Consider the following 72,089-nt stretch of genomic DNA (forward strand, 5'->3'; position numbering starts at 1 on the left):
GGCTCCAACGGACCCCCAGCCGTCCCGCATATTAACGAATTGCCCGGCTCTAACCAAACTGCCACAAGTTTGTCTGAACTTGTTGGCGCTGAGTCCTACGGGCTGGATTGATTGATTGACACTATCTTCTTATCTCGTGGGATCTCCCAATAAGGGGATGGTTTATCTACCACCTCGTACTCAGTTACCCCCTCAGCATTTGTACCTGACACATGTGCATTAATTGTTAGTTATTTAATTACAAGAAATAATGCAAGCCTATATATATATATATATACACACACACACACACACACACACACACTTACCTATCAATAGGAGTTGGTCCGGCTGCAGCCTACGCGTATTAGGATCCTCGGCATCCTGACACTGGGGGCCCGCCTAACCATCCAGATCCTAGGGGCCTGTCGAATCATGTGACACCCCAGCATCCCCATCTGGACTCTGGTGGCCCTCCACACCATGTGACATCCCAGCCTCATCATCAAACAACGATGCCACCTGGCTCGGGGAAGGAGTAGCAAAGGTGTCCATCATGAAATCGTGCATGCCTGGCATGTGTATCGAACCCGGCTGGGTCATGTCGTGATGGGAAAGCGGGCTTTGCAGGTACCCCGGCTCACCAGGGAGTGACGGTCTGTACGGTGCATTTGGCTCCCCGATGTCGGCAGATCCCGACATTGGTGCATTGGATGAAGCCCCATCATGTGATCGCGGAATCTGCATGGGCGGGGACCTCTTCACAGTGGTTTGAAACCTGGGTATCTCCTAGAACTCATTTTAACCTGTGAATTTGGGAAAAAATCAAACATTATTTTTTAAAAAGTACTATATTTAATTAATATTCTAACAAGAATAAAAGCACTATATGTGGGGGAAATCAAAGGTGATCTTAGAGGAGTCCTCAAAAAGAGACCAATAACAAACCAAAGGTGATCTTTCCCCATTATTCCAAGTACTTAAGCAATGAAAGTAATGATAAACCTCAACATAGACCACTCTTGAAGGTTCTGTAGTTTTCCTCCAAACAAGCCTAATGCATATGATGAGTTCTCAATGTCCTCGAACTTAGGGGCGGAGGGAGGGGGGGTCAAGAGGGGTCAAATGCCCCCCCTCACCTCCCCTCCCAAAAATCTCCCTTACCCCTGTAAAATTTTTCCCGATTTCATATTTGCCCACCCTTAACCATTCACTCATTAGGGGCAAATATTTTCTTAGAGAATAGAGATGCACGACTCACACCGTCGGATTTGTCACTGTTTTAGATCTTCAAGCGAATTAGGCATTTTGGAATTAGGTTAGGAGGAGGTTGAAGATGATGTTTCTACGTTTTAAAAAAAGGCACCGTTTTAAGCTCGATACATATCACATCACAAAGAAAAGAAATAATGTGCATAGAGCTTGTGAAATTGAACGAGATGAGCCAAGTGGGTTTAGTAAAGTAAATTTTCAGCCTATTTAGGATTGAACTTGTGAAATTGAACGAGATGAGCCAACAAACAGATTTAATTGGCCCAATTGAACATTGTGAATTTTTAACTTATTAATTTTTCTGGATAGTGAACGTAAATTTTAAACAAGTGGGATTTGTGATCAATCATTAATAATTTGATTAAATAAGGATGGATATTAATATGACATTTGTTGAATTTTTGCTTGGTGGCCGAATTGTAATTTTTTTTTTTTAAAAAAAATAAACTCCAATTAAAAGACGGATACACTAAACTGAAACTTTTTAAAGTTTATAAGTATGATTGTAAAATTGATAAAAGATCAGGAGTGGTTAATTAAATTTTTCTTTAATGTTATTTTATTTATGCATGTGTGTTTTAGTTTTTCTTTTCAACAAGGATTGAGATTTCCTGGCTATTCAATCTCTCTCACTTTAAAAAAAAATAATCTCTCTCCGGTCCATTCTTTTTTCTTCCTCTGTTTTCTTTCTCTCCCTGTTTTTGGGTTTTGTATTTTTCTGTTTCTTCTTTTTGGCTCTACTGCACAGTTGAAAGGGGCGATTTTTAATTTACAGTAGTAGAAGTGTAGTGGGTCAGTAAGTTAAGGTGGTGTAACGTGTGCGAGTGAGTGGGCAGTTATTTTAGATTATGGGCAGTGTTTCAGTTGTATTTAAACAGAGTTACAGTAATGAATAGTTCATCGAATTATCCAAAAGCTAAAGTCAGGAGGAATTGGTCCCTTGAAGTGCCAAATTGTTATTTTTAGTATTTTTTATTTTCATTTCAATATCAATCCAACCATCAAATATCCAGGATCATAACAAGTTATAACATACAAACTGCTTGATACATATCAAATCACAAAGAACAGAAATAATGTGCATAGATAAACTGAGTAACATGACAGGCAAAACAAACATTAAAACATGGCATTCAACCGAGAAACAAACATCAAACATAAGGCAAATGAAGTTAAAGGAAGTTAGTAGATTACCCTTGGTGATTTCACAAAAACGACAAAGATTCACCACAGAGAGCGGCAGAGAGAGGTTCGCTAGAGAGAGAGAGTGAGGGAGAGCGAGGGAACTTGAAAAACGAAACCAGAGAGTCGGGAAGAAGAAGAGATTTAGTAACGTGCAATTAAATGCACGTTACTATTTTATCATTACAGTAACGTGCTTATGTTTTCACGTTACTAATTCAGTTGAATTAGTAACGTACAAAAAAACACGTTACTATAATGTAAATATAGTAACGTGTGTTTTGAGCGTTACTAAAATTTAGTAACGTGTACAATATGTACACGTTACAATATTATTAATATAGTAACGTGTAATTAACTACACGTTACTAAATTATTTAAATGCACACTGACAAAATTGATTGTAAAGCGCGCGAAGCATTAAATTAAGTTCCTATTCATATATAGTAACGTGATAATTTTCACGTTACTAACATAGTAACGTGTATTTACATACCACGTTACTAAAATAGTAACGTGTTATGTAAATACACGTTACTATAATAGTAACGTGGTATGTAAATACATGTTACTATAATAACAAGGGTTAAACACCTTTTTAGTCCATGAGTTTTGACAACTTTATTTTTTAGTCCTTGAGTTTCAATTCGCATCACAGATGATACCCCATGTGGTGGTTCGGCCACCCCCTGTACAAAAAGAAAGAAAAAAATAAAAAAAGTTCGGGTTTAGGGTTTTGCCTTTGGGGGTGGCCGAACCACCCCCAAGGGGCACGGGGGTGGTTCGGCCACCCCTAGATCGGCCGGTCTGGGGGTAGCCGAACCACCCCCGTGGCCCTTGGGGGTGGTTCGGCCACCCCAAGGGCAAAACGGAATAAATAAACCCTAAAAATAATTTTCCCGTTTTGCCCTTGGGGGTGGCCGAACCACCCCCGTGCCCCTTGGGGGTGGTTCGGCCACCCCCAAGGGCAAAACCCTAAACCCGATATATTTTTTTTTTTTTTCTTTCTGTCCAATGGGTGGCCGAACCACCGCATGGGGGTGGTTTGGCCACCCCAGACCGGCCGACCACCTACCTGGCCAAAATGGGGGTGGCCGGCCACCCCCATGGTGGCCAAGAGCCACCCCCTTTTTTTTTCTTCAGTTTTTTTTTTTTAATTTTTAATTTTTTATATAGTGCCACGTGTCAACTTCTGAGGTTGACACGTGGCGGACCGTTAGTTTTTGGACGGAGAAGTTAACCGAGGTACTAATTTGGTCATTTCCCAAAATTGATGTATCATTTGTGATGCGAATTGAAACTCAGGGACTAAAAAATAAAGTTGTTAAAACTCAGAGACCTTAGAGGTATTTAACCCTAATAACAAACATTTCCTTTATTATATTATAGTTATAGGGCTATACGAGCTCGAACCGTAAACCTTCTCGGTAAAACGGATCAAACTGATTATTATCAAAATGATTTGAATTGTTTCAAAGAACCACCATGCATTTTTTATTTTGCATTGGGCTCTTTCATTAACTGATATAAATATCGGCTAGTCTACCATATTTTTTTCTTGACAGAAAGATAAGGAGATGGCTCCGTGTGCTCTGATTCATTATTTTGATTCCAATAAGTTGAAAGGAGCACTACCAAATTGTTTCAAAGAAGGATTATCCTGACGTAGGTCTGCTTTTGGACTAGATCAACTTAAGTTAAATGGAGTCTCTATCGACCTGCTTCTGCTTAAAGAATAAAATATGAAACTTCATACACCTTAAAGTTCGTAAGATAGGACGAAAAAAGAATTTTGTTTTTGAGGTCCTGATACTCATTATGCCTAGCATTGAATAGATGGGGTATTCACCTTATCAATATCTCAAATCAATGCAATGGTGGGTTCGATTTATTTGGCACCTAACCTAAATGGGCACCCGGATTGGGCCAAACGTTTTGCCAGGCTATTGTTCTCTTGTCATCTAAAAAAATTCGAATAAAATTCAAAAAATTTAAAAAGAATCAAAATAAAATAAATCCAAAACTGTTTTTTGGAAAATATAAAAGAAAATTGTATTTATCCATTAAATAAAAGATGATTAATGATGTCAAATGATGTCTAATTTTGGTATTTGAGAAGCTATTATTGAGCCTTTTTTTCTCTTTTTTTTTATTATTTTTTTTTAATGTATGTGGTAATTAATTATGAAAGTATCCCCCTTTATATAATGCTCGAAACCTCTCTTTTTTTTTAATCAATAACTTGTGTATAAACTGTTATGGAACGTGTGAAAGTATTAACTAAATGAACTTTATCGACATCAATGAAGAAACTTGAAAATTATTAAAAAAAGAAAAGAAAAAAAAAAGAATTACATAAACTCCACCGCCTGAATCTTGAAACTAACAAGTGTGCATAAAATTAAACAGTAATTATTCAAATAGACCAAATTACCCCTTGTCCTATCCCACATCAGTCAGCTTCCAAGGAGATTGTGAAATAGGGTTCTACTTCATATAATGTCCAAGTGCATATGATCGGTATACAACGTACGTATAATTGGGTAAGTATAATGTCAAGTGCATATGATCTCTAAGTGCATTGGATTGGTGTTTTTTAGTGACCCAGGTAGCCATATTGAACCGGTTCTTCCTTATAATGGCATAGATTAGTGACACGTGGCATGAACTCATATGTTTTGATAATCAAAATCATGGTTTTCTTCTTGTTATTTTTTTATATTTTCATACTTATTTTCATTCTAAACTAAAAATAAGGGTCTTATGTTTTAATTCATTTGAATGTTTTAAAGGATATTTGCTTTTCGATCTTTTATGTGATTTTCATGATTGTGCACAAAAGTTGAACCGGTTTTGTCATGATTTGAATAAATTTATTGTACTTTAATGAAAAATATCATGGGAGTTAAATTTTCTTTTTGCAATTTTTTTTATACTTATTTTTGTTATAAACTACATCTTTGTGAACAAATATTTTAAAAAACATTTTAAAATGAAGGTGTGTTTAAATTCTGAAATTAAATTATAATGAACAATCTCGTGCATAGCGCGGGTTATGAGTTAATTTTAATAAAATTCTGGATTAATTTATTACAAATTAGTAACGTGCAAATGCATCACATTACTATTTTATGAAATTAGTAACCTAAAAATATTTTACGTTACTGTAGTTTTATAACAGTAACGTGTAATTGCACGTTACTATTATAGGAAATAGTAATGTGTAAAACTGGTACGCCTATTACAAACAATAGTAACGTGCATATACACGTTACAAATATTTAAATTAGTGACGTAAGTATATTTGCACGTTACTATATTATATACGAGTAACGTGTAACTATTTGCACGTTACTAAGGTTTTTTTGACAATCGCGCCTTGCGGGACTTTCATCCCTCGAACTATAGCCCTTCCCATTTTCTAATTTTCATTAAGTTTTATTTGCTCACTATCGTCTCTTCCTCTCCCCTCTCCCTCCATCTCTGTGTCTCTCCCTCTCACTGTCGTCTCTCCCTCTCTGCTCTCCCTCCAGCCGAAATATGCAGGTATATATGTTGTTCTCTTTGCTATTATGTTATCAATCCTTGTTTGTGATTGAAGAAAATGATTATTAAAAAATCTTAATGAACTTTCATGTTTTCCTCAATTTCTTGCTAGTTTCGGTTTTTAATTGGAGCATTGGCTTTTCAATTTTGCTTTTAAATTTAAAATTGATGTTTAGACGATGTTGAGATTGTGACACCCACTCTAACACTGACACCATCTACATGCACATAGTATTAAACTGTGAACCTTCTGTTAGAGAGGATGATGATTTGGAGTTATGTGCACATTAATTTACTTATGATAATCTTGCACTAATTAATGGAGCTATTTGTGAATCTTTTATCTTTCCAATCAATATTCTACTTTAAGTTTGAATGCTCCATTCTTCTTTATAGATGCTTTATATCTTATGTCCATCACAAGCAATGTACTATTTAATGGAACCGATCAATTGGTAGGTTATCATATTAATTAGTGCTTATTATATTTATGATGCCATGAAAACTTTAGAGCCCATAATGAAGAGGAAGCTTGTTGGGACACGTTGGAATAAAATTTGGGAAAAACAAATAAAAAATAGAAGGTTGGCTTGGCAGCCTCAAAAAAAAAAAAAAAAAAAAAAAAAAGATACCAAGAAATCATCTTTACAAGCTATGCAACTATTATAACAAACATTTCTCTCACAAACAGGACAAAATCACAATTTTTAGTGTAGGGATCTGAACCTATACAAAATAAATAAATATATGCGATAACTTCACATAAGGGTACCGAACATTGAACATTTTGATTTAGGAGTACCGAACTTTCAAACGTCTTAAATTAGGGTATTTAATTTTTCAAATGTCTAAATTATAGGTATTCCGTTAAGATTTGCGGTTAAATCTTGCCAAAACTCCCAAAAGACCCCTCTTTCTTTTTTAGGAAAGAAAAGGAAAAAGAATTGTTAGGATTTAATGGCAAATCCTAACGGATTACCTTTTATTGAGACGTTTGGAAACTTGAATACCGTAGTTTGAAACGTTTAAAAGTTCAGTACTCCTAAATCAAAACGGCCGATACTTCGGTATCCTTACGTGATGTTATCCCAAAATACATAAATATAAAAAGTAGTAGAGTAAAAAATTAAATCATCTAACCATATAAAGGGTATAAAAGTCAGTATTTACCGGACCGAACCCTAGAGGTAGGTCAGGCCCTGCTCCCAAATGTGTGATATGCATATATGTGGATCCACTCTTATGAGAGCTTTGATTGAATCGTTGACATATTTGGTTGAATTGTTGTTTTATTGGTGATCTAGCTCTAATGCTAAAGTGTGGTGTAACCTTAGTTTTTAGTTAGTCAAATTCTATTAATCAAAAAAATAAAAACAAAAGAACAAAAAAAAACAAAGCTATAGGACTCAATCAGGAAAAATGTAAAATGTAATAACAAAACAATTATTGTCAAGAACTCTGCCTGTTTTCCCTCTTAAAATGTTATGTCCAATCCTTTTTAAAACTTAAGTAATAAGTAAGTACTAAAACTATACAAGATATATACCTATAATATAGGAAAATTTACTAAGTTGATTGTAAACTAAAAGCTAGTAAGTATGAATTGATTAAGGAAACCTTAAAAGCCTTAAACTAAAGCTTTACAAGATATATACCTACAATATAGTAAAATTTTCTAAATTGATAGTAACTAAAAACAAATTATTATGAATTGATTAAGGAAACTCTAAATTGATTAAGCCTTAATTTGTAATAAATTGAAGATAGATTTATATATCTCATTGTGTTGGTGTTGATGTTGTGTATTGGATGTATCGGAAAAGATTGACAGATCTTGGATTACAAAGACTCGAGGTACGAGGGAATACAATGATGGGTATAATGCATTTGTGGCATTTGCAGTTCATAACTGCAAAACACCTGATGGTAAAATCCGGTGCCCTTGTAAGGTCTATCGGAATAATCGTCGCCACTCGCCCGATATCGTCCTTGAGCACTTGATGGCGGGTAGAGGAATCATGGTCAGTTACAGAAATTGGTTCTTGCACGGTGAGACGACTGTGTATAATCCTGATGCAGCCTCTTCTTCGAACCTTCATCCAACAGATGTTGCAAGTGCCGACAGTACAGAACAAGGTGGGGACATGCACACAATGTTGCGTGATGCATTTGGCATGCATGAAGTCAGGGAGCCCAATCGTGAGCTAGAGTGTGTTGATCAGGTGGGTGTGGAAAATGTTACAGAAGAATCAGCTGAAAGTGGTGCTCAGAAGTACTATGACATGCTTAAACAGGCGGATAAGCCACTTCATGGGGGCACTAAACATAGCAAATTGAGTGCTACAGTACACTTGTACAACTTGAAGTGCGTTGGCGGACTGAGCAACAATATTTTCTCAGATTTCCTTCAGTTCATCAATCAGTTGCTGCCTCCATGTGATGACGTTTTGCCAGCTAATACGTACGAGGCAAAAAAGTATCTCAGTGACATGGGGCTCGGGTATGAGAAGATTCCTGCGTGCCGTAACGATTGTATGTTATTCTGGAAGGCCAACCAGGAATTAGAGTCATGCACCGTTTGTGGAGAATCTAGGTGGAAGGATGAAATTTATTTGGACGAGGATCGTCAACCCACATCGTCGAGAAAGAAACGTCCGGTGAAAGTGTTGCGGTGGTTTCCACTCATTCCACGCCTACAGAGGCTTTTTATGTCAGAACATACTGCACAATATATGAGATGGCATGAGGAAGACCGTACAAAGGACGTCGTGTTGAGGCATCCGGCCGATGGCGAGGCATGGAAGTCGTTCGACCTCCAATATCCAGAATTTTCAGCCGATAGTAGGAATGTCAGGCTTGGTCTGACCTCAGACGGCTTTAATCCGTTTGGGAACATGAGCACCTCTCACAGTACTTGGCCAGTCATGCTTGTTCCGTATAATTTGCCTCCTTGGATGTGCATGAAACAAACGTCATTCATACTATCGCTAATCATTCCAGGACCAACTTCTCCTGGCATGGATATAGATGTGTACCTCCAGCCATTGATTGAGGAGCTACAGAAATTATGGAACGTAGGGGTGCGCACATATGATGCCTCAAATAAAAAGAATTTTCAGATGCGGGCGCAGTTAATGTGGACGATTAATGATTTTCCGGCGTATGCAGATTTGTCCGGGTGGCCCAACAGGAGTGAGAAGGCATGCCCTGTCTGTATGCATTCAACATGGTCTAAACGGTTAAAACACGGGAAAAAATATTATTATATGGGACATAGAAGATTCTTGCCAATGGATCATCTTTGGAGGCAGAACAAGAGAACATTTGACGGCAACCAAGAACAAGAAAGTGCACCCCACGTGCAAAGTGGTGATGACATCTTGAGACAGTTGGAGGGGATGGTATTTGGGGATGAGAGCGCGGGCAAGAAAAAGGAGAAGAAGCGGAAAAAGAGACAAGTGACAGAAGATGCAACTGAGAATGTCGTTTGGAAAAAGAAAAGTATTTTTTTTAGATTGCCGTAATGGAAAGATAATTTATTGTGGCATAACCTTGATGTCATGCATATAGAGAAAAATGTGACGGACAACATACTTGGCACAATTCTCGACATCAAAGGAAAAACAAAAGATGATTACGCAGCCCGCAAAGACTTGCAAGAAATGAATTTGAGGCCTAAATTACATCCGTACATGGGTGAAGATGGTAAAACCTATTTCCCTCCAGCTTGTCACACAATGTCCAACGAAGATAAAATAAATTTTTTGAAGGTGATAAAAAATGTAAGGGTACCTGACGGATATGCATCAAACGTTTCTCGATGTGTACGCCTTAAGGAACGTACGATATCAGGCTTGAAGAGCCATGACAGCCACGTAATAATGCAAGTGCTTCTCCCTATTGCATTGCGCCGCTCACTGCCAGATAATGTGGTTAGACCTCTTGTTGAGCTATCCGCATTTTTCAGAGACCTCTGCTCAACAAACTTAACCCAAGAGGACATGGATCGGTTAGAGAGTAATGTCTGTGCCACTTTATGCAAGATGGAACAAGTATTTCCCCCCGGTTTTTTTACTATCATGGTTCATTTGGTTGTGCACCTTGTTCGTGAATGCCGACTCGGGGGCCTCGTACAGTATAGGTGGATGTATCCGGCAGAAAGGTAAAATTTATGTATGTATATTTATTAATTTAGATTGGTATGAGTTTTATAACACAATAATTAATTGACTTGAGTGACTAATATTCATATGTAGGAGCCTTGGGGGGTTTAAGTCTAGTGTGCGCAATAAGGCGGCTCCGGAAGGCTGCATTGCAGAGGGTTACATAGCAACCGAGTTGGTAACGTTCTGCTCGAGGTATCTAGGTAACGCACCAAGCCTCCACAACAAACCCCAACGAAATCCAGATGGTCCAAAGGAGGCAGGAACAAGAGTCAGCCTTAACCGTCTTCAGTTGAGCCAAATTCACCGATATATTACTCTAAATTCTGACGAGTTTATTCAACTGAGGATGTAAGCTAAAACAAATTTAGGATGTGTTAGATTCTATAAAGTGGACTTGTGAATAATAGATAATGACCCAACAATTTTGAATTGTAGGATGCACATGGATACGCTTAGGCGATCATGCGGTAGGGGGCGAACTACAGACGATCAATTGGAAGCCCAACATCATCAACAGTTCTGCGATTGGTACCGTGACTATGTAAGTTTAATTTTTGTAATGCTTGGCTATTACATGTTTAGCTTCTAGTTCACATAAACTAATCGAACTAATTTTTAATCTATTTTTCATTTTACTTAATTATGCTCGCAGGTCAATCAGTTGGACTCTCAACGTATGGAGGAGCTGGGCGACAAGCTGGTTATGCATTGTAGGGGCCCGAAGGAGATAGCAAGTAGGTTCAACAGATACGTGGTTAACGGAAAAATGTTTCGCATTGTTGCACATGATGTAGGGAAGAGAACACAGAACAGCGGCGTGTGTGTGCCTACCGTTGATGGCTTGACGTACTACGGGAAGTTAACGGATATAATTGAGGTCGAGTATTACGACAGAACTAAGTACGTCATGTTCAAGTGTGATTGGGCGGACACCACGAAAGATAGGGGATATAAGGTGGATGAGTATGGCATGGAACTTGTCAGCTTCAATCGCCTTGTCCACAGGGGAGACCTGGTGACTGATGACCCATATGTACTAACTTCACAAGTTGACCAAGTATTTTACGTCGAAGATGAAAGGAACCCAGGTTGGGCTTGTGTTGTGCGGACTAAACCCAGAAACGTCTACGACGTTGGTCAGGGTCAAGGGTCTCATGATTCACTAGACACCTACTACGAGTGCGAGCCGTTGCTATTAACCAGAAATAGCAATCAAGATCCAAGTGATGAATTTGACCACGTCCGACCAGACTTAGAGCCAATCTTAGCGTATGTTATTCAATAAAACTTGACTGATTTCCTATTATTTATTTCTACATTGATTGGTAATTGCTAACGAATTGGTGAATATTTAATACATATGATAATGATTAAAGTGTGCATTAGGTAAATAATATAGTTCTCATTTTCAAATAATTAAAATCAATTCATATTCTTGTGCATCATGTATATAGCATTAATTTTGGTACATTGTGTATTTTGCAGGTTACCATAGCACTTGACGAATATTCCACGTCTCGTTTGAATGTTAGCTAGTCTGTTTGCAGCAATTCAGGTAATAATTAAAAACTTGTTTGTGTGGAGTTATTTCTTTTAATGTTGATGAAACTTTTTATCTTTTAATTCAGGTAATAATTAAAGACTTCGTTGTATGATTTTATTTGTTGTGATCGACGTTGATGATTAATGAGAAAGTATATTATTGTTAGAATTAAACGTTGTAATTGTTGATGAATTGATGGGAACGAATAAATTTTTGTGATTGACGTTGATGATCAATGGGAGTGTATATTATTATGATTATTGTTGGAATTGTACTGAATTTTTTAATTTATATTGGTTGTTGTAATTCGTTTATCAGGTCCGTTAGAAAATTATTTTGGGGATAAAAAAAATAAATTTATTTTTTTTATTTTTTTATTTTTTTTAATCCCATTCTAATTTAGTGGCGTACTAAATAAAAGCACGTTACTAATATTAGTAACGTGGTTAGTAATACACGTTACTAATATTAGTAGCCTGATTAAGATTTGCACGTTACTAAAAAAAGTAACGTGCAAAATTCAGTGGTGCTATACACGTTACACTAGACTCAGTTTTTTGATATTTATCACGACAAAAATAGACTCAGTAACGTGATAAATAACACGTTATTAAGTTTAGTAACGTGATAAATAGTAACGTGATAAATATCACGTCATTGAGTATAGTAACGTGATAAATATCACGTTACTATAATCAGGAACGTGATATTTATCACGTTATTGTAATCAATAACGTGATATTTATCACGTTGCTAGACTCAGTAACGTTTAACGGAAATTATCACGTTACTATAATCTACTAACGTAAATTTCCACGTTACTATATATTTACTAATGTGCATTTTTTATGCGTTACTATATAGTAACGTGATATTGATTTGGGCGTTACTAAAATTATTTTAGTAACTATGGGATTAGGGACGTTAAAATTACACCACTGTTTTCACGTTACTACAGTTTACTAACGTGCAAAAGCCTTTTGCACGTTAGTAAACCTAGGTTACTAAAACCCAAAATTTTTGTAGTGGTTGGCTATCGCCTAAAGGCCCCTAATAAATTAAGGCGCCTCCAAATGTTATAGTATAATTAAGTTTAATTTTATTAAAAAAAATAAATTTAAGGCCCCAATTATGACAAAGAAGTTAGTCAATGCACTTTAATTAAGGTCTAATTATAGTAAAAAGTAATTATAAAGAATTGAATCCTGGAGAATTTCCAGGAAAGGAAAGAGAAAAATGAAAAGTCACATTAATAGCACCCATAAAGCGGTAATTAAACTCATAATTTTGCCTAAACGTAAAACCAACATGTCGGTTAAGTTTGTTTATTAAAATAATTTTTAGAATAAATAAATTTCGTTTTGCACAAATTAAATTCTATATAAAAAGAATTATATGTAGTTCAATATAAAAAATGTTATCAGTTGAAATTAAATGTTTCGCAACAGAGATGAATTCTACAAGTGTGTTGAAAAAAAATTAAGAGCAAAAAGCGAGAATAATAATTTTGAAATTAAAAATATAAATATAAATGATTTAATTAATGTTTAAATATAAAAAAAGCTCTACTTAAATTTATTATGTTAGGATTCAAAATCTATCGACCAGGCCTCACTCTCATCTTCTCACACTTCCTCTTAAGAACCCTAAATCCAAACACAACAAGAAATCATCCTCTCTCTCTCTCTTCTCAACAATTTCGGCCACCACTCACTTTTGACATCACCAAGAGATTTCAAAAATACAAAGGAAGCACTCCGTTCTTCTTTCTAACAAAGTTTTCCTAAGGTATATATAAATTATTTTCTACTACATACCTCTTTATGTTCTTTTAGTATTTATTTTCGTGCACACTCTAAGACACATGTTATTATGTTCAAATGGCACTTTTATGATATAATAGATTCACACATACTCTAAATTCAATAATTCACTATGTGACACACGATTTTATACACTACAAAAAACTTGGTGTTTAGCCACATACAGTTAGCCACGTGTATGAGGGTCATCCACGTTGCTAACTGCTAGCCACGTGCAGTTAGCCGCGTGGGTCCCGCGTGGTTGATCCGATTGTTACTAAATGTGCAGTTAGCAACGTATATTTTATACACATGGTCACTTAGCAACGTGTATTTTATACACATTGTTATTTAGCCACGTGGCTAAATGCATTTTATTTTTTATTTTGTAATTTTTAAAAAGAAACGAAAAATAGGATATTTTAGCCATGTGGAATTAACCCACGTCGCTAACCGCTTAATATTTTTTGGAAAGAAGAAGAAGAAGAACAGATTCTCTTCTTCTTCATTTTTTTTTTCCTCACCGGAAACTTCTTCAAGGCCGGCGAAATCTTCCTCTTCCTTCCCCCATGAAATCCATTCAAAAAAATCCCCCAAATCCTCAGTCGACCGCATTACCAAAAAATACCAAAAATCACCAACAAAAACCAAGAATCACCAAAATGCCCAATCCCCGAAAATTAGATTCAAAAACCAAAACAAAACCAAAACAATTTCCGTTCCCCTTCCTCCCCCATGAAATTCAACCCAAAATTAACATCCGGCCAACACAGAGTTCCAAGAGAGTTCAAAAAGGAAGAAAAAGTGGAAGATCGGACCCGATCTTCCATGGGTCACCGGTGAGATCGGGTTTGGAGTGGAGCTCGACGCCTAAATCTCCGTCACCGACGACCCAAACGACTTCTCCAGGTGGTGGCGACCGAGTCGTGCGGCCGGTGGGTGAGTCGTCACCTTCTCAAAAAAAAAAAAAAAAAACACAAAGACAAGAGAGTGAGACAGAGAGAGACGAGGAAGAAGAAGAGAGGGTTTTTTTTTATTTTTTATTTTTAAATTTCAATATTGAGAGAGAGAGAGAGATATGTAAGAAAAAAAGAAAAAGGGCAACATGTGATACTCGTTCACGTTGAGAGAGAGAGAGAGAGAGAGAGAGAGAGAGAGTTGAAAGGCAGGCACGACTTTTAAGGAAGAAAAAGAAAACTTAAAATTTATAAAAAAACAAAAGGGAAGAAAACTTAAATCTCCCGCTTACATTCCTTCCCTCCAAATAACAAATAGCAACGTATATTATTTGCCATGTGGCTAATTGGCAATGTGGCTTATAAAATACATGGCTAAAATTTTAAATTTTTTTTTTAAAAATGAATATTTTAACCACGTGTAATTTGTACACGTGGCTATGTGGCCACGCGTAATTAATACACGTGACCACATGGCCACGTGGAATAATTATACGCTGCCATATCGCCACGTGTACAAATTACACGCGGCCATATGCTTATATTGGCTTTTCTCCTACATATAGCAACATGTATCATAACGAAAATCATAAACACATGTATCATAATTAAATAATTATATTTAATTCTTGTAGTTAAATCTTTACATCATAACTAGTTGAATAGAAAATATAAGTTTCATTAACAATAATAGAGGAAACATTATTAATCGATTAAATTACACAATATAATTGTCGAATATGGCCTAGTATATTTCTTTCCTACAACATAAATAATGAATAATCACAATAATGAATTTGGAAAAAGTCTACATACCCTCTTCATACTACCATTCAATTGACAATGTTCATCTCAAACTTTTAATTGGAACAATATTCCTTCAAAACTACCAAAAAAATGTCAATATCCTCTGAGTAATTCTAGAAGTCATTTTTGTATCACTCTTGGATCATTTTAAGATATGACTTTTAAAATTACAACTTGATCAAAATTTAATAATGATCAATCACAAGCCCAATAGTAATTTTAAAAGCCACATATTTCTTAATGGAATACAATAGTAACTCTAGAGCATTACTCATGTCCTCCCAAGGCTAGCAAGCAAAAAGACAAAAAAATGACCATTTTTTTTTTTTTTTTTTTCAGTAAGACAAATACTCCTATAAATTGAAAAAAAGTAATACTAAAAGGTAAAAAATAAAAAAAAAATAAAAAAAATAAAAAAAAAAACTTTTTTTTTTTTTAAGAAAAATAAAATCGAGAATTTTATAATTTTCAAAATTTTAAAATTTGGCCATTAAACGACAAAAAGTACTCCACAAATAAACAGCGATTTAATGTAGATATGAATATGATGGAGAGCTCTAAAAACATTTGATTTTACGCTTTATCTATAGAGCAATGGATCACAGAGGCACGGGCGGATCCAATTTTGACCTTGGAGGGCTTAAAAAGTTTAAAAATTCCCTCAAATTTTTTATTTTATTTTATAAGATCGACACTAAAAACTTATTATTTTCCCCCATTTTGTTTTTAATTTTGTTTTTGTTTTTGTTTTTTTTTTTTTTTTTGTCTCTTTTAGTGTTTTGGTGTTTTCTTCCGCACCCTCCATCTCTCTCGTGGTGAGAGCAAAATTTTTGTTGCTGAAATAACGCTTTCTTCCACGGATATCTTGCTTGGTTTTAGGCCTGACTGGCTACCGTACACGTTTCCAAGTGGTGGCAGAGGGACGCGCGTGTTCATACGAATTTGACATGGAACTTTTTGTATTTTATTTGTACTACCCCTTTAGCGAATTTAACCTGTATTCAAGAAGTTATACTTGAAGAAATGATTGTAATTTCTTAATTAACTTCTGTTAGGAATAATTCTACCAGATCGGTCCAAGGAGAATTGGTGGCTGTAATGTCAAGACAGTAGAACTCTTGGGTAGTCCTATCCCGAGAGATAGGCACACCAAGTAATCATTTAAGTAAAAACTAGGCCTTGTTTGCCAAGTGACGGAACGGTACACAGTAATGCGGTTCCTGTTCGTGTATTTCTTTTTTCACTTTTTCATATTTTTTAATATCAATCAACATCAAAACATTCTAACTTTTTTTACTTTTTATATCATATCAATAATTATTTATTACTATTCAAATAAAAAAATTCACTACAATCCAAAACTTTTTCACTTTTCTATGCAATTTTTTTTTTTTTTTTTTTTTTTAAAAAAAAAAATTTTATATCACATCATTACTTTTTTACTAATTCCAAAATTAACAACCCACTATTTTGTTATGTTATGTTCTGTATATGTCTTTGCCAAACATGCCCCTATTCTTGAGAATAAGCGATGGAAGATACATCCAGATTGAGTCTCGGGAATGCAGACATCTCGGGATTGAGAGTCAACTCAGCTAGCCAAGATCCGGGACAAGCATGTCACGGGAACTCAGGTATCGGTCGTACCCCAGAAAATCCTGATTAGAAGTCACAATCTGTGTCCAATCAGAATTCCTCGAAGAATTTGGTCAACCGTCCTATTCCAAGTTGAATTGGGATAGGACTCCCGATCCAGTTTTAATTCCTGAAAATCCAAGATTAGAATTATATTACAAAACGAATTAGGAAAGAATCACACTCCATAAGGAATCCGAGTCCAAATCAGACTCTGATAAACACTCCTACATCAAGTGAGAGCAGGAATCCTCATTCAGGTTGTATTTCACCTCTTTGCCTATAAATAAGCCCATACTTCAGATATAAACAAGAGACTGATTATTTAATGCATTGACCACACTTTTCTCTCAGAAGCTAATTTAGGCATCAGAGTGAGACCTCTGAAAGGGTCTCTTAATTTTAGTTGTTTTGCAGAGATTAGAGGAGTGTGAAGAATATCGAAAAACGTATTGTTCACACCGTCCTGAAGACTCCACCAACAACTTCCATTAATGAAATTCATATATATATATATATATATAAGAGCAGCCGGGAAAAAAGAATATTCAATGAAAACTGCCGCTAATTAATCCTTATCAGGCACCTCACCATGATAGTTATGTCAAAGACTACTGCTAGATTTTTTCTTTGAAGCTATCTCAAAAAGAAAAAAAAGAAAAATTCCAAACCTTATCTTTCATATCTAAACGGTCAATAATGACCAACCACGTTCAAACTATGTAATGATAAATCTATAAATACCCCTTCTGTTCAACGAACAATTGCATCATAAACAGACACGTTATCAATACATATAAGAGGGTGAAAGAAAAAGGAAACAATGGCATCAGAGTGTGAAGGTAATGATTCAATGAATAACTAAGAATTGTTAGTACCAGCTATATACCATACAGTTAAATGTTATATATATTGATCAAGTTAATCTGAGACAAGTCTTTTTAATTTGAGCTTCAATTTGCACGTAAGAAATCACGGCCGGAGCTCGTTGGAGTGAAAGGGACGGTTGCTGAGGCGACAATTGAGAGGGAGAATCCGCTTGTCGATGCTAAGATCGTGCCAAAAGGATCGGTTGTCATACAGGACTACCGCTGCGACAGGGTTTGGGTTTGGGTTGATAAAAATGGTGTCGTTTATAGGGTCCCCAATATTGGCTAGGCCGGCCTTAAGTCGCTTAATTATTATTTTTAAAATGAAATAAGGATTTCTATATCTCCAATATATACCATTGTATTTGAAACTTATTAATAACAGCTTATATTCTTCGTGCATTCTTATGTGTACGTATTTGAAGAAAAAATAAGACTGGCTCTTGTAATGTTTGGAGTAATTTTCATTTTGGGTTATTGCCGATCGAATCTCCTATACACATTCCCCTCTTAATTAAATAAAGATTCAAGAAGCCGAGCAGCAGATCGAATCTATAATTAGCTCTCTTGTTTAAGATTTCATGAATATATATTGTCAGCGAAAACATGTAACTTTACCATCATTGATCAATACAAAAGTTATATGTTACCTTCAGCATAATTAAGTTTGAAATAAAAAAATTAATATAATTATGTATGTATACCTATGTTTATGGTTTGATAATATTTTATAATGAAAGGTATTTAAGGAGTTTTGAAATTAAAGAAGAAAGTTAATTATGAGAAAGATTGAGAGAAAATAATTAATGAAGACATTTATAATTAATGTACAACTCACACCATGCTATTGCTTTAAAACAATACTTGTGCGCGAATACATTTAGCTTGCATACATACTCTAGCTAATATAATGCAAACTGCGTGCATGGCAGCCACTTGTCTCATGAGTGGCATGCTTGGCACTCAGTATGGTTTTTGCTTGTAATTGCTTATCTTATCATTGACCAAATCGAGATGGTTTTATATATATAGCAAGAGGAGTGATCTGACCATTTTAATAAATTCTTTTTGTTAGGAGAAATTAAAAAAAAAAAAAAAAAAAAAAAAAAAAAAAAAATTAACATAAAAAGGATAAGTTACTGTTTCTAAAATGAAACAAGTTACCTCATTGAGGTAGAGTTTAATTATATATATCACTAAATAAAGGAAAGTAAAAAAAATAAAAAAATAAATTCACCCATTTTTCATTGATTTAGATAATGTACGTCCATTGTTATTACTTGTAGATACTAATAGAAAGGAATAGTAAACGAAGCTTGCAAATTCGTTAAGCAACTTGTACGCTGGCTTAATTCCTGTTTGACTTTTAGGCCTACAGACCGGGAGGAATATTAGATTTAGATGGCTCGATCAATTTGACATGTAATTTTCTAGTTGATAAAATCATGCCGTATGTGACTTCACATATTCCGTACACAATATTTTATAAAAGTGCCAATCGTATTGGCAATCATCTTGGCGCGAGATCTATTGACTATTGTATCCTGGCCTATACACAAAGCAGACATTAATTATTGGTTTTTTTTTTTTTAAAAAAAAAAAAAAAAATTAAACAAGCTAAGAGAAAATTGATGAAGCTTATGCTCCGTTTGTTTTGACTTAAAATGATTTCCGTCGTAAAATGATTTCGACGAAATTATTTTCAGAAAAAAATAATTTTCTTGAAAATATTTTTCGGTGTTTGGTTCGTACGAAAAAAATTACAAAATGCAAAAATCAGAGTTTGGCAAATGTCGCCGAAATCCGGCAACGTCCGGTGGCCGGATTCCGGCCGGATAAATGGCCGGATCCGGTCATATCCGGCCGAATCCTGGCCATTTTGGCCAGATCTGGCCGGAATCTCCCGGATCTGGCCGGATCCTGGCCGTTTTGGCCAGATCCGGCTGGATCAATAGCCGGATCCCGGCCGTTTTGGCCAGATCCGGCCGGCTTGCCCGGAAACCGGTAAATTCCGGCCGGAATTTGGTCATCCCGTGGCCGGATTCCGGAGCCGGAACAATTCCGGTGACCTGATTCCGGCGCCGGCAGGATTCCGGCGACCGGATGTTGTCGGACTCCGACGCCGACCGAATTCCGACGATCGATAATTGTTAAATTCTGACGATCGGATATCAAACATGCGTGTAAGGACGAAGAGTTTTATTTCAAAAAACGATTTACGGTTTTAAAAATCGTAAATCGTTTTCCGAAAATTAAAGAAGTTTTTACGGTTAAACCGAAAATGAATTTCGTTGACCATTATTTTCGCCCCTACCAAACACCGGAAAATGCCGAAATCGTTTTCCAGAAATCATTTTACGTCGAAACAAACGGAGTATTAGCTTCATGTCATTAATATTTTTAGTCTGAACTTTAGTTAAGTTTTTTTTAATATATCTTATATAAAGCTAATGATCACTATACATCGTCAATATTCACAGACATGGAAAAAAAAAATCATGTATATTTCTTCTTTAGGTTTTGTTCAATTATAGTAAACAAAATAATATCTTATCTGTTACGATCGACCAGTGCATCAAAGAGTACGTACTGAATTTTTAATTTCTTTGAAGTGATATTAAGAAAAAGAAATAGGAAAATACAAATTCATAGCATCATGTAATAATTGAAAGTCAACACAAGCTATAGATCCTAATAATGCTTCATAGATAGCCATGTTTTATTTTTTATTTTTGGATAAATAAGGTTTAATTATTAAAAGATTCTAAAGAATACAAGCGAAAAATGAAGCCAAAAAATTAAACCGCCTCCAAAAGGGAAACTCACAACAAAGAAGCTATATAGCCAAGAAATGTACAACCATGTAAGGCCGGCCAGCAATACAAAGAAGGAAAAACAAACAAGAAACACTCTAGAATCCAACACACCGGCCTGAGCAAAATGTTTAAATATTAATTAAATAATTAATTATAGAAAGACAAGAACAAGCATGCAGCGCAATGAAAAAGGAATATTTATTCAAAGGAAACAACAGCTAATACTCTGGCGCACCTCACGACGGTGGAAGTTATGTCAAAGGCGTACGGCTAGTTTTTCTTAATTTGAAGCTATCTATCTCACAAAGAACAAAGAACAATTCAAACTCTTAGCTTGCATGATATCTACAAAGTCAATAATGACCAACCGCATACTAATGTAATGATTCTCTATAAATACTACTCCGGCCATGTCTTTCACCCGAACAATATATCACAAAGTACTGTTATCAATATAAGATAGCTGTGAAGGAAAAGGCTAGGAAACAATGGCATCAGATCAGTGTGAAGGTAATGGACATCTATATATTAAGAGTGCTTGTCAGTACGTATATATATGCATGCATATATATATATGCCAGTTACATATATGTATATATAGTATATATGATTTCCAATTGATCTAATTAACACAAGTCCGATCTTTTTGAGCCTGTGTAGGTAAGAATTCATGGCCAGAGCTCGTTGGCGAGCAAGGGACGGTTGCGGAGGCCACAATCGAGAGGGAGAATTCTCTTGTCAATGCCGTGATCGTGGAAGAAGGATCGTTTGTCACGCAAGACTTTCGCTGCGACAGGGTTTGGGTTTGGGTCAATGAAAATGGCACCGTTTGTAGTGTCCCGACTATTGGATAAGCCTACTTTATCTTATTTTATGAATAATCTTATTAATGTTATTTTATGAATAATCTTGGGCTTATAAGTCCATATTGTTGAATGTTGATGATTCAGTTGTTATTTTTAAATAATATGAGTTACAATTCAGTTGTTTTTATCTATCTATTAATTAATTTAATTAAAATGAGAGCTTTCATTTATACTTCTTAACTTAATTTCAAACCTGGATATTTCAAAAGGTCATGTTAGCTATACTTGACACTTACGCTAGCTGTCTATCTCATATCCCAGGCCCCCCGCTTTTTTTTTTTTTTTTTTTTTGTTGAAAATATTACCATTAGAAATGATGATCCAAAAAGCTCCCCTTGGCTGGCTGAACTTGCACAAAGCAAAAATATGGAGGAAAGCCAATTGTGAATTAAGAGGTGTAGTAAATGAGTAGTTCTAAGCTGGAGCTAGCAGAAAAGTATGAGAAGGAACTATTGGATTTTTTGAATCCATATTGGTGTTATAATGTTTGACGTGCTTTTAGTAAGTCTTGTGGTGGGCCTATTTTGTTTGATTAGTGGAGATGATTCAACTCCACTAGCTCGATGGTTCTCTTCTTAGCCATGCTTTTTTGCTGAAACTTTATTTAATGGAGAAGTAATCCCTTTACGCTTGCTTTTTATTTTTCTTATAAAAGAGTAGTACTATAACATACGTAAATATCAATTATAGAGATGAGAAGAAAGGGAGTCTCATCTCACTTAGCATAGAGTGAATTTTTGGGTGTATTGGAGCTTTTCTATTTTCTTATTTTTTTCGTATCTCACAGGTTTTCGGAAATAAAACATATTTCCTAACAATTGGATGGGATGCATGGTTCGAATCTTGTTAGAGCAAATTAACTGAGTTCAACTTTGTAGTCCATTCATTCATTCCAACATATAAGTCATTATAATTCCATATTAATTATGGCTTCTGTCTTAGCCATAATTCCATAGATCCAATGAAATAATTCCATGACAATATATATGTATATCCTTAGCCTCAAATTACGATCCCACTTGTGTACTTTTCTTTTTAGTGTTCAAGTTTCAACCAAAATGGTTGCTTCCGTACCCTCTCTCTCTCTCTCTCTCTCTCTCTCTCTCTCTCTCTCTCTCTCTCTCTCTTTTGGTGAGAGCAGCCTTTTTGGTTAATGAAATAACACTTTCCTTAATTCTATATATTATGATCCTACGTAGTCAACTTAAGGCTTAAGCCATAGGGATATGTTGTTTTTAGGCTTGAGTACTGGTTGCCGTGTGGTGGCAAAGGGGTCATCCTTTAGCCAGAGTGAAATGAATATCGCGTTCATATATACGAATTTGACCAGTAACTTTTTGTTTTTTCTATGAAGCTATCTCACAAATTAAACAGATTATGGTGATGCCAATCTGGGTTGTTGTGATACGAAGTTGATTTGCTTGTCATTTTGAGTTTTGGTCAATTATATATAGTTTATGATTTGGTTGGTTTTGATATACAACATGCATACAGGTTACTTGGATACAAAATCGGGTTGTTGTGATACCAAGTTGAGATACCAATATGATTTGCTTGTCATTTTGAGTTTTGGTCAATTTTAGTTTATGATTTGGTTGGTTTCGATACACAACATGCATACAGGTTACTTGGATACAAAACTAGAATACCAAATAAACCAAATATTTGATAGTGTATGCATGTACCAATTGTATGTGAAAAAACCACAAAATTGAGGTACCAACTGTAATAAAAATACAAAACTAAGGTACCAATTGTGATAAAACTGCAAAACTTAGGTATCAATAATTGTGGTACTTATGTAAACCGCATGTAACTTACATTAAAAACACGGGTATATACGGATGGGAATAAATTAGTGCACAACCTAAATGTCTAGACATTTTTGGCATTCCAAATAACCCAAATATTTGATAGTATAGTACAGGTACCAATTGTGAAAAAATTACAAAATTGAGGTACCAACTATGGTAAAAATACAAAATTAAGGTACCAATTGTGTTAAAACAACAAAACTTAGGTGCCAATTTTTCTACTTATTTAAATTGCATGTAACTAATTTATGGCATACCAAATAAGCCAAATAAGTCGAATATTTGATAGTGGACATTTCTTGACATGCAACACATGTTAATTTGTTAATCATACTATTTTTGAATTCAAAAGAGATGTGCATCTCTCTCTCTCGCCGGTATACAATTGGATGATTTTGATGCTTTGATAGCCAAAGAGATATTTAAAAACAGATTAGGAAAAATATTGATCGACCACAATTTAGCAGGGCAGTAAAGCTGGGGGAAAGAGTGTAATGGAGCAAATTAATGCTATTGCTTAACAGTGCTATTACTCCAGAAAATTATTTCAGAGTAACTTCATCTAATTTTGTACATTTGTCTATGTTAGAATGTATGGTTTTTGTGGGAAAATATGAAATAGGGGCGTACTAGTGGAAGCAAGAGAGAGAAAGAATTACGAGTGGTTATCTGTTAGACATCTACATTCACTACTCTGAATGACCTATAAATCTATATTGTGCTATCATTAATTTGATTGTTTATAGTATAAAAATCCTTATGTATATGATAGTGAGTAAATACAAATATGGTAATACAATAAACCCTTAAATTGAAAATATTTCGATATCGGCTTAATATGGAATAAATATATATATATATATATATATATATATATATAATTTTCCTATATTCTAACCGTTTAAATCATTAACTTGTTGAGAAATGTCAAACTGAAGGTTTAGATGCTGTAAATAAATAAAAAAAAAAAAAAAAAAAAAAAAAAAAAAAAAAAAATTATTTTAATTTTTTCATCTATCTAAATTTAATTTTAAGTCTTTTATGAAAAAGGAAAAAAAGTAAAATTAAATTTGAAAAAAATTAAAAAAAAAAAAAAAAAAAAAAAAAAAAAAAAAAAATCCTATAATTTGTTTTAAACACACCTAAAATTAAAGCCAAATAAATCCATATTTTCGTAGCAACTGACGCGAACCCACGTAGGGCTTCTTGCCTGTAAAAACACACACATACGCAACCCAACCCAAGGATGCTAAGATCCTCGGCCGCCTCTTTGTTCTGTACGGCCATGTTTATCCTCTTTTGGTAAACGCATACAAAGCTCAACCGACGTCGAAAGCCAACAGCATATAATTACGGCTCCATCACATTTGTTTAATCAGAGAAATCACGGTTGCGAAGTGAATGAACGCTCTTCTTTCACCACGTCAAGTCTCAACCGTGTTTCTCTGTATAAGGAGATGTGCTGGAACTGATCTATTTTGTCATCCGAGGCTGCTCTCTCTCTCTTTTGAGGTAGATGTACCGTGTCTTTGGAGAAGGAGATAGATCTGTGTCTCTGTCTCTGTCTCTCTTATTTGTTGAAATCTATTTATCTTGTTCTTTTGTTTTTCCTTTTTGGGTATGAATCTGCTATATATATATATATATATATATATATATATAGTTAGATGAGATCTGACACTTTGATCTAAGTTAGATATTTTTTCTAACCAAACACGTGGATCCACAACCCTAAATCGGATTAAATGTGGCCTTCTCAAATTCGTCTATTAATTAGAATCTTGGGGTTCTTAATTTAATCAGCAGAAATTTGTTAGCTATTTATTTTACAAGTATTTTATTGGGTTGATTTTATAATATGATATAAATTGAACCCGATTGAAAAGCAGTGCCCTTTTGTCTTTTTGTGAAGAGGGCTCTTGTAAATTTCAGGAAAATTACAGCTTGTATAATTTTTGGGTGAACCTCTGTACTTGTTTGTGACTTGAAGGTACAGTAAATGACGCCACATCACATTACTCATGTTAATACATAGATTTGGTTGAAGGGCCTCAAGAAAAATGTGTTTTTATAAATAAAATTTTCAAAATTTCATACGTATTTCTTGCATTTTCTGTAACATATTTTAGTCTCTGTATCACTACAGACTATATACCCTTGAACGAAACCTAATACAAGTCATTCTATAGAAAGATCAATTGCCCCCTTTTAAGATTAGTTATATGTTGCCTCTATAAAAAAGAAAAAGAAAAAGAAAAAGATTAGCTATATGAATTGCTAAAAGCCAAATCTCTTAATTAATCTCCAACTAATTGTGCATTTATTTACTTGACATATAATATTACTGAAAGATTGAAAGAGAACAAGATAAACTTGGTTTAACCTTTAAATAAATGGTGATTTTAAAAGTCATCTCATTTTTGGAGGAATACAAAAGTGACACGTGAGGGACTTGTAAAATTACTCAAAATGACACCAAACATATTTCTCCAGTAAATACACCTCTAAAGTACAATTATAGGGTCCAAAAACAGTCAAAGGAATATCCCATTTTCCACAAAGATTAATTAACATTTACAGAACTGAAACTGGATTTCCCTTCCAAATATTGTAAACAGTAGCACCCAAAGCCAATTTACAAATAATATATTTGCAACTTTTTGCCCTTCCAAGCCTTCAGTCATTAAACCTTCACAATATCATCTCAGCCAAAACATATACTTATAGATGGGTTAACAAGGTATTTGGGCTCTATAGTCTTTCACTCCACCCACATTAAAAAATAAAATAATAATAATGTTCCCTATATGGCTATACATTCAATAGTGTGGTGATTAAATAAGCATATATATCATATTCCCTGTCAAACCCAACTTCAACATCTTATCCTGAGTAGATAAACTATTCCAAATCGCCAATCACAAGAAGAAATATAAAATATTAATTTATTAAAGTGACACCGTGACACGTGTAATAATAAGATGATAAAGATTGATGTCTAGAATCGGGCAGCCGCCGGCATGGGCAATAAGGCAATTGTAGCTAGCCTTCTAGAATGGAATGGACTGAGATTTCCAAAGTCGGACGACGCCAATAAGGACTTTTTTTTTTTTTTTTAAAAAAAATAAATAAATAAATAAATCTTATCCTTATCCTTTTGTTTCCATGACAAAATATCTTACTTTATGCAATATGATAAACTTTGTACGAGTTGGTCTCATTACAAGAGAAACTTGGTTTAACTTTCTTGAATTTTCATTATTTTGTAATATTTCTCAAAAGTTTAGAAGTTCTTAATTTAATGTATCTAATTTTCAATTTTTTGCAATCTTGCATATTGTTAGGGTTGGGGTTAAATGGTCAAAATGTAAAATAATCTTTATATCTATGTAAACTTTATGAAATTATGAAATTATCCTTAAATTACAATTAATTATTTACTTATTTTTAATTTTTATAAATGAGGGTATTTGGGAATTTTTTTTTTTACCATATGTTAGTATTTAACAGGAAATCCAAATGGAGGAGTAATATTGCAAATTTTTTAAAGTTTGATATATTACATGATTAATTTAATGGTTTAATTAGTTGAATAGAAAATATTAATATTACACTTAAGTTTCATTAACAATAATAGAGGAAACATGATCAATCGATTAAATTACACAATGTTGTCAAATACGGCCTACTATATTTCTTTCCTACAACATAAATAATGAGTAATCACAATAATGAATTTGGAGAAAGTCCACATACCTCTTAATTGTCAATGTTTATCTCAAACTTTCAATTGAGACAATGTTTCCTCTAAACTACCAAAAAAATGTCAATATTCTCCAAGTAATTTTAGAAGTCATTCTTGTATCACTCTTGGGTCCTTATAAAAATGATGGAACTTTTAAATTAATCACAACTTGATCAAAATTAAATAGTGATCAATCATAAGCTCAATAGTAATTTTAAAAATCACATCATTTTTGGAGGGATACAAGAGTGATTCTAGAGCATTACTCATGTCCTTCCAAGGCTAGCAAGCAAAAAGACAAAAAAAATGACTATTTTTTTTTTCAATAAGACATAAATACCCCTATAAATAGAAAAAAAAAAAAAAAAAAAAAAAAAAAAAAAAAAAAAAAAAACTTAACTTTTTTTTTTTAAAATAAAAAAAAAACGAGAATTTTTTAATTTTCAAAATTTTTAAATTTGGCCATTAAACAACAAAAAGTCCACAAATAAGCAGCGATTTAATGTAGATATGATGGAGAGCTCCAAAAACATTTGACTTTACGCTTTATCTATAGAGCAATAGGTCACAGAGGCAGGGGCAGATCCAATTTTGACCTTGGATGGGTTAAAAAGTATAGAAATTCCCTAAAATTTTATTAATTTCCTCTTTCTTTCTTTTTTTTTTTATTTTATTTTATTTTATTTTTTTTAAATATGTCTCTCAAATCAATATTTCTCGTTACGCCCCAGCACAGAGCTGACGATCATGTAGACATCCTATGCTGTTTTAGTGTTTTCTTTCGTACCCTACATCCTATGAGATATCCGTGGAGGAAAGTGTTATTTCAACACCAAGCAGTCATTCCCATAAAAATTATTTTCGAGAATATGCGAGAGAAGGTACATCTTGATTGAGTCCCGAGAATGCAGACATTCCGGAACTAAAAGTCAACTCAGCCAGCCAACGTACGGGACAAGCATGTTACGGGAACTTAGGTACTAGCCGCACCCCAAAAAATCAGGATTAGAAGTCACAATCTGTGTCCAATCAGGACTCCTCGAAGAATCTGGTTAACCGTCATATTCCAAGTTGAATTGGGATAGGACTCCCGGTCCAGTTCTAATTCCCAAAAATTCGAGATTAGAATTATACTACAAAACGAATTAGGAAAAAATCACACTACAGGCCTGGTAAGGAATTTGAGTATAAATTAGACTCTGATAAACACTCCTAGATCAAGTAAGAGTAGAAATTCTAATTTAGGTTAAACTTCACCTTTTTGCTTATAAATATATAGGCCCATACTCCAGATATAAATAGGAGATTGATTATTTAATGCATTGACCATACTTTTTTCTTAGAAGCTAATTTAAAAATCCGAGCGAGCGTAAAAAATATCGAAGAACGTGCTGTTCACACCGTACCAGAAACTCCACCAACAACTTCCATTAATGAAATTCATATATATATATATATATATATATATATATATATATATATATATATATATATATATATATATATAAGAGTAGCAGGTGAAAAAGAATATTCAATGAAAACCGCCGTTAATTAATCCTTATCAGGCACCTCACCATGATAGTTATGTCAAAGACTACTGCTAGATTTTTTCTTTGAAGCTATCTCAAAAAGAAAAAAAGAAAAATTCAAACCCTTAGCTTTCATATCTAAACGGTCAATAATGACCAACCACGTTCAAACTATACATGTAATGATAATCTATAAATACCCCTTCTGTTCAGCCAACAATTGCATCATAAACAGACACGTTATCAATATATATAAGAGGGTGAAAGAAAAAGGAAACAATGGCATCAGAGTGTGAAGGTAATGATTCAATGAATAACTAAGAATTGTTAGTACTAGCTATATACCATGCAGTTAAATGTTATATATATTGATCGAGTTAATCTGAGACAAGTCTTTTTAATTTGAGCCTCAATTTGCAGGTAAGAAATCATGGCCGGAGCTGGTTGGAGTGAAAGGGACGGTTGCTGAGGCGACAATTGAGAGGGAGAATCCGCTTGTCGATGCTAAGATCGTCCCAAAAGGATCGGTTGTCATACAGGACTACCGCTGCGACAGGGTTTGGGTTTGGGTTGATAAAAATGGTGTCGTTTATAGGGTCCCCAATATTGGCTAGGCCGGCCTTAAGTCGCTTAATTATTATTTTTAAAATGAAATAAGGATTTCTATATCTCCAATATATACTACCATTGTATTTGAAACTTATCAATAACAGCTTGTATTCTTCGTGCATTCTTATGTGTACGTATTTGAAGTAAAAATGAGACTGGCTTGTAATGTTTGGAGTAATTTTCATTTTGGGTTATTGTTGATCGAATCTCCTATACACATTCCCCTCTTAATTAAATAAAGATTCAAGAAGCCGATCGAGCAGCAGGTCGAATCTATAATTAGCTCTCTTGTTCAAGATTTTATAAATATATATTGTCAGCGCGCGAAAACATGTAACTTTACCATCATTGATCAATACAAAAGTTATATGTTACCTTCAGCATAATTAAGTTTGAAATAAAAAAATTAATATAATTATGTATGTATACCTATGTTTATGGTTTGATAATATTTTATAATGAAAGGTATTAATTTAAGGAGTCTTGAAAGAAGAAAGTTAATTATGAGAAAGATTGAGAGAAAATAATTAATGAAGACATTCATAATGTACAACTCACACCATGCTATTTTTTTTTTGGATGAATAACTTACACCATGCTATTGCTTTAAAACAATACTTGTGCGCGAATACATTTAACTTGCATATATACTCATAATGCAAACTGCGTGCATGGCAGTCACGCTGACCATTTTAATAAATTCTTTTTGTTAGGAGAAATAAAAAATAAAAAATAAAACATAAAAAGGATAAATTAACATAAAATGAAACAAGTTAATTACCTCATTGAGGTAGAGTTTAATTATATATATCACTAAATAAAGGAAAGTAAAACAAATAAAAAAATAAATTCACCCATTTTTCATTGATTTAGATAATGTACGTCCATTAATGGTAAACGACGCTTGCAAATTCGTTAAGCAACTTCCGGTCCACACGCTAGCTTAATTCCTGTTTGACATGTACGTAGCTCTTGCGTGTAGCATATCTTCTGCATGCTGGACTTTAAGGCCGGCCTACAGACCGGGAGGAATATTAGATTTAGATGGCTCGATCAATTTCACATTTTATTTTCACGTTGAAAATCCTCTATTTTCTAGTTGATAAAATCATGCCGTATGTATTGACAATATATCATCTTGGCGCGCGATCTATTGACTATTGTATCCTATACACAAAGCAGACATTAATTATTGGTTTTTTTTTTTTTTTTTTTTTCAAAAAAAATTTAAAAAAAATTAAACAAGATAGCTAAGAGAAAATTGATGAAGCTTAGCTTCATGTCATTAATATTTTTAGTCTGAACTTTAGTTAAGTTTTTTTAATATATCTTATATAAAGCTAATGATCACTATACATCGTCAATATTCACCAGACATGGAAAAAAAAAAATCATGTATATTTCTTCTTTAGGTTTTGTTAAATTATAGTAAGAAAAATAATATCTTATCTGTTACGATCGATTAGTGCATCAAAGAGTACGTACTGAATTTTTAATTTCTTTGAAGTGATATTAAGAAAAAGAAATAGAAAAATACAAATTCATAGCATCACGTACATGAAAGAAAGTCAACACAAGCTATATATCTTAATAATGCTTCATAGATAGCCATGTTTTATTTTTTATTTTTGGATAAATAAGGTTTAATTATCAAAAGATTCTAAAGAATACAATCGAAAAATGAAGCCAAAAAATTAAACCGCCTACAAAAGGGAAACTCACAACAAAGAAGCTATATAGCTAGCCAACAATTAATTAATGTACAACCATGTAAGGCCGGCCAGCAATACAAAGAAGGAAAAACAAACAAGAAACAATCTAGAATCCAACACACCGGCCTGAGCAAAATGTTTAAATATTGATTAAATAATTAAATCAACTATTTTTTATTAATTTTTAAAATAAATAGTAATTTAACATAATATATAATCATTTTTTGTGGCCTAATTGATCCAATCTACTCTTTCAAGTACCTTCACGTGCCGAGTGAACATTTTGTCGCCGTCACTACGCGCAACGACAAAGCTAAAGGGGGCTGGTGTATATGGGCCATGACCCCGAACCAATTTTTTTTTTAATGATTTAATTAAAAAGTCACGCAGAGAGCAATGTACCGTTATAACTTTCTAATTAAAGACATTATTTCATTTATACCCTTTCAATTAAGCCACCTATTTAGATTAGACCCACTTAATTTCATTAAGAAATTTACTGATTTGATTCAATATAACTTGTATATATATATAGCATTGTAATGCCTTCTCCTTGATCATAAAATAAAATATACACCAGTTTTCACATACATATATAAAAGCCTAAGTTGACTTTTAATCTATTACTGACTTTGGTAATCTTTTTCCCCCTCCAGTTACATTATTGAGGATATGCTGACGCATAATTAACCTCATTGCCTCATTGCATTGAGTGGCTGAAAGTATGAAAAAAAGAAAAAAAAAATGGAAGAAAGAAAAAGGCCAAAGAAATGGCCGGGGTTTGAATGACGAACAAGTATGTCAATAATGTCATATATATTTTCATGGTCGTATAGGGAGAAGCTTAGTATTTCCAGAGCTGTCAAGCTTATCATAGAAAGACAAGAACAAGCATGAAGCGCAATGAAAAAGGAATATTTATTCAAAAGAAACAACAGCTAATACTCAGGCGCACCACACGACAGTGGTAGTTATGTCAAAGGCGTACGGCTAGTTTTTCTTTGAAGCTATCTATCTCACAAAGAACAAAGAAAAATTCAAACGCTTAGCTTGCATGATATCTTAAAAGTCAATAATTACCAACCGCAAGCTAATGTAAGCTAATGTAATGATTCTCTATAAATACTATTCCATGTCTTTCACCCGAACAATATATCACAAAGTACTGTTATCAATATAAGATAGCTGTGAAGGAAAAGGCTAGGAAACAATGGCATCAGATCAGTGTGAAGGTAATGGACATCTATATATTAAGAGTGCTTGTCAGTACGTATATATATATGCATGCATATATATATGCCAGTTACATATATGTATATATAGTATATATGATTTCCAATTGATCTAATTAACACAAATCCGATCTTTTTGAGCCTGTGTAGGTAAGAATTCATGGCCAGAGCTTGTTGGCGTGCAAGGGACGGTTGCGGAGGCCACAATCGAGAGGGAGAATTCTCATGTCGATGCCGAGATCGTGGAAGAAGGATCGGTTGTCACGACTGACTTTCGCTGCGACAGGGTCAGGGTTTGGGTCTATGAAAATGGCACCGTTTCAAGGGTCCCTACTATTGGATAGGGCATCTTATATATTAATGTTATTTTTTGAATAATCTTGGGCTTATAAGTCCATATTGTTGAATGTTGATGATTCAGTTGTTATTTTTAAATAATATGAGTTACAAGTTTTTATCTATCTATTAATTAATTTAATTAACTGATCAATTCCCCCCCCCCCCCCCCCCCCCCCCCCCCTTTTTTTTGTTGAAAATATTACCGTTAAAAATGATGATCCAAAAAGCTCCCCTTGGCTGGCTGAACTTGCACAAAGCAAAAATATGGAGGAAAGCCAATTGTGAATTAAGAGGTGTAGTAAATGAGTAGTTCTAAGCTGGAGCTAGCAGAAAAGTATGAGAATGAACTATTGGATGCTTTGAATCCATAATGGTGTTATAATGTTTGACTTGCTTTTAGTAAGTCTTGTGGTGGGCCCCTCTTGTTTGATTAGTAGTGGAGATGATTCAACTCTACTAGTTCGATGGTTATTCTCTTCTTAGCCACGTTTTTTAGCTGAAGTAGCTTCCTCCTTTTTTTTTTTCTTTTTTTTTTTTTTTCCTTATAAAAGAGTAGCACTATATATAACGTGAATATCAATTAGAGAGATGAGAAGAAAGGGAGTCTCATCTCACTTAGCATAGAGTAAATTTTTGGATGTATTGGAGCTTTTGGGCTTTGAGTGATTTTCTCCCTATAATCGTTTTGATAGTGAATTTTCTCATGCATCTCCTACAGTGGATGTACATCACATTGAGGGAACCACTTAAATCTTAATATTGTGTGTGATTGATTTAATTTTTTCTTTCTTCTTATTTTTTCGCATCTCACTGGTCTTTGAAAATAGAACATATATATTTCCTAAGAATTGGATGGGATGCATGGTTCGAATCTTGTTAGAGCAAATTAACTGAGTTCAACTTTGGATTCCATTCATTCATTTCAACATATAAGTTATTATAATTCCATATTAATTATGGCTTCTATCTTAGCCATAATTCCATAGATCCAATGAAATAATTCCATGACAGTATATATGTATATCCTTAGCTAGCCTCAAATTACGATCCCACTTAATTGTGTACTTTTCCTTTTAGTGTTCAAGTTTCAACCAAAATGGTTGCTTCCGTACCCTCTCTCTCTCTCTCTCTCGTGGTGAGAGCAACCTTTTTGGTTACTGAAATAACACTTTCCTAAATTCTATATATTATGATCTACGTAGTCAACTTAAGGCTTAAGCCATAGAGATATGTTGTTTTTAGGCCTGAGTACTGGCCGGTTGCCGTGTGGTGGCAAAGGGGCCATCCTTTAGCTAGAGTGAAATGAATATCGCGTTCATACGAATTTGACCGGTAACTTTTTGTTTTTTCTATGAAGCTATCTCACAAATTAAACAGATTATGGTGATGCCAATCTGGGTTGTGATACCAAGTTGATTTGCTTGTCATTTTGAGTTTTGGTCAATTTTAGTTTATGATTTGGTTGGTTTCGATACACAACATGCATACAGGTTACTTGAATACAAAATTGGCATACCAAATAAGCCAAATATTTGATAGTGTTTGCAGGTACCAATTGTACGTGAAAAAACCACAAAATTGAGGTACCAACTGTGATAAAAGTACAAAACTGAGATACCAATTGTGATAAAACTACAAAACTTAGGTGCCAGTTGGGGTACTTATTTAAACCGCATGTAACTTACATTAAAAACAAGGGTATATATGCAGGGGAATAAATTAGTGCACAACCTAAATGTTTGGACATTTCTGGCATACCAAATAAACCAAATATTTGATAGTGTAATACATGTACCAATTGTGAAAAAAACTACAAAACTGAGGTACCAACTGTGGTAAAAATACAAAACTAAGGTTCCAATTGTGTTAAAACTACAAAACATAGGTACCAATTTTCTACTTATTTAAACCGCATGTAACTAATTTCTGGCATACCAAATAAGCCAAATGAGTCATATATTTGATAGTGGACATTTCTTGACATATAACACATGTCAATGGTTAATCAGATTATTTTTGGATGTCAATGACACACAAAGGTACCATTGGTGGTACAAAATACAAAACATAGGTATCATTTGTGATACTTAACTAAACCACATGTACCAAAAAAATATTCATTCATTAAAATCACAATGCCATCAAAGTTACATAATTCCCATTCATATACATATCTCAAACTACAATTCATTTCAAAAGTGCAACACAAGCAATCAACAGTATGGTAAATAATGACAACAACAAAGCATACATAAAAATTTTCTCTCTTGCTCTGTAGCTGTCATTTTCCTTCTCTAGACACTTAATGATTTTCATATATTTATCATCCCCCTTATGCAATTGATTAACCCTTTCCATGCAATTGTCATTGATGTTCTCCAACTCTTTAATTCTTGCCATGCAATTGTCATTTTCATTATCCAGAAAATTAACCTTTTTCGTCATCTCATTTAAGACCTCTACACCCATTGCATAAGTTGGTTTGTCCAGCCATTTGAAAAATCGGTATGCAGCTTTTGTCTGTGTTGAGAAGTATAACAAGGCAATCAGTAAAAACTCACCCAAAAATACTCAGTAAGTCACCCAAAACTACTCACTTTTGAATTGTATGTGGCGCAATCTCAAAATCTTCTTCCAGGGTTTTCCTTAGTCCAGGAGGTCTTCAATGGTGCAGGTAAATCGCAGAAACATGCAAAGGACATCTCAACACGGCCCACCGACGAGGATCTAGATGATGACTTTTCAAAGAAAGAAAGAACAAACCATGAATTAATCTAATTCCAAGGGCCATACTCATTTCATTAAGTGTTTTCACAAACCAAAAATTAATCTACCACTTGATTCATTGACTAAAGAAACAAAATTGGGTAGATCTACGTTCATTGAAAGAGTGGATTTGCTGCATAGATAACATGACAAACCCTAAAATAGATATCTCCGTATAAGAAGAACAAATTATTTATTATTTAAATCCAAACGAAACAAATTTAAACAACATGGGTTAAGAACCAACATTCTTTAAACCATGGGAAACTTCATTCCCTTTGGAATCTCGTAGGTGACTTGATGCCATCTTGTTTGGTATCGTCTACGAGGAGCTAAAATTGGCCTGATCTGTTGCAGATTTGGCGTTTGGTCTAGGGAAAGAAACAGTCGTATCGAGGCTGGTTAAGATTCGACGATTTTCGGTATTTTGGGGGAATGTCGGCAGAAGAATAGCTGGTATCATCCAGGGGAAGCTAAATTTGGCATGATCTGCTGTAGATTCTGAGTTAGGGTTGGGGAAAAACGGTCGATCGGAGCACCAGAGTTGGTTAGGGTTGGTTCTGCATTTTGCAGGAAATGGCCGATGAAGATGTGTTAGGGATAATTTACTTGATTTTTTTTTCTCATTTGTACGGAATTGATTTTACACGTAGGAGAAATGATGTGGCAAGCAAACATGTGTCGCGATATTAGGTATGTTACGTGGAGCTGATGAGTCAAGTCTGTTAAATTTTAACGGAAACATAGACGGAGGTATCAATTAATTTCGTATTTTCCCAAAATTCAAGTACCATCTGTGAAGAAAAATGAAATTGAGGTACCAAAAAATAAAATTTTCAAACCACAAGTACTAAAAAGGTATTTAACCCTTTCTCTAAATAAAAACTCATCATTAATTGAAACTTAGCATACTGAAAAATCTCATCCTAAATAAGTTTTGTTAGCGATGGGGGTGCATCATAGTGCTTTTTTCTTGTTAATTATAATTTGGGTACATACATCACTAAATAAAGGAAGTAATTAAACAAATAAATTCACCCATTTTTCATTGATTTAGATAATGTTCATTGTTATTACTTCTAGTTCTAGACACTAATAGAACGGAATAGTAAACGAAGCTTGCAAATTCGTTAAGCAACTTCTGCTCCACACGCTAGCTAGCTTCCTGTTTGATACGTACGTACGTAGCTGTTGCGTGTAGCATGATCTTCGATCTGCTGGACTTTATTAAGGCCTACAGACTGCAGTTTGACATTTCCACGTTGAAAATCCTCTATTTTCTAGTTGATAAAATCATGCCGTACGTGAGTACACAATCCGTGCACAATTTTTTATAAAAGTGCCCATCGTATATATTGACTATTGTATCCTGTACACAAAGCGTCATTGAGTGGCTGAAAGCATGAAAAAAAAAAAACAGAAGAAAGAAAAAGGTCAAAGAAATGGGTTTGAATGACCAACAGATATATATATATATATATATGTCATATATATTTCCATAATTCCATGGTCGTATAAGGAGAAGTATTTCCAGAGCTGCCAAGCTTATCATAGAAAGACAAGAACATGCATGCAGCGCAATGAAAAAGGAATATTTATTCAAAGGAAACTACATTTAGTACTCAGGCGCACCTCACGGTGGTAGTTATGTCAAAGGCGTACGGCTTAAGTTTTTCTTTGAAGCAACCTATCTCACAAAGAACAAAGAAAAATTCAAACGCTTAGCTTGCATGATATCTACAAAGTCAATAATGACCAACCGCAAGCTAATGTAATGATTCTCTATAAATACTCCCATGTCTTTCACCTGAACAATAATAATCACAAAGACAAGTACTGTTATCAATATAAGACAGCTGTGAAGGAAAAGGCTACGAAACAATGGCATCAGATCAGTGTGAAGGTAATGGACATCTATATATTAAGAGTGCTTGTCAGTACGTATATATATATATATATGCATGCATATATATATATGCCAGTTACATATATGTATATATAGTATATATGATTTCCAATTGATCTAATTAACACAAGTCCGATCTTTTTGAGCCTGTGTAGGTAAGAATTCTTGGCCAGAGCTCGTTGGCGTGCAAGGGACGGTTGCGGAGGCCACAATCGAGAGGGAGAATTCTCTTGTCGATGCCGTGATCGTGAAAGAAGGAACGGATGTCACGGGTGACTTTCGCTGCGACAGGGTTTGGGTTTGGGTCTATGAAAATGGCACCGTTTCAAGGGTCCCCACTATTGGATAGGGCCTAGCTACTTGATCTTATTTATGTTATTTTATGAATAATCTTGGGTTTATAAGTCCATATTGTTGAATGTTGATGATTCGATCAGTTGTTATTTTTAAATAATATGAGTCACAAGTTTTATCTATCCATTAATTCCTATAGTTAACTGATCAATGAGAGATTTCATTAATACTTTTTAATTAACTTATGCTCCGTTTGTTTCGACGTAAAATGATTTTCGTCGTAAAATGGTTTCAAGGAAGTTATTTTTCTGGAAAATATTTTTCGCCGAAAGCATTTTTCGGTGTTTGGCTCGTACGGAAAATCACATATATTTTTTTATATTTTTATTCAATCATATTGACCTATAAAAATCATTTTTATTCAAAACATATAAATATTAATGTAAAATAATATAAAAATTACCGGTGACGAAATTCTGTCACTGACCGACAAGATTCATGCTACTTTTACTGAATTCCGGTTACTATAGCCAGAATCCGAGATAAAGGCCAGAATCCGAATAGTTTCGTCGGAGTCTAGGTTGGCCGGATTTCGGCGAAAGTGATCGGATTCCAGCCAAAACTGTCGGACTCCGGCTTATTGGCCGGAATTCTGCCAGAACCACTGGAATCCGGCCGTTCTGGCCAGATCCCCGCCAGTCGGTAGGGATCCGGCCGGGAATCTGGCCATTTTGGCCAGATCTGTCCGGCCAGCTGGCTGTTCTGGCCAAATCCGGCCGAGATCCGGCCTGCCGGCCGGAATATGGTCGTTCCGGCCAAATGGCCGGTATCCGGTCGTTCCAGCCAGTTTCCGGCCAGATGGCCAGAATACGACCAAAATAGTCGCCGGAATTTGGGGTGACCGGATTCCGGCGACATTGACTGGATGTTATCGGATTTCGGTACCGGCAAGATTTCGGTGATGGACGATTGCTTGAACATAAAGGTCGATTGTGTTGTTTAAAAGGGGTCGAATACGTTTGGTGTCTTCGGAAAATGCCAAGATGGCAATATATTTTAAACACTGAAAAAAGACTGTTCAAACATAATTATCCAACAAAGCATTTTTCAGACGTAGCTTGCAGAAAACACTTTTCAAAACGAAAAATAGTTTAAAAATAAAAAATAAATGATAACTTTTCAAATCTTTAATGTAAAAATATTTTAAAAACACATACTTTATTTTTCTAAAAAAATAATTGAAATAATACCTTCAAATTAAAACACGTTTACTTGTTTAGTCTTTCAAGCGGCCTAGAAATAAGTGGTGGCCGGATAGCCTCTATTTCACAAAAAAAAAAAAAAAAAAAAAAAAAAAAAAAAAAAAATGGTGGTTGGCCTCACCCTATGGAGGCTACTCCTTCATTGTGGTTGGGTAGGTTGGTCCCTTCCATATCTCCCTTACTTACTAATTAGGAGGTGACTCGTGGCCTTCACTAATTAAGGGTATATATGCGAATACATACAGATATTACTTTTAGATATCAGCAAGTGATATATATTTACATCATGTTTTTACTAACCGCATTTGTGTGGTTATTAAATGTGGTTATTATCCGCATATTAGGTAGTGAGCCTTTCGGGCATATTTTAGTCTTTTGGGCATTCTTTGAGTTTCTATTATGACCTATTTTGAACAATTTTAAAAATAATTTAAGCCAATTTTTACAGCCCTAATCTTTTGAAAATATATTGATTTCACATTACTTTTGCCATTTTGCCTAAGTGTTGCATGAGAAAGCGACACAACCAATCAAACGAATGTAAACATAACTTATTCCTAAACACCAAAATGACGTGGTTTTGGTAAATTTATTAAATATAAAATATATTGTTTTCATCCAAAACCGGTTGGCACTATAAGTATATACACCCAAGCATTACTTTAAAGTAAAGTCTTAAAGTATGTTGTGCCTTATAAATGTCAACTACACTTTCTCTTTTTTCTATGTGAGACTCGAGCTCTTCATTCAATATTCTTTAAACCACACTACAAAAAATAAAAAAACGACTCTTTGAGCCATTATAAGGCCTAAAAACAGCTCAAAATGGTTTGAGCCATTTTTTTTAGCCGTTTTGAAAATGGCTCAAGAGTGCTAGTATTAAAGTACTAATTTGAGCCCTTTTTTTACTAAAACGGCTCAAACCAGTTTAAGCCGTTTTGGATAAACGGCTCTAATCGGTTAGAGCTGTTTTAACCAAAACGACTCAAATCAGTTAGAGCCGTTTTAGTGATAAAACGGCTCAAAATAATTTTTAAAAAAAACCATTATTTTCTGTTTGGAACGACTCTAAATATATATATATTTTTAAAATAATTTAATTTTCTAAAAGACCAGATTCAAAATACTTAATTCATTGCAATTTACCCACATTTATTTACAAAAACCATACCCATATGACCTAATCCACCACAATTTATTAAGAACCCAAAAACTCCAAAATCCAAATCACCTTATCCATTGCAAATTCAAAACCGATTCCAAATTACACAATCTATCAATAATGAGGACATAAATTAATGGATTCTACATATTCAAATCAAGCAATTGAGAAACCAGTCAATAAGAAGATGATTCTAAGCTCAAAAGAATACAAATAAACAAATCTGATTCACAAAAAGCAATTAACTTGGATCACATATTTCTGCTTTGAGTTAATAAAACCCGGCCAAAAACCCACAGCACAAGAACGCCACAAATTGCCAACAGCCAAACCTTCAAAAAAATTGCCCAGCTAGCCACAAGACTAATTACTTAAGGGATCACAGTCAGCATAGCACAAGAAAAATGACATAAAGAAATTCGTTCAAAATGAAAAATTCAAAACCATTAGCCACAAAGAATCAGTTGTAATTTGGAGCTGCTTTAAATGGTGCCTACATACTGAACGTGGTAATGTGATTGTAGTTGTAGTGATAATGTATTAGTAACAGTCAAATAATGAAGTTAAAACTTTATTAGCAACTAAGAATCATGCGCATAGCAATTCAGCAGCCGGGAAAAACATTCAAGTTCCATCAGCAAACACATCTTTTATCTCACATTAACTTTCTACCCTTCTTTTAGTACTCCCATGATGCAAGCCAAACATTGCACAATGATTAGAAAACTTTTGATCACCAATGCCGTAATATTTGAAGAAGACTATTGTCAACCTAATGACTCAAACATTTTGAATCGCCTGACTTTAGGGATCTCATTCATTGGATCTTAATGGCCACATTTTGTACAAACAACATCGGCAAAGACCAGCCCATGTTGCTTTGCTTCTCAATTTTTATGTCATCCATAATCTCTTTTATACATCCCCTTCAATTATTAATTCTTCCACCAGTACATATATGCTTAGTTCTCTCTATCAGATTGTCCTACCATGTAATGATAATTTTATGAAAAAATCAGAAAGATGGGAATATCTCATTGTTAAATTTACAATTTGTTCAAAATGATTGTTACCTTCAAAAAATCTAACACTTCAACTTCATAGACTACATTTGAAGATGGTGGAATTACAGCAAGATCCCACCTTACTTCACTGCTTCCAAATCCAAAATCAGGATTTATTGTCAATGCCCGCTCTCCCTTCTTCATTGTTGCCACTGCTCGGTTTAGACCAGCAATTACTTGTTCTAAAGATAGCGAAGCAAAATCTATTCAAATCTGCTTTTTAACAATCTAACAAACAAAATGTATAAGATAAAGAGGATATCAGTAAAGTTTAGGAATAAAACTAACTTTTATTAGTTATAAACTCCAAAGGCTGCTCTCCATCAATTCATTTTTTCTCAAACTCAGTGCCATCTTCCAGCCTAGCCACATAGCTAACTGCAAAGTAGGAATTGATATTTCAACCTCCATTCTAACAAATAAGCATGATTTGACACATTAGAAACACAAAAAGATTCATATATTAGAGAAATTCATAGAAACAAGGTAACTTGCCCATTTTGAAGCAATGATGGGTAGATCCCCATCTGCGACCTAAAATTAGATACCAGCTCAAGTTAATTTTCAACAACCAAAATTCAATCAGGCCACAAACAATAGCCCATTTTCATGCCATGCCACGAAAATTATCACAAGTAAACAACAAATCATAATTGAACAAAAGTTAACTAATGATGGAGAAAGAGTCAAAACTGACGTCTAAGGTTCCAGAACCCACTCTAGTAATCAGGGAATTCTTGTCACTTCATAGAATTACACTTAGCTTGAAACAGTATTTTGTATCATAATGCGCCCAGATTATGTACAAGATAAACAACCAATTGGGTAGAAATGTTGCCATTCAATTTCACAAGCAGTACAATCCTGCACATTTATTAGAACTACTATACAAATTTTGGAAACAAAACATACCAGAATGATCCCCTTTTGCAGGAAAAAAAAAAAAAAGAGGAAAAATTCAAGACTGCTAGTACCTCAAAATTGTTTACAACATCTGGATGTTTGATCAGCTTCAACAAGGTGTCAAGGCAGTTAATTATAATCAATACAATAATATTCTAACATTATGAAGCACAGAGAATGGGAAATGCAACACATAGTAAACTATTATATCAATTAACGAAGAGTCAACAAAGTACCATTTTATATAACCTTATGTTAACACCATACCATGATACCAAACAAGCATGCTCCTGCTGAGCACTTCAACTTATTTACACCTAAATTTTATGAATCAGCCTAACATGAAGCAAATATATGCAGTCATAATTTTCATTCTACAGCAAGAGCAACCAAAATGAGATAACATGTCCAAAGAACATCGACACTCTTAGACTTTCAGTGTGTGTGTGTGTGTGTAAATATATTTCCTGCAAGGGTACAAAATCATCAAGAAAAACAAAAATCGCACACCAAAAAATCCAAAACACCCATTCGGTTTTTAGCTTAAAACAAACTCAGAAATTCTCACAATATTCATTCGGCCATTAACAGAGGAAGAGGAAACCCAAAACAACCGCAAATTTTTTTCAATAAATTTACACCCATTCGGTTCCTCTACCGAAAATCCTCCACAAACCCTAAAATTTCTCAATACCCATTCGGTTTTTCTAAGGAAAATCCTCCAAAACAAACTAAAAATGAAAATCAAAGCCTTACTTACCAAAAAACGAGTTCCCCGTTGTTTGGGTACCAAGAAAATCCCAGCTTTCAAATTCCCTTGCTTCACCGGCGTTGGGCCGTGCCCACCAGCCTTCGTAATAAGTTTTGAATTATTCTATTCAAGACCCCTTAATTTACATTTGTTATGCCTAGTTTGTGTTGTAAATATAATATTTTGTTGTGTTTTAGTGTTTTGTCTTATTTTCAGGTCTTAATTGAAATCTAGTTCAAAACACTCGAATTAGACTTGAAAATACATCAAGGGCGATTTGGTCATTTCTAGAGTTCAAAGTTGCTCCTGCCAAGTGAAGAATTGGCTAAGGCAAATCGATCGATCGATCGAATCATCAGTCGAAGAAAAATCGATTGTGCGAGATGCGATTAATTGAGACAGAGCAACCACAAATGCAATCGATCGACTTTATAATCGATCGATCAAATTTGGATATTTTCGAAACAATCTGGAACAATGTTGACATGTCACTCTTCCTTGATATTTTAAATATCTTAGATATTTTATAGATATTTTTTAGATATTCTAAGATATTTTTAGATATTTCCAAAATATCTTAGATATTTCAGAAATATCTTTTATCTTATCTTATCTTATCTCTTCCTTAGATATTTGTAAACTATCTTCTCTATAAATAGGAGACTGTAAAGAGAGTTATTTTCATACATCTTTTGGGAGCTTCGATTTTCACAGGTGTATCTTCGTTAATTTTAGTGTTTTTTATTTCCTTTTGTTATCCGAATTCTCTTAGATTAATATAGTGTTCTTAGTTTATTTAAATATTGTTTTCTTTACTGTTTTTCTTTAATTTCATGCTTAGATTAGTTTACTTCATGTCTAGCTAAACCCTTTCTTAGGGTATTGATCAAATATTTTCCAAAAGCCATGGAGTGTTCTTGATGTTCTTGAGATTTTTCTTGATATGTTTGATGATTGTGTAAGGCTAGAGGATTTCAAAACTCATGCTAAAAAGTTTTGTCTTCAATATTCCAATCCATTTATTCATGAAAAAGAGTTATACTTGTCTATGAGTTTTTTGGATTTCTTGAATAAAACCAACGTTCTTGAAAGAGAACGATGTCTGCAATGGTTGCATTTGACATAATATGTATTTACTTATTAGAGTTACCTTATAGGGTATGCCAGGGAGCACCGGTCATTTCATACCTTTGGTAGTGTAAAACGTCTTTCCATTGTAGTTTAATCTTTTCATGGAATAAATTGATGTGAAACTAAGATACCTTATCATTTTGGCCTAACTAGGGTGTTCATGTATTGTGTATGCTTATTAGGATGCTTTATAGAATAGTAAGCTAGGGAGCATTAATCACCCCACACCTTTTGTAGTGCAAACATTTTTCAATTATAGACTAATATTTACGTAGAGTTGTTTAATGTGAAACTAGGTGCTTTATGATTACGTCTTAACGAAAGTGTTTTCATGTCGAGGTTGTCGTAATGGTTGACGCCCATTACGCGCTCATATCATACATGTTAGAAAGATCCATATTGACTTTAAACATTCCATTGGTTAAGGATTTGATAAAATCATTACCTTAAGTTTTCTTTTAAGTTTGTTTCATTTTCTGCTTTTCTTCACTTTACTCGTTGTAGCTTCAATTCTACAACCTTTAGTTTGTTTTCATTTTCAAAGTTAGATTAAATACTCTATTTGAATATCCCGTTACGCAAAACAACCCCCCAATCTCTGTGGTTCGATAAACCTTACTATAGTACAATTGATTCGTACTATTGCGAATGGTAAAACTTATAAATTTAAAATCCACGTATGGAGTCGTCTAGACTCGACGTACCACTCCGGCGACAAGCTGTCCGGTTCGGTGAGTGGGCGGGCGTCGCTGGAAGGTGGTGGTGAGAGAGAGTGAGTGTTCTTTCTCTCTCGGTCTCTCTAATCTCTCTACGTGTCTCGCGCGCGCCCCCCCTCCCCCAACGACTTGGAGTCGTTTTGGTAAAACGGCTCCCACTAGAGCCGTTTTTTCCTAAAACGGCTTCAATTGTTTTTAATTTTTAATACATTTTTTTACTCAATTTATTAATATATGTTACTTAATATTTATATATGTGTGTATTAGTTAACATATATACTAACTAGTTAGTTCATAAACTAACATTTTATCAAGTTAATTCACATATACTAAGTAAACAAGCCTAACTTGAACACATATTAGATCGAATATTCACTGTGTCAAATTTGATTGATTGAACTCTATCACGATCGATTAGACTAATGCATAATGATTGATTGAATGTTTAATCGATCAGAGTAATACAGTTGGATCGATTAGATCTTCTATCGATCCTATAATCCTACCATGCATGAACGATCGGACTAGTACTTAGGTACGATTTATGTGATCGATCGTAGTACAATCTATGTGATCGATTGTGGTACAATCATGTGTAATCGATCGTGGTACGATCTCTATGATCGATTGTGGTAGCTTGCTGGTTCTGATTTATCTGTACTTGGCATGAGGAACATGGAGGGCGATGGTTACCCTCATTATAATCCAGATTATTCAAATCTGGCTTGTGGTGTCAATGGATATACAGTTTTTTGGCCGTCAAATGGGCACTGAAAGGGAAGTATGACAGAATCTGCCCGCAAATTAGTGGGTTCCTGCCCGTTGTAATAATGTATTTGAGGAAATTGTTGGTCTTAGATTTCGAGTGATGAGGTTATAATCCTTTGACAAGAAAACATTTTGTAAAGATTGTCCACCTTCTTTGCTTCCAGCTCAAAAGTAGTTAAAAAATGAGGCTTTTTATATCTCACGGAGTTCTGTTCACTAGTTGAACCATAACCACAGTAGTTTGAGCCACATTGTCGATGTCGCTGCGTCCTGGTTCCCTTCTCATTTGATGCCTAGTAATTTGAACCATATGATTGTGGTATGCCTGCGTTGCTCGGCTTACAATAACAAGAAGGAATAGTGTCAGGATCTAGTTTCAATTGGATAGAGAGAAGTGGTATGTGCTTACAAACAAAATGTGTGAGCAAGTTTAGAATTTTGTTATCTAACAATAACATGATACTTTTGTAAGATTTTCTCTAACCATAATCTGTAGGAAAAGCTGCCCTCTTCTTCTATGTCAAGGTTATTTCTAACGCATATATTGGAGAAGCGAGTGATCTCCATTTGTACCCCTCCAAGCAAAGAACAATCATCATGATTTGCCATTGCCAACCGCAATTTATTATCATAGGATTCAATTAATTGATGTTTAAATATAAAAAAAGCTCTACTTAAATTTATTATCATAGGATTCAAAATCTATTGAGCAGGCCTCACTCTTATCTTCCCACACTTCCTCTTAAGAACCCTAAATCCAAACACAACAAGAAATCATCCTCTCTCTCTCTCTCTCTCTCTTCTCAACAATTTCGGCCACCACTCACTTTTGACATCACCAAGAGATTTCAAAAATACAAAGGAAGCACTCCGTTCTTCTTTATAACGAAGTTTTCCTAAGGTATATATAAATTATTTTCTACATACCTCTTTTTGTTCTTTTAGTATTTATTTTTGTGCACACACTAAGACACATGTTATTATGTTCAAATGGCACTTTTATGATAGAATAGATTCACACATACTCTAAATTCAATAATTTACCATGTGACACACGATTTTATATAGGTATCATAACGAAAATCATAAACACATGTATCATAATTAAATAATTATATTTAATTCTTGTAGTTAAATCTTTACATCATAACCAGTTGAACAGAAAATATTAATATTACATTTAAGTTTCATTAACAATAATAGAGGAAACATGGTTAATCGATTAAATTACACAATGTTGTCAAATACGGCCTACTATATTTCTTTCCTACAACATAAATAATGAATAATCACAATAGTGAATTTGGAGAAAGTCCACATTCCCTCTTCATACTACCATTCAATTGACAATGTTTATCTCAAATGTACTTTCAATTGGGACAATATTCTCTCAAAACTACCAAAAAAATGTCAATATCCTCCGAGTAATTCGAGAAGTCATTTTTGTATCACTTTTGAATCATTTTAAGAATGATATGACTTTTAAAATCACAACTTGATCAAAATTCAATAGTAATCAATTACAAGCTCAATAGTGATTTTAAAAGGCACATCATTCTTAGAGGAATACAAGAGTAACTCTAGAGCATTACTCATGCATGTCATCCCAAGGCTAGCAAGCAAAAAGACAAAAAAATGACCATATTTTTTTTTCAATAAGACATAAATACCCCTATAAATTGAAAAAAATAAAACTAAAAGGTAAAATGAAAAAAAATAACTTCTTTCTTTTTTGAAAAAAAAAAATCAAGAATTTTTAAATTTTCAAAATTTTTAAATTTGGCCATTAAACGACAAAAAGTACTCCACAAATAAGCAGCGATTTAATGTAGATATGATGGAGAGCTCTAAAAACATTTGATTTTACACTTTATCTATAGAGCAATGGGTCACAGAGGCAGGGCGGATCCAATTTTGACCTTGGAGGGCTTAAAAAGTTTAAAAATTCCCTCAAATTTTTTATTTTATTTTTTAAGATCGACACTAAAAATTTATTATTTTCCCCCAATTTTTTTTTTAATTTTTTTTTGTCTTTAGTGTTTTGGTGTTTTCTTCCGCACCCTCCATCTCTCTCGTGGTGAGAGCAAAATTTTTGTTGCTGAAATAACGCTTTCTTCCACGAATATCTTGCTTGATTTTAGGCCTAACTGGCTACCGTACACGTTTCCAAGTGGTGGCAGAGGGACGCGCGTGTTCATACGAATTTGACATGGAACTTTTTGTATTTTATTTGTACCACCCCTTTAGCGAATTTGACCTGTATTCAGGAAATTATACTTGAAGAAATGGTTATAATTTCTTAATTAACTTCTGTTAGTAATAATTCTACTCAGATTGGTCCAAGGAGAATTGGTGGCTGTCATGTCAAGACAGCAGGACTCCCGGATAGTCCTATCCCGGGAGATAGGCACACCAAGTAGTCATTCCCGTAAAAACTATTATCGAGAATACGCGATGGAAGGTACATCCGGATTGAGTCCCAGGAATGCAGACATCTCAGGACTGAGAGTCAACTCAGCCAGCTAAGACCCGGGACAAGCATGTCACGGGAACTCAAGTATCAGTCGCAACCCAGATAATCATGATTAGAAGTCACAATCTGTGTCTAATCAGAACTCCTCGAAGAATCTGGTCAATCGTCCTATTCCAAGTTGAATCGGGATAGGACCCCCGATTCAGTTTTAATTCCTGAAAATCCGAGATTAGAATTATATTACAAAAGGAATTAGGAAAGAATCACACTCCGTAAGGAATCTGTGTTTAAATCAGACTCTGATAAACACTCATAGATCAAGTAAGAGCAGGAATCCTAATTCAAGTTGAACTTCACCTCTTTGCCTATAAATAAGCTCATACTTCAGATATAAACATGAGACTGATTATTTAATGCATTGACCATACTTTTCTCTCAGAAGCTAATTTAGGCATCAGAACGAGACCTCCGGAAAGGTCAATTAATTTTAGTTGTTTTGCAGAGATCGGAAGAGCGTGAAGAATATCGAAAAATGAGCTGTTCACACCGTACCAGAAACTCCACCAACAACTTCCATTAATGAAATTCATATATATATATATATAAGAGCAGCCGGGGAAAAAGAATATTCAATGAAAACCGCCGCTAATTAATCCTTATCAGGCACCTCACCATGATAGTTATGTCAAAGACTACTGCTAGATTTTTTCTTTGAAGCTATCTCAAAAAGAAAAAAAAAAAAAAGAAAAAAAAAAATTCAAACCCTTAGCTTTCATATCTAAACGGTCAATAATGACCAACCACGTTCAAACTATACATGTAATGATAATCTATAAATACCCCTTCTGTTCAGCCAACAATTGCATCATAAACAGACACGTTATCAATATATATAAGAGGGTGAAAGAAAAAGGAAACAATGGCATCAGAGTGTGAAGGTAATGATTCAATGAATAACTAAGAATTGTTAGTACTAGCTATATATCATGCAGTTAAATGTTATATATATTGATCGAGTTAATCTGAGACAAGTCTTTTTTGAGCCTTAATTTGCAGGTAAGAAATCATGGCCGGAGCTCGTTGGAGTGAAAGGGACAGTTGCTGAGGCAACAATTGAGAGGGAGAATCCGCTTGTCGATGCTAAGATCGTCCCAAAAGGATCGGTTGTCATACAGGACTACCGCTGCGACAGGGTTTGGGTTTGGGTTGATAAAAATGGTGTCGTTTATAGGGTCCCCAATATTGGCTAGGCCGGCCTTAAGTCGCTTAATTATTATTTTTAAAATGAAATAAGGATTTCTATATCTCCAATATATACCATTGTATTTGAAACTTAATAATAACAGCTTATATTCTTCGTGCAGTCTGATGTGTACGTATTTGAAGTAAAAATAAGATTGGCTTGTAATGTTTGGAGTAATTTTCATTTTGGGTTATTGTTGATTGAATCTCCTATACACATTCCCCTCTTAATTAAATAAAGATTCAAGAAGCCGATCGAGCAGCAGATCGAATCTATAATTAGTTCTCTTGATCAAGATTTCATGAATAATGAATATATGTTACGTTGATCAGCATAATTAAGTTTGTAATAAAAAATTAATATAATTATGTATGTATACCTATGTTTGTGGTTTGATAATATTTTATAATGAAAGGTATTTAAGGAGTTTTGAAATTAAAGAAGAAAGTTAATTATATATATCACTAAATAAAGGAAAGTAAAGCAAATAAAAAAATAAATTCACCCATTTTTCATTGATTTAGATAATGTACGTCCATTAATGGTAAACGAAGCTTGCAAATTCGTTAAGCAACTTCCGGTCCACACGCTAGCTTAATTCCTGTTTGACATGTACGTAGCTCTTGCGTGTAGCATATCTTCTGCATGCTGGACTTTAAGGCCGGCCTACAGACCGGGAGGAATATTAGATTTAGATGGCTCGATCAATTTCACATTTTATTTTCACGTTGAAAATCCTCTATTTTCTAGTTGATAAAATCATGCCGTATGTATTGACAATATATCATCTTGGCGCGCGATCTATTGACTATTGTATCCTATACACAAAGCAGACATTAATTATTGGTTTTTTTTTTTTTAATTTTAAAAAAAAATTAAACAAGATAGCTAAGAGAAAATTGATGAAGCTTAGCTTCATGTCATTAATATTTTTAGTCTGAACTTTAGTTAAGTTTTTTTTAATATATCTTATATAAAGCTAATGATCACTATACATCGTCAATATTCACCAGATCGACATGGAAAAAAAAAATCATGTATATTTCTTCTTTAGGTTTTGTTAAACTATAGAAAACAAAATATCTTATCTGTTACGATCGATCAGTGCATCAAAGAGTACGTACTGAATTTTTAATTTCTTTGAAGTGATATTAAGAAAAAGAAATAGGAAAATACAAATTCATAGCATCACGTACATGAGAGAATAATTGAAAGTCAACACAAGCTATATATCCTAATAATGCTTCATAGATAGCCATGTTTTATTTTTTATTTTTGGATAAATAAGGTTTAATTATTAAAAGATTCTAAAGAATACAAGCGAAAAATGAAGCCAAAAAATTAAACCGGCTCCAAAAGGGAAACTCACAACAAAGAAGCTATATAGCCAACAAATGTACAACCATGTAAGGCCGGCCAGCAATACAAAGAAGGAAAAACAAACAAGAGACAATCTAGAATCCAACACACCGGCCTGAGCAAAATGTTTAAATATTAATTAAATAATTAAATCAGTTATTTTTTATTAAGTTTTAAAATAAATAGTAATTTAACATAATATCATAATCATTTTTTGTAGCCTAATCGATCCAATCTACTCTTTCAAGTACCTTCACGAGCCGAGTGAACATTTTGTCGCCATCACAATTTTATATATTTTTAGCCACCTATCCCTTACCCACGTCGTTAAAATCAGTATTTTTTTAAAAAAAAAAATACTAGAAAAGAACAGATATCTTCTTCATTTTTTTTTTTCTTGCTAATATTGTATACGGTATACAGAGAAACGGCCGGCGTATCCGGCTATCCGGCGAGATCTGGAGAAATGACCGGTGTATCCGGCGAGTTCCGGCGATACGGGGAGATCTGGAGAAACGGCCGGTGTATCCGGCGAGTTCCGGCGATACGACGAGATCTGGAGAAACGGCCTGTACATCCGGCGAAATCCGCACCAGATCTTCGTCCAACTCGTCGTCGAGATTCGGCGAGGGTACCCACACCACCGATCGACGAAAATACCCACTCCAAAAATACCCATTTGGCCGAGCAGAAAACACAAAAAAAAAAAAAAAAAAAAAAAAAAAAAAAAAAAAACCAACTACTAGCAAAAAATACCCACTCCGTTGACTAACAAAAAGGACCAAAAAAATGAAACAAAAAGACCAAAAATCACCATTAAAAGAACCCATAAACTACCGACCTCTTCCCCATCACTGACGACGAACAAGAGCTTCTCCGGGTGTTGGCAATCGAGTCGTACGTCCGGGTGGGAAGAGAGAGTTGAAAACTGCTGAGAAAAAAAAAAAACAAAGTGAGAAATTTTTTAGATGAAAACTGGGGAGAGACGTGGGAGCAGGGAGCTGGAAAAAAGAAGAAAATGGGGAGAGAAGAGAGAGTTGAAAAAAATAAGAAAAAAAGAGGAAAATGAGGAGAGACGAGAGATAGAGAGATTTTTAAAAAAGAGAAAAAAAATTAGTACAGCCAGATCAAAGACAAATTTAAAAAGAAATGAAAAAAAAATTAAAAAATTGAAATCAAAGACAAATTTAAAACAAACAGAGGCGCGACCCTTCCCCCCAAAACATGCAAATGGGGACGTGTGATAAAGCATGTTGCTAAAATTTTAAATTTAAAAATTAATTTAAAAAAATAATAAAAAAAATAAAGAATATTTTAGGTTGGCTACGTGTATTAATTACACGTGGCCAGTTGGACACGTGTAATTAATACATGTGTCCAACTGGCTTTTTTATATTTTCTGCTACATCTCGCCATGTGTTCGGTAAAAAATAAAAAAATAAAAAAGAATATTTTAGGTTGGCCACGTGTATTATTACACGTGTCCAGTTGGACACGTTTATTAATTACACGTGGCCAACAACACGATAGTGGTAATTATGTCAAAGGCGTACGGCTAGTTTTTCTTTGAAGCTATCTATCTCACAAAGAACAAAGAACAATTCAAACGCTTAGTGCACAACCTAAATGTTTGGACATTTCTGGCATACCAAATAATCCAAATATTTGATAGTGTAATACATGTACCAATTGTGAAAAAACTACAAAACTGAGGTACCAACTGTGGTAAAAATACAAAACTGAGGTATCAATAGTATTAAAACTACAAAACTTAGGTACCAATTTTTCTACTTATTTAAACCGCATGTAACTAATTTCTGGCATACCAAATAAGCCAAATAAGTCAAATATTTGATAGTGGACATTCTTGACATACAACACATGTCAATTGTTAATCAAATTATTTTTGGATGTCAATGACACACAAAGGTACTATTGGTGGTACAAAATACAAAACACAGGTATCATTTGTAATACTTAACTAAACCACAGGTACCAAAAAAACATACATTCATTAAAATCACAGTGCCATCAAAGTTACATAATTCCGATTCATATACATATCTCAAACTATAATTCATTTCAAAAGTGCAACACAAGCAATCAACAATATGGTAAACAATGACAACAACAAAGCATACATAAAAATTCTCTCTTGCCATGTAGCTGTCATTTTCTTTCTTTAGACACTTGATGATTTTCATGTGTTTATCATCCCCCTTATGCAATTGATTAACCCTTTCCATGCAATTGTCATTGATGTTCTCCATCTCTTTAATTCTTGCCATGCATTTGTCATTTTCATTATCCAGAAAATTAACCTTTTCCGTCATCTCATTTAAGACCTCCACACCCATTGCACAAGTTGGTTTGTCCAACCATTTAAAAAATCGGTATGTAGCTTTTGTCTGTGTTGAGAAGTATAACAAGGCAATCAGTAAAAACTCACCCAAAAATACTCCGTAAGAAGTCACCCAAAACTACTCACTTTTGAATCGTATGTGGCGCAATCTCAAAATCTTCTTCCATGGTTTTCCTTAGTCCAGGAGGTCTTCAATGGTGCAGGTAAATCGCAGAAACATGCAAAGGACATCTCAACACGGCCCACCGACGAGGATCTAGATGATGACTTCAAAGAAGAAAGAACAAACCATGAATTAATCTAATTTCAAGGGCCATACTCATTTCATTAAGTGTTTTCACAAACCAAAAATTAATCTACCACTTGATTCATTGACTAAAGAAACAAAATTGGGTAGATCTACATTCATTGAAAGAATGGATTTGCTGCATAGATAACATGACAAACCCTAAAATACATATCTCCGTATAAAAAGAACAAATTATTTATTATCTAAATCCAAACGAAACAAATTTAAACAACATGGGTTAAGAACCAACATTCTCTAAACCATGGGAAACTTCATTCCCTTTGGAATCTCGTAGGCGACTTGATGCCATCTCGTTTGGTATCGTCTACGAGGAGCTAAAATTGGCCTGATCTGCTGCAGATTTGGCGTTTGGTCTGGGGAAAGAAACAGTCATATCGAGGCTGGTTAATTAGGATTCGACGATTTTCGGTATTTTGGGGGAATGTCGGCAGAAGAACAGCTGGTATCGTCTAGGGGAAGCTAAATTCGGCATGATCTGCTATAGATTCTGAGTTAGGGTTGGGGAAGAACGGTCGATCGGAGCCCCAGAGTTGGTTAGGGTTGGTTCTGCATTTTGCAGGAAATGGCCGATGAAGATGTGTTTGGGATAATTTACTTGATTTTATTTTTTTCATTTTTATGGAATTGATTTTACACGTAGGAGAAATGATGTGGCGAGCAAACATGTGTCGCGATATTAGGTATGTTACGTGGAGCTGATGAGTCAAGTCTGTTAAATTTTAACGGAAAAATAGACGGAGGTACCATTTAATTTTGTATTTTCCCAAAATTCAAGTACCATCTGTGAAGAAAAATGAAATTGAGGTACCAAAAAATAAAATTTTCAAACCATAAGTACTAAAAAGGTATTTAACCCTTTCTCTAAATAAAAACTCATCATACTGAAAAATCTCATCCTAAATAAGTTTTGTTAGCGATGGGGGTGCATCATAGTGGTTTTTTCTTGTTAATTATAATTTGGGTACATACATCACTAAATAAAGGAAGTAATTAAACAAATAAATTCACCCATTTTTCATTGATTTAGATAATGTTCATTGTTATTACTTCTAGTTCTAGATGCTAATAGAACGGATCGGAATAGTAAACGAAGCTTGCAAATTCGTTAAGCAACGTCTGCTCCACTCGCTAGCTTCCTGTTTGATATGTACGTACGTAGCTGTTGCGTGTAGCATATGATCTTCGATCTGCTGGACTTTATTAAGGCCTTCAGACTGAGGAATATTAGATTTAGATGGCTCAATTTGACATTTCCACGTTGAAAATCCTCTATTTTCTAGTTGATAAAATCATGCCGTACGTGAGTACACAATCCGTGCACAATTTTTTATAAAAGTGCCCATCGTATATATTGACTATTGTATCCTGTACACAAAGCGTCATTGAGTGGCTGAAAGCATGAAAAAAAAAAAACAGAAGAAAGAAAAAGGTCAAAGAAATGGGGTTTGAATGACCAACAGATATATATATATGTCATATATATTTCCATAATTCCATGGTCGTATAAGGAGAAGTATTTCCAGAGCTGCCAAGCTTATCATAGAAAGACAAGAACACGCATGCAGCGCAATGAAAAAGGAATATTTATTCAAAGGAAACTACATTTAGTACTCAGGCCGGCGCACCTCACGGTGGTAGTTATGTCAAAGGCGTACGGCTTAAGTTTTTCTTTGAAGCCATCTATCTCACAAAGAACAAAGAAAAATTCAAACGCTTAGCTTGCATGATATCTACAAAGTCAATAATGACCAACCGCAAGCTAATGCAATGTTTCTCTATAAATACTCCCATGTCTTTCACCCGAACAATAATAATCACAAAGACAAGTACTGTTATCAATATAAGACAGCTGTGAAGGAAAAGGCTACGAAACAATGGCATCAGATCAGTGTGAAGGTAATGAACATCTATATATTAAGAGTGCTTGTCAGTACGTATATATATGCATGCATATATGCCAGTTACATATATGTATATATAGTATATATGATTTCCAATTGATCTAATTAACACAAGTCCGATCTTTTTGAGCCTGCGTAGGTAAGAATTCTTGGCCAGAGCTCGTTGGCGTGCAAGGGACGGTTGCGGAGGCCACAATCGAGAGGGAGAATTCTCTTGTCGATGCCGTGATCGTGAAAGAAGGAACGGGTGTCACGCGTGACTTTCGCTGCGACAGGGTCAGGGTTTGGGTCTATGAAAATGGCACCGTTTCAAGGGTCCCCACTATTGGATAGGGCCTAGCTACTCGATCTTATTAATGTTATTTTATGAATAATCTTGGGCTTATAAGTCCATATTGTTGAATGTTGATGATTCGATCAGTTGTTATTTTTAAATAATATGAGTCACAAGTTTTATCTATCCATTAATTCCTATAATTAACTGATCAATGAGAGCTTTCATTAATACTTTTTAATTAACTTATGCTCCGTTTGTTTCGATGTAAAATGGTTTCCGTCGTAAAATGGTTTTAAGGAAGTCATTTTTCTAGAAAATATTTTTTGCCGAAAGTACTTTTCGGTGTTTGGCTCGTACGGAAAATCACATATATTTTTTTGTATTTTTATTCAATCATATTGACCTATAAAAATCAATTTTCATTCAAAACATATAAATATTAATGTAAAATAATATAAAAATTACCGGTGACAAGATTCTGTCACTGACCGACAAGATTCAGGCCACTTTTACTGAATTCCGGGTACTATAGCCAGAATCCGAGATAAAGGCCAGAATCCGGACAGTTTCGTCGGAGTCTGGGTTGGCCGGATTCCGGCCAAAACTGCCGGACTGATTGCTTGAACGTGATGGACGACTGCTTGAACGTGAAAGTCGACTGTGTTGTTTAAAAGGGATCGAATGCGTCTGGCGCTTTTGAAAAATGATTTACGCTTTTCAAAAGCTTAAATCATTTTTCGAAATTTATTAAGCATTTTTTGTCAAACAGAAATCATTTTCTGGTTGACTATTATTTTCGTCCCTACCAAACACCAGAAAATGCCGAAATCATTTTCCAGAAATCCTTTTATTCCGAAACAAACAGAGTATTAATTTCAAACCTAAATGTTTCAAAAGGTCATGTCAGTTATATTTGACACTTACGCTAGCTGTCTATCTCATATCCCAGCCCCCCTTTTTTTTTAATGCATTAAAAATGATGATCCAAAAAGCTCCCCTTGGCTGGCTGAACTTTGCACAAAGCAAAAATATGGAGGAAAGCCAATTGTACTGAAGAGGTGTAGTAAATGAGTAGTTCTAAGCTGGAGCAGAAAAGTATGAGAAGGAACTATATATTGGATACTTTGAATCCATATTGGATGGTATGCATGGTTCGAATCTTGTAAGAGCAAATTAATTAACTGAGTTCAACTTTGTATTCCATTCATTCATTCAAACATATAAATTATTATAATTCCATATTAATTATGGCTTCTATCTTAGCCATAATTCCATAAATCCAATGAAATCATTCCATGACAATATATATATATATATATATATATCCTTAATTAGCCTCAAATTATGACCACACTTGTGTACTTTTCTTATTAGTGTTCAAGTTTCAGCAACCAAAATGGTTGCTTCCGTACCCTCTCTCTCTTGTGGCGAGAGCAGCCTTTTTGATTACTGAAATAACACTTTCCTTCGATATTGTATATATTAGCTCGTTCAAGATTCAACAAGTCATGACTAACTTCACCATCAATATAAACGTTATTTGTTGACCTTTTGGATAAGTTTGAAATATGTAACCCATTCGATCTTCGAAGATGCTGGCTGCGCAAACTACGCTAGCTGCCGGGATGGCTTTTGCTCATAGTCATAAACGTTATTTGATTATTGACCAGCTCAAGATCGATGGCAGTATATTTTAAACACTGAAAAAAAGACTTTTCAAACATAATTATCCAACAAAAGTAGTTTTCAGAAGTAGCTTTCAGAAAACACTTTTTCAAAAAGAAAAACAGTTCTAAAAAAAAATAATAAATGATAACTTTTCAAATCTTTAATGTAAAAATATTTTAAAAACACATACTTTGTTTTTCTACAAAAACAAATGAAATAATACCTTCAAATTAAAACACGCTTACTCTTTTAGTCTTTCAAGTGGCCTAGAAATAAGTGGTGGCCGGATAGCCTCTACTTCATAAAAAAAAAAAAAAACAAAAAAAAAATGGTGGCTGGCCTCACCCTATGGAGGCTACTCCTTCATCGTGGTGGGGTAGGTGGGTCCCTTCCATATCTCCCTTACTTACTAATTAGGAGGTGACTCGGCCTTCACTAATTAAGGGTATATATGTGAATACGTACAAATATTACTTTTAGATATCAGCAAGTGATATATATTTGCATCCTATTTTTACTAACCGTATTTGCGTGGTCATTAAATGTGGTTATTATCCGCATATTAGGTAGTGAGCCTTTCGGGCATATTTTAGTCTTTTGGGCATTCTTTGAGTTTCTATTATGGCCTATTTTGAACAATTTAAAAAATAATTTAAGCCAATTTTTACTGTACTAATCTTTTGAAAATATATTGATTTCACATCATTTTTGCCCTTTTGCCTAAGTGTTACATGAGAAAGCGACACAACCAATCAAACGAATATAAATATAACTTATTCCTAAACACCAAAATGACGTCGTTTTGGTGAATTTATTAAATATAAAATATATTGTTTTCATCCAAAACCGGTTGGCACTATTATACACCCAAGCACTACTTTAAAGTAAAGTCTTAAAGTATGTTGGGCTTTATAAATGCCAACTACACTTTCTCTTTTTTCCATGTGAGACTCGAGCTCTTCATTCAATGCTCTTTAAAACACACTACAAAAAAAAAAAAAAAAAAAACAGCTCTTTGAGCCTTTTTTTTTTTTTTTTTTTTTTTTTTGTTGCCATTTTAAGGCCTAAAAACAGCTCAAAATGGTTTGAGCCATTTTTTTTTTTTAGCCGTTTTAAAAATGGCTCAAGAGTACTAGTATTAAAGTACTAATTTGAGCCCCCTTTTTTTTTTTTTTTTTTTTACTAAAACGGTTCAAACCAGTTTAAGTCGTTTTGGATAAACAGCTCTAATCGATTAAAACTGTTTTAACCAAAACGACTCAAATCGGTTAGAGCCGTTTTATCTATTGCAATTTCCTAAAAGACCAGATTCAAAAATACTTAATTCATTGCAATTTACCCACATTTATTTACAAAAACCATACCCATATGACCTAATCCACCACAATTTATTGAGAACTACAAACTCCGAAATCCAAATCACCTTATCCATTGCAAATTCAAAACCCATTCCAATCTACACAATTTATCAATAATGAGGACAGAAATTAATGGATTCTACATATTCAAATCAAGCAAATGAGAAACCAGTCAATAAGAAGACGATTATAAGCTCAAAAGAATACAAATAAACAAATCCAATTCGCAAAAAGCAATTAACTTGGATCACATATTTCTGCTTTGAGTAAATAAAACCCGGCCAAAAACCCACAGCACAAGAACGCCACAAACTGCCAACAGCCAAACCTTCAAAAAAATTGCCCAGCTAGCCACAAGACTAATTACTTAAGGGATCACAGCCAGCATAGCACAAGAAAAATGACATAAAGAAATTCGTTCAAAATGAAAAATTCAAAACCATTAGCCACTAAGAATCAGTTGCAATTTGGAGCTGCTTTAAATGGTGCCTACATAGTGAACGTGGTAATGTGATTGTAGTTGTGGTGATAATGTATTAGTGACAGTTAAATAACGAAGTTAAAACTTTATTAGCCACTAAGAATCATGCGCATAGCAATTCAGCAGTTGGGAAAAACATTCAAGTTCCATCAGCAAACACATCTTTTATCTCACATTAACTTTCTAGCCTTCTTTTAGTACTCCCATGATGCAAGCCAAACATTGCACAATGATTAGAAAACTTTTGATCACCAATGCTATAATTTTTGAAGAAGACTATTGTCAACCTAATGAGTCAAACATTTTGAATCGCCTGACTTTAGGGATCTCATTCATTGGATCTTAATGGCCACATTTTGTACAAACAACACCGGCAAAGACCAGCCCATGTTGCTTTGCTTCTCAATTTTTATGTCATCCGTAATCTATTTTATACGTCTCCTTTAATTGTTAATTCTTCCACCAGTATATATATGCTTAGTTCTCTCTATCAAATTGTCCTACCATGTAAGGATAATTTTATGAAAAATTTAGAAAGATGGGAATATCTCGTTGTTAAATCTACCATTTGATCAAAATGATTGTTACCTTCAAAAAATCTTACACTGCAACTTCATAGACTACATTTGAAGATGGTGGAATTACAGCAAGATCCCACCTTACTTCACTGCTTCCAAATCCAAAATTAGGATTTATTGTCAATATTGCCCGCTCTCTCTTCTTCATTGTTGCCATTGCTCGGTCTAGACCAGCAATTACTTGTTCTAAAGATAGCGAGGCAAAATCTATTCAAAGCTACTTTTTAACAATCTAACAAACAAAACGTTTAAGATAAAGAGGATATCAGTAAAGTTTAGGAATAAAACTGACCTTCATCAGTTATAAACTCCGAAGGCTGCTCTCCATCAATTCATTTTTTCTCAAACACAGTGCCATCTTCTAGCCTAGCCACATAGCTAACTGCAAAGTAGGAATTGATACTTCAACCTCCACTCTAACAAATAAGTATGATTTGACACATTAGAAACACAAAAAGATTCATATATTAGAGAAATTCATAGAAACAAGGTTACTCGTCCATTTTGAAGCAATGATGGGTAGATCCCCATCTGCGACCTAAAATTAGATACCAGCTCAAACCAAAATTCAATCAGGCCACAAACAATAGCCCATTTTCCTGCCATGCCATGAAAATTATCACAAGTAAGCAACAAATCATAGTTGAACAAAAGTTTACTAATGATGGAGAGAGAGTCAAAACTGAGGTCTAAGGTTCCAGAACCCACTCTAGTCATCAGGGAATTCTTGTCACTTCATAGAATTACACTAAGCTTGAAACAATGTTTTGTATCATAATGTGCCCAGATTATGTACAAGATAAACAACCAATTGGGCAGAAATGTTGCCATTCAATTTCACAAGCTGTACAATCCTGCACATTTATTAGAACTACTATACAAATTTTGGAAACAAAACATACCAGAATGATCACCTTTTGCTGAAAAAAAAAAAAAAAAAAAAAAAAAAAAAAAAAAAAAGGAAAAATTAAATACTGGGAGTACCTCAAAATTTTTTACAACATCTGGATGTTTGATCAACTTCAACAAGGTGTCAAAGCAGTTAATTATAATCAATACAATAATATTCTAACATTATGAAGCACAAAGAATGGGAAATTCAACACATAGTAAACTATTATATCAATTAACGAAGAGTCAACAGAGTACCATTTTATATAATCATATGTTAACACCATACCATGATACCAAACAAGCATGCTCTTGCTGAGCACTTCAACTTATTTACACCTAAATTTTATGAATCAGCCTAACATGAAGCAAATATATGCAGTCATAATTTTCATTCTATAGCAAGGGCAACCAAAATGAGATAACATGTCCAAAGAACATCGACACTCTTGGACTTTCAGTGTGTATGTGTGTGTAAATATATTTCATCGAGAAAAACATCGAGAAAAACAAAATCATCGAGAAAAACAAAAATCGCACACTAGAAAATCCAAAACACCCATTCGGTTTTTAGCTTAAAACAAACTCAAAAATTCTCACAATATTCATTCGGCCATTAACAGATGAAGAGGAAACCTAAAACAACCCCAAAATTTTTTCAATAAATTTACACTCATTCGGTTCCTCTACCGGAAATCCTCCACAAACCCTAAAATTTCTCAATACCCATTCGGTTTTTATAAGGAAAATCCTCCAAAACAAACTAAAAATGAAAATCAAAGCCTTACTTACCAAAAAACGAGTTCCCCCTTGTTTGGGTACCAAGAAAACCCCAGATTTTCAAACTCCCTTGCTTCATCGGCGTTGGGCCATGCCCACCAGCCTCCAGCGACGAGCTGTTTGGTGCGGTGAGTGGGCGGGCGTCGCTGGAAGGTGGTGGTGAGAGAGAGAGTGTGTGTTCTTTCTCTCTCGGTCTCTTTAATCTCTCTGCGTGTCCCGCGCCCCCTCCCCCCTTCCCCCCAACAACTTGGAGTCGTTTTGGGAAAACGGCTCCAACTGGAGCCGTTTTTTTTTTTTTTTTTTTTCTAAAACAACTTCAATTGTTTTTAATTTTTAATGCATTTTTTTACTCAATTTATTAACATATGTTACTTAATATTTATATATGTGTGTATTAGTTAACATATATACTAACTAGTTAGTTCATAAACTAACATATTATCTAGTTAATTCACATATACTAAGTAAACAAGCCGAACTTGAACACATATTAGATTGAACATTCACTGTGTCAAATTTGATTGATCGAACTCTATCACGATCGATTAGACTAATGCATAATGATTGATTGAATGTTCGATCGATCAGAGTTATACTGTTGGATCGATTAGATCTTCTATCGATCCTATAATCCTATCATGAACGATCGGACTAGTACTTAAGTACGATTTATGTGATTGATCGTTGTATAATCATTTGATCGATCGTGGTACGATCTATGTGATCTATCGTAGTACAATTTATGTGATCGATTGTGGTACAATCATGTGTAATCAATTGTGGTACGATCTCTATGATCAATCGTGATACAATCATGTGAACGATCTAAGTGTGATCGATCGTGGTACAATCAATGTGATCGATAGTGGTACGATCTATGTGATCGATCGTGGTACGATAATGTGATCGATCGTGGTACGATCTATGTGATCGATCGTGGTATAATCAATGTGATAGGATGTGGTACGATCTATATGATCGATCGTGGTACGATCTATGTAATCGATCGTGGATTAGACTAATGCAATAGGATTGATTGGATGTTCGATCGATCAGAGTAATACACTTGGATCGATTAGATAGAATCAATCACACGTTAGATCGAACATTCACTGTGTGAAGTTTGATTGATTGAACATTCGTACTAGATCCTCTATTGATCCTATGATTCTGTTATGATTGGCTCTAGTTAGAGATCAACTATTTAATTGAGTTCAAATCATAAATGAGCTAGTCTTGAAATCTCAAAGCTCGCCTCTTCTTTATTACAACTCTAACTACAACTTATGTAGTGCTCTCTCTCTCTCTCTCTCTCTCTCTCTCTCTCTCTATATATATATATATATATATATATATATATATATATATATATATATATATTAATGTTATATATAGTATATAGGGATAGAGTTATTATAAATGGAGTCGTTTTTTATTTTTTAAAATTGCTCCAATTGGAATTGTTTTAATAAAAACGGCTCTAATTGGAGCTGTTTTAGTTAAAAACGACTCAAATTAGAGCCGTTTTAGAAAAGCGGTTCTAATTTGAGCCGTTTTAGAAAAGTGGCTCAAATTAATTTGAGCATAAGCGGCTCTAATTGGAGCCGTTTTAGTTAAAAACAGCTCAAATTAGAGTCATTTTGTTAAAACGGCTCCAACAAAAACGGCTCAAAAATCTTTTCTTTTTCTTTTTTTTTTTGTAGTGACATTCCTAAAACACAAAATAAATATGTATCCTACACTTTCTCTTTTTTCCATGTGATTCTCTCTTCATTTAATGCTCTTTAAAACATTCATAAAACACCAAATAAATATGTACACATTAATTTTGAAAATGCTCTAACAGGATTGAGATTATCACATCAGCAATAGTGGTAGGATAAAAATATGATATTGTTGTTACCGTGCATAACAATGATGAATATTAAGAAATCAAAAAGAGAGAGAAAGAGAACATCAAGATACAAATTTCTGTTGTTCAGCAATGTGCTTACGTTTATAGAAGTGCGGCTATTTTCGATTCCATATTATTTATCATTGTTGTGCATGGTAACAACAACTAGTAAACGAGCCAAATTTGCGATGGCTGGGGTGGGATTGGCACATCTTCTGTGAAATTCGACTTGATAATGTTCGATGAAACCAGTAACTTCGGGTTATAGCAGAGGCATGTCAAGGATTTATTGGTGCAACAAGGGATGGTGAAGGCTTTATATGGGACAAAACCAGATGATATGCCGGACATAGATTGGAAGGAGCTTGAGGCGAAAGCAGTGGCTACTATTCTGCTTTGTCTGGGGGATGACGTGATGTATTATGTCATGGACAAAGAATCTTCGGCAGTAGTTTGGTTGCAATTGGAGAGTCGGTATATCTTCAAATCACTGATTACCTGATTGAACATGTTGATGTGTTGGCTCAAATCTCTGATGCTAATTGTTGTTACCGTGCACAACAATGATAAATAATATGGAATAAAATAGAGAAAGGAAGAGAAAATCAAAACATGTACAAATTTATGTGGTTCGGCAATATGCCTACATCTATGGAAGTGGGGCTCTTTTCAATTATGATTTAGAGTTATAGCATAACATATTTATAACAAAATTCTAATGTACGGACATATATGAAAAACCCCAAAATACCATGTACGGTACCATTCTTAAAGAGAAATAATATTCTTACAAAAAGTTAATCCCGCATATGTTTTTATATGCTCACCAACTACAACAAATCTGTTGGCAGTGCGAAAGATCCAATAAAATAGTAGTATCAATAGAATCAAAACAAATTCCAACCAATATGCTGTTCGCCATTGCTAACCGGCCAATTACTTTAATGATCTCAATGGAAACTTTAGGTTGTAAACTAATAATATATCGTACGTTCACGATAACATTTCCATTTCTGCATCTGTACTAGGAAAAGAGTAGCTAATTTATGTGTCCAAGACGTCGTGCCGTTGTGATTTCAATGTGTAATTCTTTCATGTTTCACAACCAAGCTGGCCTAACACAATTTCTGGCAAGGAAATTACTTAAGGATCTTCTTTTCTTAGGGGTTGCCTAGGATGTGATCGAAGCCACGTAGTGCTAATTAAGATTCGAAACAAACAGTTCATCCACCAACTTCTTATTTAATCAAATTTTTTAAAAAAGAAAAAGGTATTATAGCTAGGTCCCATGCATGCCCAAGAGTTCAATAATTAATTAAAGCATCAATGAAACTCCCGGACGGCCGGCTAGGCGGCTATATGTATACATATAAACACGAGGCTCCCATCGCGATCTCTGTCTTCATCTATTTATAAATACCTATGTATTAATTACTGGCTTCCAGAAAGAAGAGGAGGAAAAGAAGTGAGAGGATCGATGGCAATTTGCATTGGTAAGATTTTTGTATATGCTTGATTGAACGTATATAATCGTGTATAAACAAGTGTATGCATATATACATGCGTGCGTGTTAATGAAAAAACATGCAGGAAAGACATCATGGCCAGAGCTAGTAGGCATCAATGGAGAGGCTGCCGTAGCAATTATCATGAGAGAGAATCCGAGGGTCGTCAGGGCTGGGACAATCAAAGATGGATCTAAAATGACCACTGATTTTCGTTGTGACAGGGTCCGTGTCTGTGTTGATGAACATGACACGGTCACTTCGGTGCCTAAAATCGGTTAGCAAGCTATATAGTTCGCGCTCTTCAGTACTGGGGATATTATAGCTAGAGTTATTTTGCTGTCTTTGATTGTGTTCTCCGAAGGTGCATGGTGAAGTTTCGTCATACTGTGTACGCTGTTTGCTTGTATTAATGCGTTTTCTAAGAAATTTCAATTGTTTTGTTGGTATATATAAAGTTGGTGTGATTAATTTTGATGTTACTTTACTCCGTTCGGTGTACGTGCTATGCTTACCAACATGAATATTGATGCAATCCGGCCAGTAGTGGTGTAGTACCACATATATACTTCTGGAATTTGCATAAATTTAAAATATTTGAAACAACAGAAAATAACTCATGAGTGTTATTTTCTTATTTCTTTAAGTTTTTGAAGCAATTGCCGTCATGTCATAACTCGTGAGTTCGAACTTGATTCCACAATTTACTTCTGTTTCAGTTAAACACTTTACGTGTTGGGTCTCACTTGTTGAGAAAGAGTTTGAACCCACACGTAAGGGAGAGTATTAAAATATTAATTAAAGAGAAAAGTACACATACCCTCTCTCAAACTACCACTCTATTGTTAATGTGCCGTCAAACTATCAATTGTGTAAATATCCTTCTAAAGCCAACCAAATAAAAGACAAATATAACTCAAGAGTTTTTATAATTTTATTAAGGGTATTTTTGTCATTAAGGGGACATTGATATTGTTTGGTAGTTTAGGAGGAAAACTGACACAATTAGTAATTTGGGAGGTACATTTACAATTGAGTGGTAGTTTAAGGGAGGTATGTGTACTTTTCTTTAATTAAATGATTAAATTTACCATTGTCTATGATATTAAGCTATTTAGACAAGTGGTTATTTAATATGGTACCAAAACAAATTAGGTCATCAGTTCGAACCTTGTGTCCGTCATTTACCTCTCATTTCAATTAAATATTTTAAGTAACGAACCTCACTTATTAAAGAGAAGTTTGAGCTCACATATAAGGAGTGTGTTAAAATATTAATTAAAATAATTAAATTTACTCTTTTTTATAATTAGCTTAAGCTTTTGAATTAATAAAAAAAAGATGGTGGCACCGTGAAGTAAACTATTTGGGATTAACTGATCAGTATATGAAAGCATCAACTGTATACTTTATATAACAGGAATGAGTTTGGAATCTAAAAGGATATTGCACCAATAGATTTGTAGTTACATGCGGCTGCGAGCAGCGTACGTAGTGATCATTGCCTGAGAGATAAAGACAGGACTTATCTAAAATATTTATATGCCACTTAATTTTGTCCCCTCCAGATATACCAGAAGGCGGAAAACAAGTCCCCTCAACGTACATTTATGCACTATATATATATAGAGGATGTGGATGACAACATGATCTCAACATTACAAGGATTAGAATCACTTGGATATATATCTTTTGGTACTCAATTCAACGTGCTAGACCACATTCTCAAACCTCTATATAAAGCTTGATGTTCTTTATACTTGCATTTCCCATTACAATTAATGGATCCAGCGCCACTATGTTAATTAATTAATATGTATGTATATATATACACATACGTACATACATATGTGCGAAAGGGATACTATCCATTTTGTTTTGAAATGGAGAGAATCCTTGTCCGATCAGTAGCTAGATATGACCATTTGATATGCGCGTCCAACTACCATAATCCCCGTGATATGGTGATTAAGCTCTAATTGACTAATTTGGTGATCATCCAAATTAATTAGCCAACAACAGCATGCACACTCTAGTTATGAGCGAGTTAATTACCTTTTTTATTTTTCCTTTCCCCCCCCCCCCCCCCCCCCCCCCCTTTTTCTTTTATCAATTAGGGATTGTAGAGTAGTTCTTCCTCCGTCCCCTAAACCCCTAAACACATAAAGGTACAATTTGATCCAAGTTTCCAATATGAAGCCAACAAACTGTAGGATTTGAGATGACAAATTATGATAATAAAAAACAAGAGTGGTTTGTTATGGTGCAAGTCTGGTTGTTGGTATCATATATATTAGTTTTTGGCTCGGCTCAAATCATTAGAATGAAAAAGCATTGTCCACAGTTTCATTTAATTAAGATGGTAATATTATTTTTCATATGAGAAATGCTACATTTTTCAAAAAACATTTCTAAAAGTTGATTTTCAAGTGACGTGTCACCATGCATCTCATTTCCCAAATCACATATAGTGTTGCTGACCGATTTTAGGCACCAAAGTCAGTATCTCGCACTCATCAACGTACCTACACTCATCAGATTTAGTGGTTGTCTCTTGATGAAATTTGTAGTTTTTGTGAGTAGGGTGTTGGTATTACAGAAGCGCCCTAAATGGATTCCATCTATATGCTAGTGATGAGAGTATATAGGTCCATAATATTACATATAAGTATTTAAGCTAATCGTACGTTCTACTTTAATTAAAAGTTCATGTCAATATTCTTGAATCATTATATGTGTTGTGGATTAGATGATGCCGTTGATCAACCTGAAAATGAAAATTCACGGGATAAGGCTAACCTTGGCAAAGATCAAACCAATTCAAAATCAAAACCAAACAGATAGAGAAGGAACAGATTGTAAACTTATATTTAGATCATCTTACTGTAAATGTTATCTTCAGTTTGTAATATAAATAGAAGAACTCCACTCAAAGCACTAGAGAACATTTTTACAAACACTTGCTGTGCAATCCCTTTTATGGTATCAGAGCATACTAGACTTGCGTCAACCATTAACAACGTACTCTTCTTCCCCTTCAACCAACACAAATTCGAGCCAAACCAGCAATCTTGTTTCAAAACCAAACCCACCTCTCATCAACCTATATGTAATGCCTCCAAATTAATTAATTAATTAAGATAATTTACTTAAGTTGTTACTTGTAGTGATTCTATACTAATTAACTTGTAATTAGCTGGATTTACTACCTTAATCATTAACTATCAAAGTAAAATATAGTGGAAAGAGGAAAATAATGATCTGAACCAAAACTAAAATACCTTCAACAATCGTATTCACTATCATCAAATATAAATACAGAGTTTTCAAAGAGATAATAAATACATTGCTCAATACTATCTATCTATACAATGCAAACCTGATTATACAAGCCATTTGCTCAGCATCTTTAGCCCAGCGGAATGCTCTAACCCGATTGTCCATCAAACCTACTAATTTTCAAAACATAGATCGAGGTGTTTCACAAGTGAAAAAATAATTGCATAAGCCCACAACTTAGTAAGTAAACTACAAGGAAACTTGTTATGTAATGAGCCTTATATTTCAAAATATAATCCTTTAACTTTGGAAATTGAGAATGTCATGGGTTTTGTAAAATCGTAAGTGTTGCCTCTGTTAATACGCTAACATAACAAATGGTTTTGTTTTGAAATTGAGACTTGCATAATTCTAGGGGCAATTCACAATTTATTTTGATGCAGAAATCATGCTTGTAAGATATTATACATGTAACATCCCCAAAATTGGGTAATGGTCTTACTTAACTTGGAGAGTTATTGGTAGTACCGCTAGAATAATTAACTGGTAATTTTCTTAGTGGAATAACTATTTACAAACTAATCAGAGTGAAAGAAAAGTGAAAAATAGAATAATATGAAATTTGAGAATTTAAAAGTAATTAAACCTTAAATAATGCTATCATCAAATATAAACCAAGAGTTTTCCGAAATTTGATTCCAATCCAAACAAACCTGATACTAGTTCACTTGGCACCTTCATCCTTGCGAACTTCCCAACTCTAACCAAGGTTAACCTGATAATTATTGACATACAGAGGGGTTCGAGACAGAGAAGAGCACTGAGTAAGTTTATGACTTAATAAATAAATCATTACAGGACTGGTTATAAAATAAGCCTTAAACACCAACTTTTAATAGCGGAAGCATAAACATGAGTATTTTGCAAAAATGACGGGTATTGCCTCCGTTACCATGCTCTCATTAAAAGGTCGGCCTTTGTTTTGAAATATTTATGGAGGCATAGTTCTAATGACAATACCTAGAGTTTAATGCAGGGGAAATCATGCAAAAATATATTTTGTATACATATTTGTTATAGTTCGTCTCATATGATCTACCCAGGATATTAACCATTTTCCTGGTAGGGTTGACGCTGTCTAGTGGGACCTATAATACAACATCGGTGCTCCGGATATGTACGCATACCATCATATATTAGCAGCTCGACCAAGTCCGTCCTCGGGTGGCCCACACTACTAGCAAAGCCATAACCGTGACCCTCATTCAAGCATGGTGCGCTGGTCATAAAATAATCATTGGATCCAAGGCCCATTATAACACATTATCAACTTTTGACCATAAAGAATAACCTGTATAATAGTAAGCCCATGGCCATTCTACCGCATGTACCTGTGTACTATGTCTTACAATGCAATCATATGGTTCATTTATCATTAAAATAGTAATACTTATCTTGGAACAGTTATCAAATACTTATGAAAAGTTAACATGATTATATCATATCGTTTAGGAAAAGTAAATTATACTCAGTTAGCTGACATATCACATCTATTATGAATTTAGTTTTGTAAGTATTTACTTACCTCATATGCTCATTCATAATCTAGGACATCTTGGGTTCTTGCTATTGCGAAACATAACATGAGATTAATAACACTTATTATTCTATAACTAAAACCCTGTTTTAAGCATTTCAGGCGTGCATCGACTGTTCGGCAACAAGGACGATCGTTTGTCTCACTAGTGATGAACGTTCGTGCAAGGCTTGAAGAACGTTCACCATTACCAGAATGCATGAAAATGTAAAGATAATCTAAACCTAATGTGCTAGCTCTTAAACAAAGCTCCAGATAGCATAATAAAGATATATTATTAAACATGTCACCGTGATCATTTATGAAAATGTTAAAAAGCTTATATTTTGAAAATGTCATTTTCTTTTGAAAAGAGAAAATGATTATTTAAAGCTTGCATGAATTGAAAATTGTAAAACAGCCAATAAACCAATAAGGATAGAACATTAATAACCGTGAAAAAATTGTTGAGCAACAGGGGTTACCTCAAATGAAGGTGGATTAAAACTCTTTTTATCACTTTAGAACTTTCTTTTAACCAAGAAGTATGAGAGAATAGGTGTATGCAATAGAAATAATGTTGAGAGGCATGGGGTAAGGGGTATTTATAGGCAAGGAATGCATGTAGCAGATAAAGATCAACTGATTCGGTCTTTTGGCGAATGTTCTTCAAGTAAGTAACGAATGTTTGTGTAAAATTTAGGGTTAGACGATTGAACTTGGTATGATTTGACACACAAGCTAAAGGCTTGGGATGTACTTTTCAACACACTGTACAATACGTCAACAATCATTCGTGGTGGGGACTAAGATCGTCCACGAAGGGGTAAGGATTGACTGGCCACGTCAGGTAGGGTTTCTTGCAATCTTTCGCAAAATGGTGACATGTAATACCCCGGATTTTAAGACAGAGCATCTTGAATAGAATCTATGGCGATCAATTCACGCTTTTAATTGCTCGATTGACATTATTCTAATAATTTTCCATTTATGCGCCACCTGTTTTAATTGGTAAATTAGTTGGGATAATAATATTCTTAATATTATCATAGGTGAATATTTTGTAGAATAATATTAATAATATAATAATATTATCAGTGTAATAATGTTATTCAAAAATTAACATTATTTATAAAATAAACTGGACTTAAAACGGGTTTAAAATTATACCCTAGTGTGTTATTAAATGATAAGGACCTAATATAAAAATACCTGCAAATTAACTTCATCTGTACCGATATCTCTGAGGAGATTCGATGCATCATTTCTTCTAGACAGCTCAACCCCCTCGTCATTTCACTCACGTCACCTGTGCAAACCAAACTTGCTAAGCAAGTTTAGCAAACTTATAAATTAGCCCCCTCCTTGAACAGAAACTCGCACCATCAGTGTTAATCACTGAGCTATTTCTTCTTCTTTTCATATATTTCTTTCCTTCTTCATTATTCTTTTCTTCTTCTCGGGAGAATCTAAGTGAGAAACTGAGATTAAGAGAGATGAGAGCTGAGGGAGAGAAAAACACAGAGAGACCCGGTTCCCCTTTTCTTCTCCCTGTCTTCTTTCTTCCTTTCTTCTTTCTTCTCTTCTAAGACCGAGAGACCCGAGAGAGAGAGAAGCCAACTGAGGGAGAGAGAGACATCGTGAGAGAGAGAGAGCCAGAGAAGAGAAATCGGGAGGCAGAGATTCATGGAGAGCCGAGAACCCGTGAAACCGAACCCGTCAACGGTGGGTCAACGGCAGGTCAACAGTGGGCCGACCGGAGGCCGAACTTCCGGTGGAGCCAGAGGACCCGACGGACCCAGACCCGAATTCCGGCAAACTGAGACGAGACGTCCGGTGGATCGTTGGCCGGTTGAGCTGGGGGTGATTTTCCGGCGGTTCTGGCCGGAAATCCGGCGACGCCCAGTGTCGATTTTTCTGGTGAGCTAAGAGCATGATTTCCGGCGATCCTTCGTTGAATTTCTGGTGGATTTTCACAGAAAATTCGCTAGGTAATTTCTGATGAATTCTTGTAATTCTAGTTCAAATTGTTATGGGTTTATGAGTTGTTGGAATCCTCTTTGATGTTGGTTGATTTCCTGGTTGAGTGGAGTTCGGTCGATTATGGGTATTTTGGTGTTGTTTCTGTTCTGACCCGTGAGTGTGTTTGGTGTGTGTGTTGGCAGGAGAGGTTTCGGTTCTGAGATATTTTGGATTGGTTATGATTATAGTATTTTGGACATATGGGTATTGACTCCTGATGGCTATATTTTGATGGGTATTAGCTGAGTTGAGTTGTGGTTTTTGTAGTTGGCAGAATGATATGGGTTTTGGGTACAAATTTGTGGTGTATTGAGAAGTGTTCGGGTTTGTTGATGATTTTGGTGTAAAATGATTTTGGGTGTTAAAAGATCTGTAAATTAACTTCCAAGATAATCAATTAAGATTGTTATATGGTTTAATTAAAAATCATGGCAATAATATTGAGTTCCTTAAACTCATGTTAATAAATATAATTAATATTCACGAGTATTAATGTTAACACTTTGTGTACAAATATATATCTATTGCAGAGAATGAGCTAGTATGAGAACCGCACTAAATGGCTGTAAGTATCTCTATACTTACTGAGGACGAAGCTGGTGGATTTTTCCATAATATTGTGTTTACTGCATTATTTAATTTGTTTGTGCATGTGAATTTGCATGTTTTATATTTTAATTAAACTGTTTAATAACAAAGCTGGTATGTAACCGTAGGTTTACAGGCCAGTGGGACCTTAGGTTCCCGTAAAGATAATAATGGAATGCTGTAACCGTAGGTTTACAGGCCAGCTGGGACCATAGGTTCCTAGCCCAAGATTAATTAAGCTTTAAGTGAGGAGACCGTAGGTTCTCGGGACCGTAGGTTCCCACAACTCGCTAAGACGGACCGTAGGTTCCATCATGAGAGGAGTGCAAAAGATGATAATTAAACTTTGCATATAAAACTGTCATATTAATTACTGCTTTATAATTATGTATATATTCAATT

General features: G+C 34.5%; 1 protein-coding gene and 1 non-coding gene across 2 annotated transcripts; both read left to right on the plus strand.

The window, feature by feature from the left end:
* The first annotated feature begins 5,973 nt into the window (after window positions 1-5,973).
* Window positions 5,974-11,430, plus strand: LOC133876636 (uncharacterized). The gene is made up of 7 exons (XM_062314919.1): window positions 5,974-5,979; window positions 7,803-8,324; window positions 8,391-9,480; window positions 9,598-10,141; window positions 10,236-10,337; window positions 10,581-10,686; window positions 10,798-11,430. The coding sequence occupies exons 1-7, from the start codon at window positions 5,974-5,976 to the stop codon at window positions 11,428-11,430; spliced, it is 3,003 nt and encodes a 1,000-aa protein (XP_062170903.1).
* A 13,702-nt stretch (window positions 11,431-25,132) lies between these two features.
* On the plus strand, window positions 25,133-25,266 carry LOC133859033 (small nucleolar RNA snoR74). Its single transcript, XR_009898699.1, has one exon. It is a non-coding gene; the product is annotated as a small nucleolar RNA snoR74 (small nucleolar RNA).
* Window positions 25,267-72,089: the final 46,823 nt, after the last annotated feature.

This window comes from Alnus glutinosa, chromosome 1 (genome assembly GCF_958979055.1).
Source record: "Alnus glutinosa chromosome 1, dhAlnGlut1.1, whole genome shotgun sequence".
NCBI lineage: Eukaryota > Viridiplantae > Streptophyta > Magnoliopsida > Fagales > Betulaceae > Alnus > Alnus glutinosa.

Bases quoted from the DNA above. Each gene is read 5' to 3' on its own strand.
- LOC133876636 (XM_062314919.1), top strand. The intron at 8,325-8,390 runs GTACACTTGTAC...GATTTCCTTCAG, and splicing joins ATAGCAAATTGAGTGCTACA to TTCATCAATCAGTTGCTGCC. The intron at 9,481-9,597 runs GTATTTTTTTTA...TCGACATCAAAG, and splicing joins TGTCGTTTGGAAAAAGAAAA to GAAAAACAAAAGATGATTAC.